The sequence below is a fragment of the Thalassophryne amazonica genome, chromosome 3 (assembly GCF_902500255.1).
Source record: "Thalassophryne amazonica chromosome 3, fThaAma1.1, whole genome shotgun sequence".
NCBI classification, from domain to species: Eukaryota; Metazoa; Chordata; class Actinopteri; order Batrachoidiformes; family Batrachoididae; genus Thalassophryne; species Thalassophryne amazonica.
Window position 1 is genome coordinate 25,398,500 of NC_047105.1, and position 72,089 is coordinate 25,470,588.

General features: G+C 43.0%; 2 protein-coding genes across 4 annotated transcripts; both read left to right on the plus strand.

The window, feature by feature from the left end:
- The first annotated feature begins 1,103 nt into the window (after nt 1–1,103).
- On the plus strand, nt 1,104–50,778 carry rbl1 (retinoblastoma-like 1 (p107)). Its single transcript, XM_034165933.1, has 22 exons — nt 1,104–1,377; nt 10,160–10,293; nt 10,468–10,671; nt 12,239–12,303; nt 17,046–17,174; nt 19,654–19,817; nt 20,103–20,167; nt 20,497–20,671; nt 21,285–21,451; nt 23,851–23,963; nt 24,614–24,717; nt 25,302–25,439; nt 31,981–32,145; nt 35,536–35,674; nt 35,753–36,010; nt 36,143–36,330; nt 42,307–42,483; nt 45,567–45,638; nt 47,413–47,500; nt 47,611–47,759; nt 48,667–48,831; nt 48,946–50,778. Exons 1-22 carry the CDS (start codon nt 1,216–1,218, stop codon nt 49,138–49,140), a joined length of 3,216 nt encoding a protein of 1,071 aa, XP_034021824.1. The 5' UTR covers nt 1,104–1,215; the 3' UTR covers nt 49,141–50,778.
- tmem74b (transmembrane protein 74B) lies at nt 44,622–58,776 on the plus strand. 3 transcript variants are annotated; one of them, XM_034165947.1, is made up of 5 exons: nt 54,892–54,954; nt 56,673–56,678; nt 57,071–57,353; nt 57,965–58,537; nt 58,620–58,776. In XM_034165947.1, the coding sequence occupies exons 3-5, from the start codon at nt 57,129–57,131 to the stop codon at nt 58,659–58,661; spliced, it is 840 nt and encodes a 279-aa protein (XP_034021838.1). In that variant the 5' UTR covers nt 54,892–54,954; nt 56,673–56,678; nt 57,071–57,128; the 3' UTR covers nt 58,662–58,776. The 3 variants fall into 3 exon arrangements, with proteins under 3 accessions (XP_034021840.1, XP_034021838.1, XP_034021839.1); XM_034165948.1 differs by lacking the exon at nt 56,673–56,678 and adding an exon at nt 55,123–55,127 and having other exon boundaries at nt 54,896–54,954; nt 57,073–57,353; XM_034165949.1 differs by lacking the exons at nt 54,892–54,954; nt 56,673–56,678 and adding an exon at nt 44,622–44,627 and having other exon boundaries at nt 57,104–57,353.
- Nucleotides 58,777–72,089: the final 13,313 nt, after the last annotated feature.

A 72,089-nucleotide genomic window follows, 5' to 3' on the forward strand; every position in this document is an offset into this window, starting at 1 on the left:
CCTGCTGCTTTGCTCTGGTGCTCTGCTGAAAGATTTCATCCTGTGAGACTGGTGGATGTGCCCTCTTTGCCACGGCGGCTCTTCGTTCTATGTGGACAGCTGCCGGGCTGCGTGATGCAAGGGCGCCCTCATGTGGATATGAACAGTGGTGTTTTAAATTAGTCTTTATAAAATTGTTTTTTTTTTAAACTAGAAATCTTATTGTTAATAAATTCTTTTTTGTATTTGGGAACCACTTCTCTGTCTCACTTGCAACGAACGTGTGTGTCAGTTGAAAGTTATTCAAATTGTCGAATTCCCAGGGTGGTGTCAGAAGTCCGACATATGTTTAATCATGATTTCTAATTGTCTTGACGATTAGGAGTAACTTGTCCGCTTTGCCACATTATTGAATCATTTCTTTACATAAATTGATTTAAAATGTTTGTTACATGAGAATTGACATGGTTAATTAAAATAAGTTTTTAGGCTTTTCCCTTTTACATTTAAATAGATGTTTTAAAATGAAATTTGCAACATGACTCAATTAAAAAAAAAATTGACTTTTAAAATGAGTTTACCATAACTGACTCTTTTCTTAACTGAACTCGATTTTTAATGAGATTTTTTTTTTAATAGAATTGCTTGTTTCATAAAATAGATTTCTTAAATGAGTTTCCACAATAACTGACTCATTTCTTAATTTAAATAGATTTTAATGTTATCATTTTAATGAGATTTTTAATATATATTACTACTTTTATTAAATAGATTTTTAAAATGGCATTTAGAATATGATGTTTAACTCGCTGTTATTACTATACTATTAACTCGTTTCTTTACTTAAATAGAAAAAGTCTCACATTTAATTTTGTTGCGATTTCTAAAAATGCAAATATTTTAGAATGCTGTGTGCAGTGTGTAGGATAGATATATTACTGTAAGTACACATTACTTCATGTATTATACGTGAGACGCTGGTCGCGTGGTAACGGCTGGCTCGAAGGAGCTCACGCAAAGAAATAGGTGGGGCGAAGAACCGGGTGGGGCAAACCCACTGTCTTCTTTTCGCTGATTGGTCGGTGCCGAACGATTTTCGCGCCAACATGTTGCATTGTGGGGATGTGAGGCGGAAATGATGGTTGTTTGCATGTTGGTAGTGGAGCTTCAGGTTGTTTTGTTCGGAGGTTTTTAAAGTTGTCAGAGTGAAAGTGTTTTGTAAAGTCAGTCACACAGATGCGGGAAGAAGAGTCTTCCGATTCCGAATCAGGGAGGATGGAGGAGAGTTCCATCCGGAGGAGTTTGGAGGCGTTGTGTCAGCAGTTGAACATGGACGAACAGACTGCGGCCGAAGCCATGAACAACTTCACCGCCATCTGGAACACATACACACTGGAGGTAACGCACACACAACTTCACTGCCATCTGGAACGCGCGCACACTGGAGGCAATACACACACAGACTTCACTGCCATCTGGAACACGCACACACACACAACTTCACTGCCATCTGGAACACATACACACTGGAGGTAACGCACACACAACTTCACTGCCATCTGGAACGCGCGCACACTGGAGGCAATACACACACAGACTTCACTGCCATCTGGAACACGCACACACACACACAACTTCACTGCCATCTGGAACACATACACACTGGAGGTAACACACACACACACAACTTCACTTCCATCTGTAACGCATACACACTGGAGGTAACACACACAACTTCACTGCCATCTGGAACGCATACACACTGGAGGTAACACACACAACTTCACCGCCATCTGGAACACATACACACTGGAGGTAACGCACACACAACTTCACCGCCATCTGGAACACATACACACTGGAGGTAACGCACACACAACTTCACTGCCATCTGGAACGCGCGCACACTGGAGGCAATACACACACACAGACTTCACTGCCATCTGGAACACGCACACACACACTCTCTTCACTGCCATCTGGAACACGCACACACTGGAGGTAACACACACACACACAACTTCACTGCCATCTGGAACACATACACACTGGAGGTAACACACACACACACTCTCTTCACTGCCATCTGGAACACATACACACTGGAGGTAACACACACACACACACAACTTCACTGCCATCTGGAACACATACACACTGGAGGTAACACACACACACACAACTTCACTGCCATCTGGAACGCATACACACTGGAGGTAACGCACACACAACTTCACTGCCATCTGTAACGCATACACACTGGAGGTAACACACACAACTTCACCGCCATCTGGAACGCATACACACTGGAGGTAACGCACACACAACTTCACCGCCATCTGGAACACATACACACTGGAGGTAACGCACACACAACTTCACCGCCATCTGGAACACATACACACTGGAGGTAACGCACACACAACTTCACTGCCATCTGGAACGCGCGCACACTGGAGGCAATACACACACACAGACTTCACTGCCATCTGGAACACGCACACACACACTCTCTTCACTGCCATCTGGAACACGCACACACTGGAGGTAACACACACAACTTCACTGCCATCTGGAACGCGCGCACACTGGAGGCAATACACACAAACAGACTTCACTGCCATCTGGAACATGCACACACACACTCTTCACTGCCATCTGGAACACGCACACACTGGAGGTAACACACACACAACTTCACTGCCATCTGGAACACGCACGCACCCACTGGAGGTTACACACACAATGTCACTGCTGTCGAATACACACACACGCTGAAGGTAACGCACACACGCACAACATCACTGCTGTCGAGCACACGCACACACACTGGAGGTAATGTGCACAACGTCACTGCTGTCGAGCACACGCACGTGCACACACTGGTGGTAATACACACACGCAGCGTCACTGCTGTCGAGCACACGCACGTGCACACACTGGTGGTAATACACACACGCAGCGTCACTGCTGTCGAACACGCACGTGCACACACTGGTGGTAATACACACACACACGCAGCGTCACTGCTGTCGAACACGCACGTGCACACACTGGTGGTAATACACACACACACGCAGCGTCACTGCTGTCGAACACGCACGTGCACACACTGGTGGTAATACACACACACACGCAGCGTCACTGCTGTCGAACACGCACGTGCACACACTGGTGGTAATACACACACACACGCAGCGTCACTGCTGTCGAACACGCACGTGCACACACTGGTGGTATTACACACACACACGCAGCGTCACTGCTGTCGAACACGCACGTGCACACACTGGTGGTAATACACACACACACGCAGCGTCACTGCTGTCGAACACGCACGTGCACACACTGGTGGTAATACACACACACACGCAGCGTCACTGCTGTCGAACACGCACGTGCACACACTGGTGGTAATACACACACACACGCAGCGTCACTGCTGTCGAACACGCACGTGCACACACTGGTGGTAATACACACACACGCAGCGTCACTGCTGTCGAACACGCACGTGCACACACTGGTGGTAATACACACACACAACATCACTGCTGTCAAACGCGCGTGCACAACGTCACTGCTGTCGAACACACGCGCACACACTGGAGGTAACGCACGCGCACACAACGTCACTGCTGTCGAACACACGCACACATGCTAGAGATAAGAACCGGCCCGGTGGTCTCTGAAGGAGTTGCTTTATACTTCTGCTTGAACTGAGCAGTTGTTATTATTAATGATCAGCACCTTTATTACATGTGAACACATGTACACAGGAATTTGTAATATACAGAATGCCAAAATGTTGAAGGTTTTGATGTAAAGTCACTGTCAGATTGTCAAAACAAAACATTATAGCACTACAAGGTGTAATATATTATATTACCAAATAATACTGTTTAAAATGCAGTGTGATTACATTGTATTACATATGTATGTAAATGTATCATAAAGTGTAATGTGGTTACTTACTAATAGGGTTGCAGTTTTTAATAAATGATTAATTGTATGTGTATTATGTCAGAAGTAGTGCAAAACAAAAAAAAAACTCATGTTTTTCATATTCTTTGTCCAACGTTCTAATATGTTCAATTTATGATGACTAACATCTTTTGTTGGCCTCTCCTATTTTACTCAGGGTCACCACAGCAGCACCAGTACATATCCACATGTTGGCACAAGTTTTACATCAGATACTCTTCCCGCTCCAGATGTACATGGAGAGTGGGGCTTGATACTGGAGGACTCAAACCAGGGACCTTGTTTGTGGGAGGCAAGCGCGCTAACTGCCTGTGAGCTCTGCTGCCAAATATGTTCACTCTACAGTATGCTCTGTTTATAACATAAAAAACACGAGATGTATTTAAATCTTTAAATGTTTGACTTTCTTTCTTGTGACACAGTGATTTACTGTCAGTTTCAGTTCTAAAATAATCCAACTTTTTTTGTAATCCTTCATTTCATAGATTGGTTTGATAAATTTATCTATTATTTTTAATTTGTTTGTTTTCTGGTGCGTATCTGGACCTGGGTGTAGCAGACCAAACAGTTCAGCCCACACTTCTCTGTTCACAGCCTCTAACTCTTTCTGGGATACCCTGAGGTATTCCAAAATCAGATGAGAAATATAATCCCGCCAGCGTCTTTGGGTCTTTCCCAGGGCCTGGACGACCTCCCTCTGGAGTTGATCGGGGGCATCCTCACCAGATGCCAAAACCACCTCACTTGGTTCCTTTTGATGTGAAGAAGCAGCACTTCTACTCCAATTCCCTCCCAGATATTTGAGCTTCTCGTCCTGTCCTTGAGTGTAAGCTCAGATACTCGACGGAGGAACCTCATTTCTGCTGCTTGTGTCTGTGCCCTTGCTCTTTAGGTCATTTCCCAAAGTTCATGACCATAGGTGTTGAGATAAATCAAGAGTCCTGCCTTGTGGCTTGGATCAGATCTCTTATTTTAAAATATTAAAGGAATTAAAATGGAAGTCACAGAATTCCTCAATGATTGTTGACTTTGTGCCGCTGTGGTCACATAAAAAAAGGAGGAGGAGGACCTTTATTGTCATTATACATACATTCAATGAAATTTGTCCTCTGCATTTCAATCAATTCAATTCAATCAATTTTTTTTTTATATAGCGCCAAATCACAACAAACAGTTGCCCCAAGGCGCTTTATATTGTAAGGCAAGGCCATACAATAATGATGTAAAACCCCAACGGTCAAAACGACCCCCTGTGAGCAAGCACTTGGCTACAGTGGGAAGGAAAAACTCCCTTTTAACAGGAAGAAACCTCCAGCAGAACCAGGCTCAGGGAGGGGCAGTCTTCTGCTGGGACTGGTTGGGGCTGAGGGAGAGAACCAGGAAAAAGACATGCTGTGGAGGGGAGCAGAGATCGATCACTAATGATTAAATGCAGAGTGGTGCATACAGAGCAAAAAGAGAAAGAAACAGTGCATCATGGGAACCCCCCAGCAGTCTACGTCTATAGCAGCATAACTAAGGGATGGTTCAGGGTCACCTGATCCAGCCCTAACTATAAGCTTTAGCGAAAAGGACAGTTTTAAGCCTAATCTTAAAAGTAGAGAGGGTGTCTGTCTCCCTGATCTGAATTGGGAGCTGGTTCCACAGGAGAGGAGCCTGAAAGCTGAAGGCTCTGCCTCCCATTCTACTCTTACAAACCCTAGGAACTACAAGTAAGCCTGCAGTCTGAGAGCGAAGCGCTCTATTGGGGTGATATGGTACTACGAGGTCCCTAAGATAAGCTGGGACCTGATTATTCAAAACCTTATAAGTAAGAAGAAGAATTTTAAATTCTATTCTAGAATTAACAGGAAGCCAATGAAGAGAGGCCAATATGGGTGAGATATGCTCTCTCCTTCTAGTCCCCGTCAGCACTCTAGCTGCAGCATTTTGAATTAACTGAAGGCTTTTTAGGGAACTTTTAGGACAACCTGATAATAATGAATTACAATAGTCCAGCCTAGAGGAAATAAATGCATGAATTAGTTTTTCAGCATCACTCTGAGACAAGACCTTTCTGATTTTAGAGATATTGCGTAAATGCAAAAAAGCAGTCCTACATATTTGTTTAATATGCGCTTTGAATGACATATCCTGATCAAAAATGACTCCAAGATTTCTCACAGTATTACTAGAGGTCAGGGTAATGCCATCCAGAGTAAGGATCTGGTTAGACACCATGTTTCTAAGATTTGTGGGGCCAAGTACAATAACTTCAGTTTTATCTGAGTTTAAAAGCAGGAAATTAGAGGTCATCCATGTCTTTATGTCTGTAAGACAATCCTGCAGTTTAGCTAATTGGTGTGTGTCCTCTGGCTTCATGGATAGATAAAGCTGGGTATCATCTGCGTAACAATGAAAATTTAAGCAATACCGTCTAATAATACTGCCTAAGGGAAGCATATATAAAGTGAATAAAATTGGTCCTAGCACAGAACCTTGTGGAACTCCATAATTAACTTTAGTCTGTGAAGAAGATTCCCCATTTACATGAACAAATTGTAATCTATTAGACAAATATGATTCAAACCACCGCAGCGCAGTGCCTTTAATACCTATGGCATGCTCTAATCTCTGTAATAAAATTTTATGGTCAACAGTATCAAAAGCAGCACTGAGGTCTAACAGAACAAGCACAGAGATGAGTCCACTGTCCGAGGCCATAAGAAGATCATTTGTAACCTTCACTAATGCTGTTTCTGTACTATGATGAATTCTAAAACCTGACTGAAACTCTTCAAATAGACCATTCCTCTGCAGATGATCAGTTAGCTGTTTTACAACTACCCTTTTAAGAATTTTTGAGAGAAAAGGAAGGTTGGAGATTGGCCTATAATTAGCTAAGATAGCTGGGTCAAGTGATGGCTTTTTAAGTAATGGTTTAATTACTGCCACCTTAAAAGCCTGTGGTACATAGCCAACTAACAAAGATAGATTGATCATATTTAAGATCGAAGCATTAAATAATGGTAGGGCTTCCTTGAGCAGCCTGGTAGGAATGGGGTCTAATAAACATGTTGATGGTTTGGATGAAGTAACTAATGAAAATAACTCAGACAGAACAATCGGAGAGAAAGAGTCTAACCAAATACCGGCATCACTGAAAGCAGCCAAAGATAACGATACGTCTTTGGGATGGTTATGAGTAATTTTTTCTCTAATAGTTAAAATTTTGTTAGCAAAGAAAGTCATGAAGTCATTACTAGTTAAAGTTAATGGAATACTCAGCTCAATAGAGCTCTGACTCTTTGTCAGCCTGGCTACAGTGCTGAAAAGAAACCTGGGGTTGTTCTTATTTTCTTCAATTAGTGATGAGTAGAAAGATGTCCTAGCTTTACGGAGGGCTTTTTTATAGAGCAACAGACTCTTTTTCCAGGCTAAGTGAAGATCTTCTAAATTAGTGAGACGCCATTTCCTCTCCAACTTACGGGTTATCTGCTTTAAGCTACGAGTTTGAGAGTTATACCATGGAGTCAGACACTTCTGATTTAAAGCTCTCTTTTTCAGAGGAGCTACAGCATCCAAAGTTGTCTTCAATGAGGATGTAAAACTATTGACGAGATACTCTATCTCCCTTACAGAGTTTAGGTAGCTACTCTGCACTGTGTTGTTATATGGCATTAGAGAACATAAAGAAGGAATCATATCCTTAAACCTAGTTACAGCGCTTTCTGAAAGACTTCTAGTGTAATGAAACTTATTCCCTACTGCTGGGTAGTCCATCAGAGTAAATGTAAATGTTATTAAAAAATGATCAGACAGAAGGGAGTTTTCAGGGAATACTGTTAAGTCTTCTATTTCCATACCATAAGTCAGAACAAGATCTAAGATATGATTAAAGTGGTGGGTGGACTCATTTACTTTTTGAGCAAAGCCAATAGAGTCTAATAATAGATTAAATGCAGTGTTGAGGCTGTCATTCTCAGCATCTGTGTGGATGTTAAAATCGCCCACTATAATTATCTTATCTGAGCTAAGCACTAAGTCAGACAAAAGGCCTGAAAATTCACAGAGAAACTCACAGTAACGACCAGGTCGACGATAGATAATAACAAATAAAACTGGTTTTTGGGACTTCCAATTTGGATGGACAAGACTAAGAGACAAGCTTTCAAATGAATTAAAGCTCTGTCTGGGTTTTTGATTAATTAATAAGCTGGAATGGAAGATTGCTGCTAATCCACCGCCCCGGCCCGTGCTACGAGCGTTCTGACAGTTAGTGTGACTCGGGGGTGTTGACTCATTTAAACTAACATATTCATCCTGCTGTAACCAGGTTTCTGTTAGGCAGAATAAATCAATATGTTGATCAATTATTATATCATTTACCAACAGGGACTTAGAAGAGAGAGACCTAATGTTTAATAGACCACATTTAACTGTTTTAGTCTGTGGTGCAGTTGAAGGTGCTATATTATTTTTTCTTTTTGAATTTTTATGCTTAAATAGATTTTTGCTGGTTATTGGTAGTCTGGGAGCAGGCACCGTCTCTACGGGGATGGGGTAATGAGGGGATGGCAGGGGGAGAGAAGCTGCAGAGAGGTGTGTAAGACTACAACTCTGCTTCCTGGTCCCAACCCTGGATAGTCACGGTTTGGAGGATTTAAGAAAATTAGCCAGATTTCTAGAAATGAGAGCTGCTCCATCCAAAGTGGGATGGATGCCGTCTCTCCTAACAAGACCAGGTTTTCCCCAGAAGCTTTGCCAATTATCTATGAAGCCCACCTCATTTTTTGGACACCACTCAGACAGCCAGCAATTCAAGGAGAACATGCGGCTAAACATGTCACTCCCGGTCTGATTGGGGAGGGGCCCAAAGAAAACTACAGAGTCCGACATTGTTTTTGCAAAGTTACACACCGATTTAATGTTAATTTTAGTGACCTCCGATTGGCGTAACCGGGTGTCATTACTGCCGACGTGAATTACAATCTTACCAAATTTACGCTTAGCCTTAGCCAGCAGTTTCAAATTTCCTTCAGTGTCGCCTGCTCTGGCCCCCGGAAGACAATTGACTATGGTTGCTGGTGTCGCTAACTTCACATTTCTCAAAACAGAGTCGCCAATAACCAGAGTTTGATCCTCGGCGGGTGTGTCGTCGAGTGGGGAAAAACGGTTAGAAATGTGAACGGGTTGGCGGTGTACACGGGGCTTCTGTTTAGGGCTACGCTTCCTCCTCACAGTCACCCAGTCAGCCTGCTTTCCCGGCTGCTCGGGATCTGCCAGGGGGGAACTAACGGCGGCTAAGCTACCTTGGTCTGCACCGACTACAGGGGCCTGGCTAGCTGTAGAATTTTCCACGGTGCGGAGCCGAGTCTCCAATTCGCCCAGCCTGGCCTCCAAAGCTACGAATAAGCTACACTTATTACAAGTACCATTACTGCTAAAGGAGGCCGAGGAATAACTAAACATTTCACACCCAGAGCAGAAAAGTGCGGGAGAGACAGGAGAAGCCACCATGCTAAATCGGCTAAGAGCTAGTAGCTACGCTAAGCTAGCGGATTCCTAAAAACACGCAAAGTGAATAATGTGTAAATAATTTAGAGGTGATTCAGTAGAAGGAGTGCTTTAGTTAAGGCACGTAAAGATTACACTGGGAAACAAATCGTAATCTAGATAACTAGATCAATCTAACTGCGCAGAATAAACAGCTAACAGATACAGAAAAACACCGCTGTGCTCCGGAACAGGAAGTGATACAATACCGCAGTGAGAGCCAACCACCAGTAGAGGCAAGCAAGAGAGTTCATTTAATTCATGAACTCTTTTGTTCATGAATGGTGGTAAGATGGTTAAATTTAGTTCATTTAACCATCCTTATTAGAGTTTGACACAATCCAACCACTAGGAGCAGTGGGTAGTCACAGTCCGACACCCGGGGACCAACTCCAGATGTTGAGATGCTGCCTCGGTCAGGGATGGAGAAAGGAATAGACCATAAATAAGCATGTTTTTGATTGTGGGAGGAAACCCACACATGCACAGGGAGAGCATGCAAACTTCCCACGGAAAGGAGCACCTGATGCTGGCAGGCATCAGTGCTAACCACTAAGCCACCATGCCACCCACAGTTACATGGCTCCTTTTCCAAAGTCGGTCAGATATGCGAAGGTTGACATCATGTTGGCGTTTGATTGTGGTGTTCCTGTGTCTGCAGGGAGAGGTGATCCATTGGTTGGCCTGCTCGCTGTATGCAGCCTGCAGAAAGGGATCCACTCCCACAGTGGGCAAAGGGCTGCTGGAAGGAAACTGTGTCTCCCTCACTAGGATCCTTCGCTCCTCGAAACTCAGGTTAGTCACGGTCAGCTCTGTGGTAGCTGCTATTTAAACAATGTCATAACCAAACTGCACAACGATAAAGGTACGTAGAAAATATTGTATTGATGAGCCCCTCTTTTTGCTACGGTGCTTTATGGCTACTGCTCCTGACCAACTTCTGTCTCCTCTCCACCCTCTTCCTTCCAGTCTGATCCAGTTCTTCTCCAAGATGAAGAAGTGGGCTGACATGTCCAACCTGTGTCAGGATTTCAGGCTGCGCATGGATCGGCTGGAACGCAACTTTGAAGTTTCCACCGTTATATTCCGCAAGTTTGAGCCAATCTTCATGGACATTTTTCAGAACCCACAGGGAGGCGAGCCGCCACGCCAGCCGCGCAGCAGGAAACACAGGCACGTTCCAAACACACACACACACTTTCATGGTCACACATTTTTTGGGGATTTTGAGCCCACACTTTTCTGTTCACAGCCTCAAACAGTTTCCCAAATTTGATTTGTTATGTTAGTAAGAGATTTTTATGTTGGCATTTTGTTCATGTGTGTGCTGAATAAACTTATTCATTCATTCATTTTTGTGAATTGTTGTACTGCACTCTTTATTATTGGGATTTATTATTTGCGTTTATTTGATGTAGTGCGGGCAAGGGTTCAGGTTGTTTTGGTTATGACTTAGTGGTTGGCAGTGTTGCCTCACAGCGAGAAGGTCATGGGTTCGATTTCCACCTGTGGCCTTTCTGTGTGGAGTTTGCGTGTTCTCCATGTGTTTGCGTGGGTTTCCTCCGGGTTTTCCAGCTTCCTCCCACATCCAAAGACACGCAGGTTATGCGGATTGGGAACTTTAAATTGTCTGTAGGTGTGAGTGCAGGCGTGACTGTGTTTGTTTGTCTATATGTGGCCCTGCGACAGACTGGCGTCGTGTTCAAGGTGTACCCTGCCTCACGCTCTATTACTGCTGGGATAGGCTCCAGCCCCCAGCGACCCTTAATTGGACTAAGTGGTTGAAGATGAGTGTGTGATGTAGTGCCTTGATTTCTGATAGTGTTATATAAATAGTCATTATAATAATTGTTTTTAGTAATAAATGTTTTGTTTGTTTGTGTTTTTTTTTTTTTGTTTTTTTTTCTTTTTCAGTATAAAGGTTATACTGGCGTATAAGTCACAGGACCTTCCAAACTCATGAAAAAAAAAAAAAAACGAGTTGTACTCCAGAAAATGCGGACATTGATTCCTGAACATTTCATGTGTAAGAGCAAGTTGAAGATGATGCCTGATCGCATTCTTCTTTCGACAAAGTGCAACCTTATTTTGTAAAGCTACTTAAATTAAATCAACTTACATTTTTTTTTAATTGCCATGCAGTTTTTATGATATTGTAAATAATTTTACAATCATTTTTATTTGTCAAAGTCGAATATCTACTTGGTAGACATGCTCACCCTGACGCCTGGAGGCCAGTCGGCCTGTCAGTTGAAAGTCTCTTGACAAGTGCATTCCACTGTGTTCTCTCCAGCGCCATGGTCTGGACTTTATTGAGGTCTTTCTCAGTTAAACGTCAGTACTGTGAGGGACTGAAGAAACATATGAGTAATGTATAACAAATGTTTATATCCATTCATTGTCCAGTTTTGTTCTGTACAAGTCTTTTTCTCATTTGTTAGATGTGTTCTTTGTCGGCTGATGTTCGGGACGTCCGTTCTAACGTTTTGTGTGTGCTCAGAGGGAGGTTTCCCGCTGTTGATTAAAGTGTCATCTTTCTTTGTATTTTGTGACTATAATAGCTGATGTATTTACCCAGTTGCACAGGTACTTACTGAAATCCAATGATTTAAAATTTACTGCAAAATAAGACCTCGTGGCATTATCTGAAGTACATTATTTGTTATTTAATGATATTTCATGTCGCAGTCTGTAGGCATACAAGTCTAACAGAGTGTTTCTCCTCCCTGTTACTCTGCAGGCGGCTGCCCTGTCACATCAGCGATGTGTTCAAGTTTTGCTGGACGTTGTTTGTCTTTACCAAAGGTATCAAGAAACATAACACGGCACACGCGTCCACAAATTAAGCAGTGTTTTAATGTAAGTAATGTGCCAGCATAGTTTGAAAGGTGATCACATAAATGAAACAACAGCATGTTGTTTTAACACTGTGCACATTATAGTCTGTAAAACGTAAAAAGTAAGTCCCTTCGGCTGCTCTGTTGGTTTTGGGGTCACCACAGCAGATCTGAGGTGGATCTCCATGTTGATTCGATACAAATTTTACACCAGATGCATTTCCTGACGCAACTCTGCATTACATGGAGAAATGGGCAGGGGTGGGGCTTGAACCGGAAACCTTTCATGCTGAAACCAGGCACACTAACCACTTGGCTCATGCACCGCCATATTCTAGGTTATTCTGTCTCACGTATGGCGTGAAAACTTAGTAGTTGCTGGAGTTGGTCAAGCTTCATTTACATTTTGCAATGAATAAGAATGAAATGGTGAATTTATTGTGCTGACAGATTGGAAATGTTCCACAGGCAAGTTTGACAGCTTTGCTTGTGCAGTTGTTTGTGTTTATACCTGCATCAACAAAGAGCGCAGGTCTTTGAACTACTTAACTCTCTGAGCATCTGTCTTTGCATCGGCGTGCGGTATGTGTATCTGACATCTTGACAAACACTTCTCAAGGTGAAACTTGGTACATAAGGTCACCTCACTAAGACCTCTGACAAATCTGATGTTGTGTATGTTTCCATTTTAATTGTATCCACCAGGGGGAGAGTCTCATACACCTTGTTTACGTAATATCATGGCAAAACCTTTGTATATCAATGTCCAGTCTTCACACATGTTCAATGTTTGGTGCATTTCAGTTATAATTTTTGGCCACCTGGGAGGGGTCTCAGAAACATTGTATTCAAGAAGTGGAAAAGGTTTTCACGGACCATGATTACACTTGCTACTGTAGGTATTGCCTTGCTAGGAAAGCTTGCAAAAGTTAGCGTTTGGCCTTGGTATTGTTGATTAGGGTAAGTACCGCCCTTTCTAAGTTATTGTTTATTGTTTCAAAGTTACTGAAGGATTTAATAAAATTTTGTGAAAAGGTTAAATTGGCATACAAGATGAGGTGATTAGATGTCTAAAAGTGAATGTCACTGTCTTCTGGAATCCAACTGACATGGGTTTTGGGGAGCTGCTATTGATATTAGGAACTTAAAAATTTACAATGCCAATATAACTATTGATATACATAAAAAATGCCAGTGACCCCTGACATTTCTTTATCAAACTCTTAACCCATGTCGCATTGGTTAGCCTTTACATTAGATAGATCTCTGTTTTGGCTCCACCGAGCTAGCCAGCATAGTGACCACTTGTCGCTGTAAAATGTCCACTGACTGAAAATGAATGGCAGCTGGTAGCTAATTTGACCAAGAGGTGGTGGGAGTCCCAACCATATTTAACAGCATTGTAAACAATGCTGTTGCAGCACTCTCTGCTGGGAAAACTACATAATGGCACATATCCAACAGGAAAACTGTTTTCCTGCATTATTTATTTGGAAAAACAACTCAATGTCAGTATATTTTTGAAACACTCATATCATCGGCCAACCAGTATATCGGTTGGGCTCTACTGTATTCATCAACAAAATTAGGTAGGGCCCTGGTGAAAGAGCCCTTGATCATTGCTAGCTGTGGAAGATGAATGCTGTTTGTACCTGTAGTTAAAAAGCGCAAATCGTTGACTAACAAGGCGGCATTGAGATTCATGAGATGATTGTTGGACGCACATGTCAGCGTCAGGTGCATCCAGACCCAATGAAGAGAGACAAACCTGGTTTAAGATGTTGCACAGATTTCTGTGTAGGCTCTCAGTTGTCCAGGTGGTTTCCATAGTAGAGAAGCTTGAATCTTCGACTGGACTGAGTTGCTTGACGTGAGGATGTTTTGCTTCAAATCACAGAAGCTTCCTCAGCTAAAATTCTTGCTCTGGTAGTCTGACTTCTGTCTTGACTCTTGTAGAGAAGAATAAACCAGAAGCCAACAAAAGCTGGAGTTTTTAACCTAACCAGACCCCTCCTACCGAGAGGCCGACTGCTATAGGCTAGTGACCAAACAATAGCTCTAATTAGCACCTATTGTGCTCTAGTTAGCACTCTCCTAATGATGGGATGGAAGCCTCCCCTGATGGCTCCCTTGACGACTCTCCTGATGACGTGAATGTCTCATTACCATGAACAAAAGACTGAAACTGCTTTGACCTGAGTACCCCATTGTAAACAGGGGACAAAGCGTGTCTGAGACCTGCCCCCCGCTTAAGGCTGGGTTTCAACTGTTTTACAAAGAATGCTTCCTTGACACCTCTCTCAAACCATTTCTTCTCTCTGGCTAAGATTTTAACTTCCTTGTCCTCAAACGTGTGGTTAGTGTCTTTCAGGTGGAGATGAACTGCAGACAGGTCCACTGGTGACCTCTCTGCGGTGCTGGTATAGCCTCTTGTTTAAAGGTTGCTTAGAGGGACTCATTGACAGGCAGACATACTTCAGACTGTACCCGGGGGACACCACTCCATGCATCTATGGACTGCCCAAAATCCACAAACAGGACGTGCCACTCAGGCCTATTGTATGTAGCACAGATTCCATCACATACAATTTGGCCAAGCACCTCAAGTGGATTTTGGCTCCTCTAGTGGGTAACTCAGACCACCATGTGGAGAACACACAAGTTTTTGTGAACAAGATCAAAGACTTGCAGCTGGAGGCAGATGAAACTGTGGTGTCATTTGATGTGACTTCGTTGTTCACCTGCATCCCCACCGCTGAGGCCATCTCAGCTGTGAGGCAGAGACTGCTGGAGGATGTGTCTCTACCTGAAAGGACCAGACTCACACCAGACCACATCTGCCAACTCTTGGAGATCTGTCTTAACACCACGTATTTCCTGTTTAGGGGGAATTACTACAGGCAGATCCATGGTTGTGCGATGGGGTCTCCGGTATCCCCCATTGTGGCTAATCTGTACATGGAGCGAGTGGAGAAGACAGCCTTAACGTCGTTCACGGGCATCTCTCCCAGTCACTGGTTCAGATATGTCGATAACACATGGGTTAAAATCAAGCAACAGGAGGTCGAGGACTTTACAGAACACATCAATATCAATATCCAATATCAAGTTCACACGTGAGGATGCCAGAAACAACCATTTAGCCTTCTTGGACTGTGATGTTACGATTGGAGAGAACAGGCAGCTCCAGACAGAGGTTTACAGAAAACCCACTCACACTGACCAATATCTGCTCTTTGGCTCAAACCACCCCCTTGAACACAAGCTCGGGGTGATCAGGACGCTTCAACACAGAGCCCTACAGGTGCCCACAACTGCAGAGGGAAGGGCTAAAGAACAACAACTTGTACGGAAAGCCCTCACAGTATGTGGGTACCCACGATGGTCCCTGGACAAAGTGTAGAAGTCCTAGAAAACAAAGAGACCAGATAGACAGGAGACGGAGACAAGAAGAAGAGTGTCTCTCCCTTATTTAGGAGGAGTAGGGGAAAAACTACAGAGGATCTTCAGACAGCACAAAATCCCAGTTTACTTTAAACCGGTTAACACCTTGAGACAGAAATTAGTTCACCCTAAGGACAGGATCCCTAGTTACAAACAGAGCAATGTAGTGTATTATATCAGTCAGGAAAACTGTAATGAACACTACATAGGTGAGACTAAGCAACCTTTAAACAAGAGGCTATACCAGCACCGCAGAGAGGTCGCCAGTGGACCTCAGTCTGCAGTTCATCTCCACCTGAAAGACACTAACCACACGTTTGAGGACAAGGAAGTTAATATCTTAGCCAGAGAGAAGAAATGGTTTGAGAGAGGTGTCAAGGAAGCATTCTTTGTAAAACAGTTGAAACCCAGCCTTAACCGGGGGGCAGGTCTCAGACACGCTTTGTCCCCTGTTTACAATGGGGTACTCAGGTCAAAGCAGTTTCAGTCTTTTGTTCATGGTAATGAGACATTCACGTCATCAGGAGAGTCGTCAAGGGAGCCATCAGGGGAGGCTTCCATCCCATCATTAGGAGAGCGCTAACTAGAGCACAATAGGTGCTAATTAGAGCTATTGTTTAGTTACTAGCCTATAGCAGTCGGCCTCTCGGTAGGAGGGGTCTGGTTAGGTTAAAAACTCCAGCTTTTGTTGGCTTCTGGTTTATTCTTCTCTACAAGAGTCAAGACAGAAGTCAGACTACCAGAGCAAGAATTTTAGCTGAGGAAGCTTCTGTGATTTGAAGCGAAACGTCCTCACGTCAAGCAACTCAGTCCAGTCGAAGATTCAAGCTTCTCTACTATGTTGCACAGATGTAGAAAGTAAGAAGTATTCCATCTGGAAATGATGAGTGGCAGCAGAGAACTCCTCCAGAACAGAAGGACCTGGTCTGGAAAAGCTGAAGGAGAGAGAGAATCAGTGCAACAGAAAAAATAACAGTTCAGGTGGAATTGGGATTGTATTTAAACATTGGTTTGGTTTAACGTGTCCATGATTGACTGAGCCAGTTTATGAACACTTCAGCTGCTAAACACTGTGGTGAGTGGGAATTTGGGAACTGAAAAGTTCATCCTGTATTTTGTTGACTGCATAGATAGAACGTGTCTAACTTCATCTACGTGTGGATTTTGGGTTATTTTTCTCATTGTGTGTTCAGTCTCTTGACTTATTGAGATGCAGAGGAGTTCAGTGTATAATGTGATGCGTCTTTGTCTACGTACATCCTGCAGGTAACTTTCGTATGATTGGTGACGACCTGGTGAATTCATACCACCTGTTGCTCTGCTGTCTGGACTTGGTGTTTGGCAATGCGCTGCTTTGTGCCAACAGGAAGGACCTCATCAACCCAACATTCAAAGGTATCGCTCTGGTTGGTGTTTTTGTGAACCTGAAGCCCACATTGAACTTCACATTGACCATGGATATGTTATGTTGATGTACTCAACAAAAATATAAACGCAACACTTTTGGTTTTGCTCCCATTTTGTATGAGATGAACTCAAAGATCTAAAACTTTTTCCACATACACAATATCACCATTTCCCTCAAATATTGTTCACAAACCAGTCTAAATCTGTGATAGTGAGTACTTCTCCTTTGCTGAGATAATCCATCCCACCTCACAGGTGTGCCATACCAAGATGCTGATTAGACACCATGATTAGTGCACAGGTGTGCCTTAGACTGCCCACAATAAAAGGCCACTCTGAAAGGTGCAGTTTTATCACACAGCACAATGCCACAGATGTCGCAAGATTTGAGGGAGCGTGCAATTGGCATGCTGTCAGCAGGAATGTCAACCAGAGCTGTTGCTCGTGTATTGAATGTTCATTTCTCTACCATAAGCCGTCTCCAAAGGTGTTTCAGAGAATTTGGCAGTACATCCAACCAGCCTCACAACTGCAGACCACGTGTAACCACACCAGCCCAGGACCTCCACATCCAGCATGTTCACCTCCAAGATCGTCTGAGACCAGCCACTCAGACAGCTGCTGAAACAATCGGTTTGCATAACCAAAGAATTTCTGCACAAACTGTCAGAAACCGTCTCAGGGAAGCTCATCTGCATGCTCGTCGTCCTCATCGGGGTCTCGACCTGACTCCAGTTCTTCGTCGTAACCGACTTGAGTGGGCAAATGCTCACATTCGCTGGCGTTTGGCACGTTGGAGAGGTGTTCTCTTCACGGATGAATCCCGGTTCACACTGTCCAGGGCAGATGGCAGACAGCGTGTGTGGCGTCGCGTGGGTGAGCGGTTTTCTGATGTCAATGTTGTGGATCGAGTGGCCCATGGTGGCGGTGGGGTTATGGTATGGGCAGGCGTCTGTTATGGACGAAGAACACAGGTGCATTTTATTGATGGCATTTTGAATACACAGAGATACCGTGACGAGATCCTGAGGCCCATTGTTGTGCCATACATCCAAGAACATCACCTCATGTTGCAGCAGGATAATGCACGGCCCCATGTTGCAAGGATCTGTACACAATTCTTGGAAGCTGAAAATGTCTCAGTTCTTGCATGGCCGGCATACTCCCGGACATGTCACCCATTGAGCATGTTTGGGATGCTCTGGACCGTCGTATACGACAGCGTGTACCAGTTCCTGCCAATATCCAGCAACTTCGCACAGCCATTGAAGAGGAGTGGACCAACATTCCACAGGCCACAATTGACAACCTGATCAACTCTATGCGAAGGAGATGTGTTGCACTGCATGAGGCAAATGGTGGTCACACCAGATACTGACTGGTATCCCCCCCCAATAAAACAAAACTGCACCTTTCAGAGTGGCCTTTTATTGTGTGCAGTCTAAGGCACACCTGTGCACTAATCATGGTGTCTAATCAGCATCTTGGTATGGCACACCTGTGAGGTGGGATGGATTATCTCAGCAAAGGAGAAGTACTCACTATCACAGATTTAGACTGGTTTGTGAACAATATTTGAGGGAAATGGTGATATTGTGTATGTGGAAAAAGTTTTAGATCTTTGAGTTCATCTCATACAAAATGGGAGCAAAACCAAAAGTGTTGCGTTTATATTTTTGTTGAGTGTAGATATGATGGCATGCAGTGTGAGCGAAGATGTAGGCATGCTAGAAGTTTGTGTAAAATTGTAGTTTTTGATTTTGTTCATCAGCCTGTCAACAACAACATCCCAATTGAAGTATCCAAGCATTCCTAGTCCATCAGGTATCAAGTTTTGTCCAAATATCAAGGTAACTTGATTTCTTTGTAGGTCTCCTACCAGACAACTCAGACACCTACGGATCATCAGTCAACAATAAGTAACCTTAGCCTGATTAAACATGATTGACTGTCCATCCGTGGTTCTCAAGACCAGGCACCTAAGTGGCCCTACTGTCCTATTTTACTCTTCCTTTTTAGATATACCTTTGTATACTGGCATAGTTCCACCTTAGAATTGGAATATAATATATAAGATATACTTTACTGAATTTTCATGACTCTATTTTCTTATAGTTCACAAACCACATGGGGCTGAGACCAGGTTCGAGGATGTTTAAAATGGGATGGAACATTTGGGAATACAAGTTCTTTTTTCACAAAATGTGGTGAAAATGTTAGTTTGTGGCTTTAATAGACATTACGTTTTAGAGCAGATATAATCGGTAAAAAGTCAGAATCATGATTTGCTCTGAATGTTGGGTCCAGCATGCGGTCCCGACATTACCATTATGTTAGCTTGACTGATCCACTAGGAGCACAACATACTAATGTTTTGAGAGAGAGATGAGAGTGTGTGTGAGATTAAGCAGTTAAGAATGAGAAGTTTTTGGTGCGTGTGTGAACATATGTTACTTTGTGTGTTTAGGACTGCCTGCTGCCTGTCGTGCTGACGGTCACCTGTCACCAGACGAGTCCCCTCCGTGTTTGTTGGAGAGGCTGTGTGAGCTTCACGATGGCCTGGTGGTGGATGCCAAAGGCATCAAACGCCATTACTTCAGACCATACATACAGAAACTGTTCCACAGACGGGTATACACACATACACACTTGTCCGTGCACTGATTGTCCAACTGTGGTGCTATAAACCCATATGACAGCACCTGATACAATAGGTCTATGGGGGTGGAATGGCAAAAAATTTTGTTCCTTTCCTGAGTTCTCTTTCTTTTCCTGTTTCCACCCACTTGTGTTGGAGTCCATATAGTCACTAATGTATAGACAAAAATTCCCATAAGCCTCAGTAGTTATATTCATGTAAAATGAATTTGTATGATTTTGAGCCTGATTCCAGTTTTTATTTTAATTGTCCTTCAGATTCTAAGAGGCAATGAGGAGCTTTTGACAGAACTGCTGGATCCTCAGAACTTTGTGGAGAACAAGTAAGCAAATTGCAGAGGTGTCAAACCGGTTCCAGAAAGGGCTGAAAGGGTACAGGTTTTTTGTGCAGCTACCCTCTCCAGCAGGTGATTTCAGTGATTAACTGATTCCATCTGCTCAAAGTGATGTTAATCAGTGATATCACCTGCTGGAGTGGGTGGTTGCACAGAAAACCTTCACCCTCTCAGCCCTTTCTGGAACTGGTTTGATACCTCTGGATTAGGGAGTTGTTTTCCAGTTTGGATTATCCTGCAGCTGTCGCTGGATTTTCTTTTTCTGATCTCCACATTTATCTACATGTAGTTTATCGTTGTGTGTTTTTAACTTACAGTAAAGCCATAAACAGGGAATATGAGGAGTATGTGTTGACGGTGGGAGATTTTGATGAGAGAGTGTTTCTGGGAGCCGATGCTGATGAAGAAATTGGGACTCCGAGGAAGATTTTACAGGAGTCCTCCAGCAGCCAACCGATGGTTCAGAGTCAGCTGCGGCAACATGTAGAAAAGGTATATGCACACACACACACACACACACACACAAAAACACAAAGTCCATAGTAATACACAGATGCATACACACCTCTTATGTAGTAAGACACAGGCGCGCACACACCCTCCCACCTGTTGTTTCGTAAGGCACAGACGCGCACACACCTGTTACGTAGTAAGACACAGGTGCGCACACATATCTGTTGCATAGTAAGGCACACCCAGTCCACTGTGTGGAGAGCTGATTGGTGCCCTCACCTTCATCCTTTATCATTCATGCAATCACAGGGTTGCTGGTCATGGTTTCAGGATAGACGTATTCGCCCTAATATGAAATCATATTGGATGATTGTCTTCACTTTGTCCAATCAAAGCCTTATTTTGGTTCAAAGAACAGCAATAACCACATTTGTGTGAGTCAGATTAACAGATCCCGGATCTTCAAGTTTATTTATTTTTTTATTTTTTTAAAGCAACATATAAAGAAGGAGCTGGTCTCAAAAACTGGTCCAAAACTCTGGCAGCAGCATTTTGGAAGCCAATTGACTGCCGGTTCTGTTGTCCTGCATCTTAATCCTCATCAAGGAACTGTGGGGTAGAATTAAAAACAAAATGTTCTCTTTCTCTTTAGACAGGTTCTTTAGCTCCATCCACTCCTCTGACCGGCCAAGCCTACTTAAAGGAGAAAGACCTACTCGTCACACCTGTTTCCTCTGCGACGCAGAGTGTTAGCCGGCTGCAGAGCATGGTGGTGGGCTTGAGGACCGCCCCCAGCAGCCAGCTAATGCAGATTTTCAAGTCAGTTTTTCCTTTTGGCCTCTCTTTTTTTTTACCCTTTCTTCCCAGCAGAATTTTGTGCATCAGAGCAGAATATTGTAGCCCCTTCCATGACCTTTGACTTATACTCAGTGGTGGGCGAAGATAACCAAAAAATTGACTTCGATAACAGATAATCAGATAACTGAAAAGTTATCTTTGATAAAGATAAACCACCCAAAAATGTATCGGAAGTTACAGATAACCGATAAATTCCAGTATTGTCTCTGGTACATTTGCAACTACTAATAAACTGAATTTGAGTTTTAACACCACGATCGCTTTTGGAAGCATCAAAAGCGACAACAGACCCAAACAATGAGCCCGCACTTCTATGTTTGAACATCCTGCCCCCTGCTGGAAGCTCTTGTTTACTACACGGCTTCCAGCACAGAAGCAAGCTGAGAGCAACCACAAAGCCAGCTCTCTACCAATCACAATGCTCCGGTCAGGCAGAGGTCTTGGAAAATAAAGTCATGCTGACTTGTGGTTTGGTGTGAATACTGATAGAATAACTTTATTAATGTTAGTTCTGTCATTTGTACAAAGTTAAAATATAACATATATTAATGTTGAATAATGCACTAATTCTGAGGTTTTGTAACAGTGCCTCTGCTAAACACTGATTGGTTCAGTCATTCATTATGTAAACCAACACGTTAATATGACGTGTCATGTGTTGGTGTTTACACATAAATGTGCTTTTGTAAAATATTCCATTTTTTATTTGTAAAAACAGGCATTTTTACAGAGCCCTGGAAGTATCATTGCAAAATTTTTTGCATGTGGAGAGAATGTGCGCTCTTTTATGATGTTGTAAAACGTGCACTCAATATTGTCTTGGCACATAAATGTTGGCTTTACACTGTGAGTGTTTTGGCCCTTTTTCAGGTGATTTTTCATTCGTGCGAGAATTTTTTGGACCGAGTTTCAGGTTAATCGCACGTCCTGCATCGTGTAGTGTACATGGAGTAACAAGCTGCGTTTAACATTTCACGACCACCTCCTGATCGCCGATCGTATGGTCAGATGAACATCAAACCTGTTTGATATTATTATGGTCGGCCGTCGTGAGGGTATCCTGCTGCTGAAGAGCTACAAGCGTCCAACCACTCGCTCTGTGCCTGTGCAAACACCGCAGAGCTGTCTTGTAATGTTTTTGTTGTTGTTTTGTTTTGTTTTTAAACTTTGATGTCTCCCATCGAGAGTTTTTGTAAATTAAGTTTGAAAAAAGCTTACGTTTTGCTTCTGGAAACACTAGTTTGACGTGGTTTTTGAACATACAATGTGTGTGAGAACATAAATCAGGCGCTCTGAACTTTTACGCCGTGCGGTTCTGTTGTACAGTTTGAACTGAAACCGAGTACAGTGATTAAAAATATCATACAGTGCTCAGCTTCAGGGCGAATACTGCCATGAACACTACTGGCCAGTAGATGGCAGTAGAGGCCTTGAAAACTTGCCAAAACAAAATCCCAGATAATCCATGTCTGCTACATTTAAGATGCGTGGAATTTAACAAACGCAAATACAGGCACTAGAGTTTAATGGTGTTGTCCATGGAGCCTGAACAGAGTGTCTGAAATGCATTTGTCCTGTCGTGAACGTACTGAGATTACCCTATCCTACCCATAATGGACTGCTGGCCACAGCATGTGCTCACTAAAACCTTAAAAAATAGCACGTTACTTTAAAACTAAAACATTTATCTGATGTTTTCACTTTATAAAACTTCAGACATGACAGTAATTTGAAAAAACTTGTCCAAAATTAGTTTGGTTAAAATTTGGACCATAAGTTAAAAATGTATGCCTCTGGATGACTTGGGTGATATTGCCAGTGTATCATTATGGTGTTAAAGGAATTTTTTTTTTTTTTTTTTTTTTTGTGACCAGCTCTCCTTTGCCTGCAGAGGATAGAGTGGTTTCTCCTGGAAGCAGCTCTCTTCTGTTTGCAGAGGGTGGAACTATACATCTGTTAGGAAACTTTTAACAGGTAGGTGCTCAACTGATTTTAAATTTTAAAAATGTTTGCCGCTGTTCAGCTTTGTTTACTACGTTATCGGTCTAAAATTTATCGGAAGATAATTAGTCCGATAATGGTTTTTAAAGTTATCTAAAAAGATAATCCGATAATGAAAACATTATCTTCGATAATTATCTGTTACCGGATTATCGTAACTGTGCCCACCACTGATTATACTAAATGTTATATGTATCCAAACAATGGCAGTGAGGAAGGCAGCAGGATTGTATTTTTTAAATTATGCAGATGGATAGATGTAATAAATAAGTACTTGACATGATTTTTTTTCTTTCTTTTTTTTAATGGGCCAAACTTTACAAAAACTGTGGCGCAAACCATGTCCTCTGCTGTTCCAGATCCTGTTCCAAAGATCCCACAGACTCTATCCTGGCCAGAGTGAAGACTCTGGGACAAATGTTTAAAGAACGTTACACCAGTGATTCAGAAGACGTGCCTGGCTCTCATATAGGTACAAAACACAGACAGACAAAAAGAAATCAGGGTTTTCAGTGATTGTCCTGAATATGTGGGTCAGTTTTCTTGTTCGCTCATTCTTACAACACATTTTTACTCACTGTGCACTCAATTTTTCATTGCACCTGCAAGTCCTGCACCTGTATGGAAATAGCACAAATTTGTAGACCTTAAAAATGTCTTTTGTGCTCCATAACAAGAGATTGGCTGAATTCTTGTCATGTGACTGTTGGTCTCAGCTGAGTTGTTTAAGGCTTCCCAGTTGTGCTAAGGTGATTTTTATTTATTTTTTTTTTTTAGCAGGAACTGAGTTATGCAGCTGATTTTATTTTTTTTGCAAAGTCTTGTAGAATTGTGATGCATTCAGTGTATATGATTAGTTCAGTGCTCCTCATAAATTTCAAAACCTGATGATTATTTGTATTTTTAGAGTTTGTGGCAATAATAAATGATTTCTGCTGTGCTAAAAATATAGAAAACATCAATTAAGGGTCTGTGTAGCTAAGTACAACTTTGCCCCAGCAGTCTGCAGCTTCATACATTTTCCCAAACTCATTGCAGAGGAACTTTGCTGTAACCTGTTATACAGTAAAGCATTTATTTATCTGCATTTTATTATGATTATTTGTCTGTGTTTCCTTTCAGACTTTGCAGAGAACCGCATGAAGCTGGCTGAGATACTGTACTATAAGGTCCTTGAGAATGTCATGGTTCAGGAGACCAAGCGTCTTCAAGGCAAAGACATGAGCGTAAGCAGCAGCAGTGTGTGCTTTCAGAACATAAGTGGGTTTAAATAGGTGCAGTCAAATAAGTGACACACTGCTCTACTCACAGCAGTTTCTGCAGGTTGTTTGTAGCCTAAAACCACTGTGTTGATGCGCTGAGACTAACGGTGTGTATACATTTTTAAAAAGTTTCTGTGTAGCCTCTCAGTTGTTTCCATAGGAGAGAAGCTTGAATCTTCGACTGGACTGGGTTGCTTGACATGAGGACTTTTTAAAAACATAAAAAAAAACACTTATAGTTTGTACTTACACTTATAGTACCTGCTCTTCACCCAGGCAGAGTGGGGTACATCTTCCATTCTTAATAATTCGGGACTATTAGGATCTGCATTAATGTAAAAAAAAAAAAATCTTGTGACGTTAACGTCACAGATATCTGAGGCCAAACAGATGATGCGTTTGAGGTGGCTGATGGACTGATTGTGTGTGTGTGTGTGTGTGTGTGTGTGTGTGTGTGTGTGTGTGTGTGTGTGTGTGTGTGTGTGTGTGTGTGTGTGTGTGTGTGTGTGTGTGTGTGTGTGTGTGTGTGTGTGTGTGTGTTTGTTTAGGTGTTGTTGGAGCAGGATATCTTCCATTGTTCTCTCATGGCGTGTTGTCTGGAGGTGGTCTTATTCTCTTACAGCTCCCAGAGAACCTTTCCCTGGATCATCAATGTCTTCAAACTGGCTCCATTCTATTTCTTTAAGGTACCATTTAAACGATGTCCTTATTGTCAGTGTGTCTGAACGAGGACTATGTATGTATTTATGTAAATAAAGGTGCCTTGACACTTGCACACATTTTACCCCCATACTGCCATGCAATTCATCATGCCAACTGTGCATAGTTTTAAGCAGAAATTGAACTTTTGCGTGTCCCCTCCCCAAAGAAATCAGGGTGTCCAAAATTTTAGGTGCCAACCAGCATTGCGCATATCCAACTCGCGGGGGTGAAATTTTTGATTAAAATAGTGCCTCGAGTACCCCTGACTACATGTACAGTTTTAAAGACGGGAGCGTATAGAATAGAATGTCTTTATTGTCATTGTGCATATGAGCACAACAAAATTAAAAGTGCAACCTCCCCTCACGATGCATATACACATAATAAATAAACCCTAAAATGATACTAAAATTAGTACAATGAAACTTGGCAAAGCTTCTGGGGAAAACCTGGTCTTGTTAGGAGAGACGGCATCCATCCCACTTTGGATGGAGCAGCTCTCATTTCTAGAAATCTGGCCAATTTTCTTAAATCCTCCAAACCGTGACTATCCAGGGTTGGGACCAGGAAGCAGAGTTGTAGTCTTACACAACTCTCTGCAGCTTCTCTCCCCCTGCCATCCCCTCATTACCCCATCCCCGTAGAGACGGTGCCTGCTCCCAGACTACCAATAACCAGCAAAAATCTATTTAAGCATAAAAATTCAAAAAGAAAAAATAATATAGCACCTTCAACTGCACTACAGACTAAAACAGTTAAATGTGGTCTATTAAACATTAGGTCTCTCTCTTCTAAGTCCCTGTTGGTAAATGATATAATAATTGATCAACATATTGATTTATTCTGCCTAACAGAAACCTGGTTACAGCAGGATGAATATGTTAGTTTAAATGAGTCAACACCCCCGAGTCACACTAACTGTCAGAATGCTCGTAGCACGGGCCGGGGCGGAGGATTAGCAGCAATCTTCCATTCCAGCTTATTAATTAATCAAAAACCCAGACAGAGCTTTAATTCATTTGAAAGCTTGTCTCTTAGTCTTGTCCATCCAAATTGGAAGTCCCAAAAACCAGTTTTATTTGTTATTATCTATCGTCCACCTGGTCGTTACTGTGAGTTTCTCTGTGAATTTTCAGACCTTTTGTCTGACTTAGTGCTTAGCTCAGATAAGATAATTATAGTGGGCGATTTTAACATCCACACAGATGCTGAGAATGACAGCCTCAACACTGCATTTAATCTATTATTAGACTCTATTGGCTTTGCTCAAAAACTAAATGCGTCCACCCACCACTTTAATCATATCTTAGATCTTGTTCTGACTTATGGTATGGAAATAGAAGACTTAACAGTATTCCCTGAAAACTCCCTTCTGTCTGATCATTTCTTAATAACATTTACATTTACTCTGATGGACTACCCAGCAGTGGGGAATAAGTTTCATTACACTAGAAGTCTTTCAGAAAGCGCTGTAACTAGGTTTAAGGATATGATTCCTTCTTTATGTTCTCTAATGCCATATACCAACATAGTGCAGAGTAGCTACCTAAACTCTGTAAGGGAGATAGAGTAGCTCGTCAATAGTTTTACATCCTCATTGAAGACAACTTTGGATGCTGTAGCTCCTCTGAAAAAGAGAGCTTTAAATCAGAAGTGTCTGACTCCGTGGTATAACTCACAAACTCGTAGCTTAAAGCAGATAACCCGTAAGTTGGAGAGGAAATGGCGTCTCACTAATTTAGAAGATCTTCACTTAGCCTGGAAAAAGAGTCTGTTGCTCTATAAAAAAGCCCTCCGTAAAGCTAGGACATCTTTCTACTCATCACTAATTGAAGAAAATAAGAACAACCCCAGGTTTCTTTTCAGCACTGTAGCCAGGCTGACAAAGAGTCAGAGCTCTATTGAGCTGAGTATTCCATTAACTTTAACTAGTAATGACTTCATGACTTTCTTTGCTAACAAAATTTTAACTATTAGAGAAAAAATTACTCATAACCATCCCAAAGACGTATCGTTATCTTTGGCTGCTTTCAGTGATGCCGGTATTTGGTTAGACTCTTTCTCTCCGATTGTTCTGTCTGAGTTATTTTCTTTAGTTACTTCATCCAAACCATCAACATGTTTATTAGACCCCATTCCTACCAGGCTGCTCAAGGAAGCCCTACCATTATTTAATGCTTCGATCTTAAATATGATCAATCTATCTTTGTTAGTTGGCTATGTACCACAGGCTTTTAAGGTGGCAGTAATTAAACCATTACTTAAAAAGCCATCACTTGACCCAGCTATCTTAGCTAATTATAGGCCAATCTCCAACCTTCCTTTTCTCTCAAAATTCTTGAAAGGGTAGTTGTAAAACAGCTAACTGATCATCTGCAGAGGAATGGTCTATTTGAAGAGTTTCAGTCAGGTTTTAGAATTCATCATAGTACAGAAACAGCATTAGTGAAGGTTACAAATGATCTTCTTATGGCCTCGGACAGTGGACTCATCTCTGTGCTTGTTCTGTTAGACCTCAGTGCTGCTTTTGATACTGTTGACCATAAAATTTTATTACAGAGATTAGAGCATGCCATAGGTATTAAAGGCACTGCGCTGCGGTGGTTTGAATCATATTTGTCTAATAGATTACAATTTGTTCATGTAAATGGGGAATCTTCTTCACAGACTAAAGTTAATTATGGAGTTCCACAAGGTTCTGTGCTAGGACCAATTTTATTCACTTTATACATGCTTCCCTTAGGCAGTATTATTAGACAGTATTGCTTAAATTTTCATTGTTACGCAGATGATACCCAGCTTTATCTATCCATGAAGCCAGAGGACACACACCAATTAGCTAAACTGCAGGATTGTCTTACAGACATAAAGACATGGATGACCTCTAATTTCCTGCTTTTAAACTCAGATAAAACTGAAGTTATTGTACTTGGCCCCACAAATCTTAGAAACATGGTGTCTAACCAGATCCTTACTCTGGATGGCATTACCCTGACCTCTAGTAATACTGTGAGAAATCTTGGAGTCATTTTTGATCAGGATATGTCATTCAAAGCGCATATTAAACAAATATGTAGGACTGCTTTTTTGCATTTGCGCAATATCTCTAAAATCAGAAAGGTCTTGTCTCAGAGTGATGCTGAAAAACTAATTCATGCATTTATTTCCTCTAGGCTGGACTATTGTAATTCATTATTATCAGGTTGTCCTAAAAGTTCCCTAAAAAGCCTTCAGTTAATTCAAAATGCTGCAGCTAGAGTACTGACGGGGACTAGAAGGAGAGAGCATATCTCACCCATATTGGCCTCTCTTCATTGGCTTCCTGTTAATTCTAGAATAGAATTTAAAATTCTTCTTCTTACTTATAAGGTTTTGAATAATCAGGTCCCATCTTATCTTAGGGACCTCGTAGTACCATATCACCCCAATAGAGCGCTTCGCTCTCAGACTGCAGGCTTACTTGTAGTTCCTAGGGTTTGTAAGAGTAGAATGGGAGGCAGAGCCTTCAGCTTTCAGGCTCCTCTCCTGTGGAACCAGCTCCCAATTCAGATCAGGGAGACAGACACCCTCTCTACTTTTAAGATTAGGCTTAAAACTTTCCTTTTTGCTAAAGCTTATAGTTAGGGCTGGATCAGGTGACCCTGAACCATCCCTTAGTTATGCTGCTATAGACGTAGACTGCTGGGGGGTTCCCATGATGCACTGTTTCTTTCTCTTTTGCTCTGTATGCACCACTCTGCATTTAATCATTAGTGATCGATCTCTGCTCCCCTCCACAGCATGTCTTTTTCCTGGTTCTCTCCCTCAGCCCCAACCAGTCCCAGCAGAAGACTGCCCCTCCCTGAGCCTGGTTCTGCTGGAGGTTTCTTCCTGTTAAAAGGGAGTTTTTCCTTCCCACTGTAGCCAAGTGCTTGCTCACAGGGGGTCGTTTTGACCGTTGGGGTTTTACATAATTATTGTATGGCCTTGCCTTACAATATAAAGTGCCTTGGGGCAACTGTTTGTTGTGATTTGGCGCTATATAAAAAAATTGATTGATTGATTGATTGAAACTGTGACTAAAAACACATAAATTCATCCTCACACAGTGCGGTAATCACATAAAAAAAATTTTTATAGCGCAGTATTTAGTGCACAAATGGCTCTTGCAACAAAACTGTGTTTCAGTCTTTGTTTTTGTTTTCAGTGATTTCCACATATCCAAAATGTCACAAAGACCACTAAAAAATCAATAAATATTTGGAGTCAATCTGGGTCAGGGGTCTGCAACCTTTACTGCATGGGTTATTCCGTCATTTGGAAAATTTAACCACACATACGCGTGCGCACGTGGTGTCATGCATGTTTTGGGGCCGAAATATGATCATCCCATTCTGTGCTAATCAAAACAGCAGCAATGTCAGCGTGGACTGCGGAGGAAGGGACTGTGTGAATTTTCACTCCTCTCCGCTCTGTTTACTACTTGCTATGAGCCACGGTCCTTCTCCTCTCTGTCTTTGTGGGAACATTGGCAGACACTCCCCAAGTAGAGCGAGGCGTGGCTTTGCTTTGAACCAAAGAAGCAATGATCCGACTCTGCTTCAATGGTTTGTCGCTTTATCTTAATTTTCCCCCGCTAAAACCCTAAAGAGCATATGTCTGTGTAATATTTACCTTTTTTATATTAAACTGACCTGTTATGGTCTTCTAAAACAGTTGATAGATAGGGCTGTCACGATTAGGAATTTCTGGAGACGATTAATTGTCAGACAAATAATTGCGATTGACGAATATATTGTCTATTTTTTTTCTTTTTTCCCCCTTCTTTATATTCTACTATTGTAGTATAATTACACAACTCTGGAAGAACGTTTGGCTTCTGTGAGTGGAGAAACTGGGAATGGTGCAACATTTTTATTTTTATCTTCATTTTACATACAGTCCCAACTTTTTCTGAATTGTGGTTGTTTCTGTTGCATTTCTGAAATTGTTTCTCCTCATCAGTCACGTTTTGTGCTGAAACACTGCATTAAGCCCATATTGAACAAATAAATACCTTTGGAAAATAACAGCTGTTAAAGTTCAGAGTTCTCACCTGCTTTTTGTGATCTGTGCATCTGAACATCACCACAGCTTCTCCATGTCAGGTTTTTTTTGTTTGTTTGTTTGTTTTTTGTGGCTCAGTTCATTCATATATTCTCATTTTTTAAATATGTTTTTAAAGCTATTTGACCGTTTATTTCATCTCATGATCTCATAAATTCAGCATACGACGCGCACATGGTGTGAACAGGACAGTAACGGCAGAATCACACCGGGAGAGAAAGTTCAGAGAGAAGTAAAAGCAGCTCCACGTTTTGTTTTTTTTTTTTTTACTTGTTCACTCGGGTTAAAATCCTCTCTCTGTTCCGTGCTCGCTGCGCACTGATGGTTCTCAGACTGTAACGTGTCGCGCCTGCATTCAGGAATCTCTCTCACGCACCCCCTCCCTCACAGTCTGCAGCCTGTTGACTCCGCGCGTGTGCACACACAGACACACACACACCGACAGCTCCGCATTTTAGATGGCTTTTGAAGAAGACGGCCACTGTTTTAATCGGCCGTCTTATCCAAACGGCAGGATGGATCGCTCCTCAGCCTCCATGTTATTTTCTCGCCTTAAGACGAGAGCGAGGCTGCAGCACAATGACGTCAGATTCTGAGTCGTTTTATGCTTTGTGGATAAAATAAATAATTCACGGTAATCGCGAATATGAAAAATAATCACAAATATGAAAAATAATCGCGATTGACGAATATTGTAATAATTGAGACAGCCCTATTGATAGATGTATTTTATAACTTACAAACGGGACCGATGCTAACATGTTAGCATGTCTATGGCGTTTTCAATTATAAAGTTAGCATTAAGCTGTTCGCATCTCAGCACAGTTTGTGTGCATGTTTTCTGTATAATAAATAATGGCTTAGTGTTGTCGTAAAAGAGTCAAATGTATTACAAATTATAATTTATTTATTTTTATTTATATATTAATAATAATCAGAAGAATCAGAATCGCCTTTATTGTCATTGTAATTTCCATTTAAACGAGATTTGAGTGCAACTACAAAAAGGTGCTTTCCGTGGTGGGAGTAATTTTTAGCCAAATGAAAGATTGTGAAATTTAACGGTAAATTATTCAGAGTATATGCACAACTAATATAAACATAAGCTAAGATGAAATGTGGACTAAGTAATGTAAAACGAGAATTATATACAACTGGTTAAGTTTAATGACAATTTGTTTCGGTCAAACCACATCTAAGCTGTGTTTTTACACAAAAAAATAAAATGCAGTAAATTGCACATTTGTGTCTTTTTCATGAAAATAACTTATTAAAGATCACACTTTAGTCAGGCCTTTAAAATACTTTTGGGGACTCTTGCTGTAATATGTTGTCAGTGGTTGAGATAGTTTCTGTAGGCATCTAAAAATGCTCATAATCAGATGAAACCTGATGGAAATCTCTCAAATTAATGAAAGAACATTATTTCTGCTTCTGCAGGTGATCGAGGTGTTTATCCGCTCTGAAGAAGGCCTGTCCAGAGACATGGTGAAGCATCTGAACGCGATCGAGGAGCAGGTTCTGGAGAGCAGAGCCTGGACTGCAGACTCTGCTCTGTGGAGTGCCCTCCAGACTGCCGGGAACAAGGTCCCCACTGTGGAGGAGGTCAGTGTGGAATCTAGACACACGTACAATGAAACAGTCACTGTGCTGCTGATATTATAAAAGCAGCATATTGACAAGGCTCAGCGCAAATCGACTGGTAAATTGAGAGCCTTGCCTTCCGTTTCAGCTCCTTCTTTACCATGATAGTCTGGTACAACATCTGTAAAATCTCAGATGCCGCCCCAATCCGTCTGTCAATCACCTGCTCCAATTTACCCCCAGTCGTGAACAAGACCCCGAGATACTTGAACACCTCCACTTGACTGAAAGAATACGATCTCGGATACAAGCAGCAGAAATGACATTCCTCTGTCAGGTATCTGAGCCTATACTCCTGGACAGGGCGAAAAGCTTGATTATCCGGGAGGGACTCAGCACAGAGCTGCTACTTCTTTGCATCAAAAGGAGCCAGCTGTGGTGTTTCAGGCATCTGGAAAGGATGCCCAGCAGTAGTCTCCCCTAAGGAGGTTTTCCAGGCATGTCCATCTGGGAGGAGGCCCCCGTCAAGACCCAGGACATGCTGAAATGATATTTCCCAGCTACCTTGGGATCCCACTGAAAGAGTTACAGGACTTGGCTGAGGATAGGGAAGTGTGGGTTGGGCTGCTTGCTCTACTGCCACTGTGACCCGAACCTGGAGGAATGGCTGAAAATGAATAAACATTGACAAGGTCTGCTATGCACATGTTTTAGTTATCTGTTTCTCTTGCATGTCTGACTATGCATTCAGGCACCACTGATATACCGGTTCGCTCGAACTGCATGATACCTTCTCAAACATATCTGCATTGCTGTTATTTTTTCAAATATACAATGCAGAAAAACACTTTAACTGTTGGAAATGGTGTCATTCCATAGTTTGTCCAGCAGATTGCAGTCCAACTGTATTGTTTGCATTGTTGTCATGGCTAGGACCCTCATTGCTCCTTGGTCAGATTAGCTACAAGAGACAGAGGCAAAGCAGTTAGCTGCCATTCATTTTCAGTCAGAGTGGCATTTAACAGCAATAAGAGACAAGTGATCACTCTGCCGCCAGCTAGGTGGGCCAGACCAGACAAGAAGTCTATTTTATGTAAATGCTGATAGATGTGACAATCTGAGTGAAGGCAGCACTATGTACGTTAGTTGTTTGGTGGTTATATTCATAGTTTTTTATAATAAAGTTAATGTTTAAAGCCTCACTTTCAAGTTTTCAATTTATTTTCATTTATATAGCGCCAAATCACAACAAAGTTGCCTCAAGGCATTTCACACAAGTAAGGTCTAACCTTACCAACACCCAGAGTAAGCACACAGGCAACAGTGGTAAGGAAAAACTCCCTCTGATGATTTGAGGAAGAAACCTCAAGCAGACCAGACTCAAAAGAGGTGACCCTCTGCTTGGGCCATGCTACCGATGCAATTTACAACCCCAATTCCAATGAAGTTGGGACATTGTGTAAAATGTAAATACAAACAGAATACAATGATTTGCAAATCCTCTTCGACCTATATTCAGTTGGCACAAAGACGAGATAATTAATATTCAGACTGATATTTGCTCATTTTGAAATTTATGCATGCAACACATTTAAAAAAAACTGGGACGGGGCAACAAAAAGACTGGGAAGGTTGATCAGTGCTCAAAGAACACCTGTTTGGAAACAGGTGAGTGTCATAATTGGGTATAAAAGGAGCATCCCCAAAAGGCTCAGCCGTTCACAAGCACAGATGGGGCGAGGATCACCACTTTGTGAACAACTGCATGAAAAAATACTCCAACAGTTTAAGAACAATGTTTCTCAATGTTCAATTGCAAGGAATTTAGGGATTCCATCATCTACAGTCCATAATATAATCAGAAGATTCAGAGAATCTGGAGAACTTTCTATCCGTAAGTGGCAAGGCCAAAAATGAACATTGAATGCCCGTGACCTTCGATCCCTCAGGCAACACTGCATTAAAAACCAACATCATTGTGTGAAGGATCTTACCGCGTGGGACCTCAGAAGATCATTGTCAGTTAGCACAGTTTGTTGCTACATCTGCAAGTTAAAACTCTACCATGCAAAGCGAAAGTCATACATCAACAACATCCAGAAACGCTGCCGCCTTCTCTGGACAGAAGCAAAGTGGGAAAGTGTGCTGTGGTCTGAGTCCACATTTCAAATTGTTTTTGGAAATCATGGACATCGTGTCCTCTGGACAAAGGAGGATAAAGACCATCCAGATTGTTACCAGCGCAAAGTTCAGAAGCCAGCATCTCTGATGGTATGGGGGTGTGTTAGTGCCCATGGCATGGGCAACTTAACTTACCACTGTTCCAGCTTTTTTGAAACGTGTTGCAAGCATCCATTTCAAAATGAGCAAATATTTGCACAAAAACAATAAAGTTTATCAGTTTGAACATTAAATATCTTGGCTTTGTGGTGTATTCAATTGAATATAAGGTGAAGACGATTTGCAAATCATTCTATTCTGTTTTTATTTCCATTTTACACAACGTCCCAACTTCACTGGAATTAGGGTTGTACAAAACAACTCACAAACGAATGGAGAGGAGGGTTGCAGAAACAGACACCACACCCATCTCTGGATGGAACCGCACCTCAAACAGAAAAAAAAACAATCAGGCATCAGAAAGACAACAAATACAGTATAATTTGTCAGAATTAAGCAACAAGAAAAACAAGAAATACTAATGTGATCACTGGCCACTAGCCCTAAGCTTCAATAAAGGCCCAGAATTTAGATAAAGTTGAAGCCGCAGCACGCTCCGTTTCCTAATAAAATTTATTTAGAAGGGTGAAAAGCATAGTAACATAATATGCCAGTATGCTAACCATACAAAAGGGAAAATAAGTGCATCTTAAGTCTGGACTTGAAAGTTTCCACAGAATCTGACTGTTGTATTGATGCAGGGAGATCATTCCACAGAACAGGGGCACGAGAAGAGGCTCTGTGACCCGCAGACTTTTTATTCACCCTAGGGAGACAAAGTAGTCCTGCACCCTGAGAACGCAGAGCTCTGGCCGGTACGTAGGGTTTAATTAGGTCAGCTAGGTAGAGAGGTACCAGTCTGTGAACAGTTTTATAGGTGTATCAGCAGAATCTTAAAATCTGATTTCACAGAGACAGGAAGCCAGTGAAGGGATGCCAAAATGGGTGTAATGTGGTCAAACTTTCTGCTTCCTGTCGTCTGGCAGCAGCATTTTAAACTCAAATAAATTTCTTTGTCATAAAAGTTTGATAATGAAATCATTGCCATTTTTATGTACATATCAGCAGATGTATCAGGATTGTAAATATTTATTCCCTAATATTGGTATCAATATTGACCCTCCCAAAAATCCCAAAATACACTGTTTGGTAATTTACATTGTCTATGTGACACTCTCTCACTGTCTCCAGGTGAACTTTTCCTCCAGTTTGGACTCAGGTTGTGTTTCTGCTAGCGGAGGATATTCCCATCTACCTCTGGTTGCCCTGTCCCCAATCATCCATCCTCGCATCAGGGAGGTCAGATCCTGCCTGGGAAGCGCACGCAAAGGTGTGTGCAACACATCGCTTGTCTCAGCAGGACACAGCTCAGCTTTGACGTGATGTTGTCTGTTCTTCCTCCTTCCAGATGTGCCTCCCTCTCCTCTGTCTGTCCATGACAGATACAGCTCGCCAGCGGCCGGGAGCGCTAAGCGGCGTCTGTTTGGCGATGAGCCTCCAGCGCAGGCATCAGGAGTCACCTCCACTGGGACCCCTGTGTCATCCCCTGCCAAGAGGCTAACCTTTGGTTCAAATAGCACCCTGAAGATTGCAGCGCAGAGTTCACAGACGGCCGTGCTGACCCTGAACGCAAGCAACGGACAGCAGCTTAGTATTCCACTGTCGGGTAAATGTAGCACACTTTAACTCCACACAGATCTTATGTAGCAAGATGCAGTTTATTCAATTCCCAACCAGGGCGACATTTGGAGCATGCCTCCGCCCAGATGACATGTTCGTATGTTTGTGATGTTTTCAGGTATGAGCAGTGACAACACAATCACGCTGATCCCCGTTCAGTCGTGTGACTCCTCCGGTCCCATCACAGCTCAGTTCCTCGTGAGCACTTCCCCCAGCTGCTCCACGTCTCTTCACACGACCTCTGACCCCCAGACGGGTCAGGGTCGACCTCAACGTACTGGCTCTCTGGCTCTGTTCTTCAGGAAGGTATCTTTTCAGATTTTTTAAAGTTAACTAGGTATAAATCCTAATTTGTCCAGTTGATCTCTGGTGTGGCAGTGAATACACCAGTCAGTGTCATCATCATCATGGATTATGCAGTGCTGTCAACACCGTGATAAATCAGGCCAAAGAGAACCTTTGCCAGGCCAAAAAATGTTTTATAGACTCCAGTAAAAAAAATGACAAAAATATTGCTTTTTTTTTTTTTTTTTTTTTTTTTTTGTCTTTTATGTTAGCACCAAGTACCGCAGCAATTTCCTAATGATGTGAACTCATATGGCAATAAAACTTTTCTGATTCTGAAATATACATGAATTTGGAAATCAATAATTGTTTTGGCACATTTCAGCTCTGCTCAACACAGCAGCACAGAGGCTGAGTTTATCAGAGCTCAGGTTTTTCTTTATTTCATAAAAGCAGGAAACCCTTGCTCTGATGGCAACTTAAAAAGTTTTCTTGAGGTTATAGACCAATTCCCCTCAATATGACACAAATTATTCACTTTAACCTGATTAAAAGTGGGTGACTCTCTGCACTTAAATAATCCGTCTCTCGGTGTCCACTTTGCCTCCTTAAAGATGAAATATCATCTGGTTTGCCCTTTTTGCTGCAGTAAAAGCTAAATATTTTTAACTTTTAATGGCAAGTGTCATCACAGTGGACAGTCGTTGCACTCACAGCTAGAGTTTGTGGATTTTTTTTTTTTGTCAACCTCAGTCAACATCCAGTTTACTGTTTGCTACTTGCAGTCAATATGTCTCTTCAGCTTTACAGATGTAATTGGCTGTGAAGTCTTGTCACATAAAGACAGTAACTGGAAATGTTGTGAATAACATTTCCAGGTGATGGTCTAGTGATTAAGCTTTTGGGTTTGAGACCAAAGGATTCTTGGTTCAAATCCCAACCTGACCAGAAAATCACCAAGGGCCCTTAGGCAAGGTCCTTAATCCCCTAGTTGCTCCCGGTGTGTAGTGAGAGCCTTGTATGGCAGCAGCCTGACATTGGGTGAATATGAGGCATTATTGTAAAGCGCTTTGAGTGTCTGATGCAGGTGGAAAAGCACTATATAAATGCAGTCCATTTACCAAACTGCAATTATGTTGTGTGAGCCAGCGGACTTTTGCATTGCCTGCACGCTTATTTAAGTCTTAACAAACATTCATTTAACCCCGGCATGAATTTGTTAAATGTTTAAAACTTAAAAAAAAAATCTCTGATTCCTGAACTTTTTCATCCAGATTTTATCTTTGAAGGAGCAGATTTGAAAATCTTGATCAAAAAAGAGAATTATGAAAAGGGCCATATAGTGCAAAACAAGGAATACCATCATACCTATCATTCAATCAATCAAAGTCTATTTATATAGCCCTTTCCACAGCCCAGAGGATGACCAAAGTGCTTCACAGTCAGATAAAAACACAGAGAATAACTTAAGACAATAAGCAAGTTTAAAACAGACACATCAGTAAAAATACACATCCAAATTATTTGCAGATAAGAACTTAATAAAATGTCAGAGCACTGCAGGTTGTGCAAAAGCCATTCTAAAAAGCAAGGTTTTAATTTAGCTTTAAAAAGACCCAGGTCAGTGGTGGTGCGAATCTCGGGGAGTGAGGGGGGCTTGTTTCACAGTCTGGGTGTGGCCACAGAGAAAGCCCGGTGTCCCCAGTGGCAGTACCTGGATCTCAGAACCTTGAGTGCACACTGGTTGGAAGATCTCAAAACTCTTGTTTGGTCCTGATGTGTCAGCAGCTCGGCTGAGTATGGTGGGGCCAAACTATTCAGAGCTTTAAAAACAAACATAAGAATTTTAAAATCAATTCTACCAAACTGGAAGCCATTGCAGAGCATAGAGGACTGGGGTGATGTGGTTGTGTCTACGTGTATATACCGTATTTTCCGCACCATAAGGCGCACCTAAAAGCCTTAAATTTTCACAAAAATCGGCCGTGCGCCCTATAATCCGGTGCGCCTTATGTGCGCACTGATTTCCAAAATCTGTAAAAACGACCGACGTCTTTGACTGTCGGAATATCGGACCATTTCCCGCTGACACAAGGACATAATATGTAAAGTACGTACGCTAGCAGCGTAGAGTACGTACCCTGGCAGCGATAAACTAATCGGAGAACATTACGTAATACATAAAGTATGTACGCTGGTAGCGTAGAGTACGTACGCTGCCAGCGGTAAACCAATCAGAGAAGAGTCCATGGTACGTACACTTACCTCCGCCACTCCTCCAGTAGTTACCGTATACTACAGGTATCCTGCAAAACAACATTTGTTTGTCTAAGGACCCCCGAAAATGGTGCCAGCGAAGAGACATGCTTACGAGGCACAATTCAAACTGCAGGCTATCAGTTACGCGGTTGTTCATGGGAATAGAGCAGCTGCGAGAGGAAACAAGAAAATGAACTGCGCCAAGTTAAAAAGACCAAACGGAGTTTCCGCAGAAACAAAGCGAGGTGGCCACAGCTAGAAGACCAGCTGTTCAGTTCAGACACAGAAGATGAAGACTTCGATGGATTTGTGACAGAACCATAATAAAAAATAATGTGAGTACCATATTGTTAAATACCGGTAGTTCAAAGTTGTTAAAAAGTTCAAATAAACTCGCCGTTTTGCTTCCGTGACTTTTTTTTTTGTAGACTATATGTTTTAGCGTGCGCCTTTTGTAAGGGTTAAGTACCCGCTAACTGAGGGCGCGCCTTATAATCCGGTGCGCCTTATGGTGCAGAAAATACGGTACATGTTGTGAAAAGTGTGATGACACAGACCCAGAACAGGGGGCGTAAATGAATGGTCAATGGAAATACAAAGTAACAATTTAATGTTGTGAAAAGTGCACAACGGATACAGATACAATTCAATACTACAGTCAATTATGAAGTTGGTGTCGTGGGGGCAGGCTCGAGGATAGGAGACGCCCGTCCAGAGAAGAGTCGGTACCCACACGATTTCCACCGCCAACGGATCTGGAACACCCCGGAGCCGCCAAGTCCTGAGTCCCCAGGTGGCCACCTTCTCCAGCTGTCAGATTGGGTACTGCTAGCAGGAAACAGAAACAGTTAATAGTGGGTGTGTGTGTACACACCCAGTAAAACAGTCAGCAGGTAAATCCTTTTGGAGAAAACACCACCTCCTGATCTCACTACTTCCTTGAGTTTTACGTGCAGCCTCCACTCAATGAGTGTAAGAGTGTAGAGCGGGAACGCCAACTCTTACCAACTCCCTCCAACTCGGCAGACAGTGGAAAGAGCTGCAAACTCAAAAGCACAGTTCAGCAGCTACCAGCTCAGATGCAAAATACGTCACAACTTAGCTTAGCTGAATTACACAATGGCTGAGTGTCTAACTGAACGGTTTGACGATTTCTCGGCAAAGATGTGGTGTCTTCTCCAGGCTTTTATGGGTGAGGTGTGATGAGGTGATAAGTGACAGCTGTCAACTCTAGTTCCTGGCGGTGGCTGCGCCCTCTGGTGCCTGAAGCCCGCCTTCAGGCAGGGCGCCCTCTGGCATTGGCCAGCAGTACCTCCTCTTCGGGCGGCCCACACAACAGTATATGTATATTTAATGCTGTCACAGTCTAAAAAGTGAAAAATATTATGGTATTTTTATTAGGTTACAGTGAGGAAAATAAGTATTTGAACACCCTTGATTTTGCAAGTTCTCCCACTTAAAAATCATGGAGGGGTCTGAAATTTTCATCTTAGGCGCATGTCCACTGTGAGAGACATAATCTAAAAAAAAAACATCTGGAAATCATAGTGTATGATTTTTTAAAATAATTTATTTGTATGTTACTGCTACAAATAAGTATTTGAACACCTGTGAAAATCAATGTTAATATTTGGTACAGTAGCCTTTGTTTGCAGTTACAGAGGTCAAACGTTTCCTGTAGTTTTTCACCAGGTTTGCACACACTGCAACAGGGATTTTGGTCTACTCCTCCATACAGATCTTCTCTAGATTTTTCAGGTTTGGAGTTTCAGCTCCCTCCAAAGATTTTCTATTGAGTTCAGGTCTGGAGACTGGCCAGGCCACTTCAGGACCTTGAAATGCTTCTTACAGAGCCCCTCCTTAGTTGCCCTGGCTGTGTGTTTGGGGTCATTGTCATGCTGGAAGACTCAGCCATGACCCATCTTCAATGCTCTTACTGAGGGAAGGAGGTTGTTTGCCAAAATCTCGCAATACATGGCCCCATCCATCTTCCCTTCAATACGGTGCAGTCGTTCTGTCCCCTTTGCAGAAGAGTATGATGTTTCCACCCCCATGCTTCACGGTTGGGATGGTTTTCTTGGGGCTGCTACATTTATAATGCGTGGAATTTAACAAACGCAAATACAATAACATCTATAAACCCAGAGAATATATTCAACAGAGTTTTAGGCACTAGAGTTTAATGCTGTTGTCCGTGGAGCCTGAAAACTAAAACATATATCTGATATTTTCACTTTATAAAACTTCAGACATGACAGTAATTTTAAATAACTTGTCCAAAATTAGTTTGGTAAAATTTGAACCATAAGTTAAAAATGTATGCCTCTGGATGACTTGGGTGATATTGCCTGCATATCTGTATGGTGTTAAAGGAAATGTTTTTTTGTTTTTTTTGACCACTTCTCCTTTCTCTGCAGAGGATAGAGACGCTTTTCATAGAAGCAGCTCTCTTCTGTTTGCAGAGGGTATAACTGTACATCTGTTTCAAAACTTTTAACAGGTAGATGCTGAACTGATTTGTCGCTGTTAAGCTTTGTTTATCGGTCTAAAAGTTAACGGACAAAAGTTAATCGGAAGATAATTGGTCCGATAATGGTTTGTAAAGTTATCTAAAAAGATAATCCGATAATGAAAACTTTATCTTCGAAAATTATCTGTTATCGGATTATCGGAACTGTGCCCACCTCTGCATCTGACCACATGACATTCTCCCATGCCTCCTCTGGATCATCCAGATGGTCACTGGTGAACTTCAAACGGGCCTGGACATGTGCTGGCTTGAGCAGGGGGACCTTGCTGCCCTGCAGGATTTTAAACCATGACAGCATCATGTGTTACTAATGTAATCATTGTGACTGTGGTCCCAGCTCTCTTCAGGTCATTGACCAGGTCCACCTGTGTAGTTCTGAGCTTTCTCAGAATCATCCTTACCCCACAAAGTGAGATCTTGCATGGAATCCCAGACCGAGGGAGATTGACAGTCATCTTGTGTTTCTTCCACTTTCTAATAAATAATCATAACAGTTGTTGTCTTCTACCAAGCTGCTTGCCTGTTGTCCTGTAGTCCATCCCAGCCTTGTGCAGGTCTACAGTTTTGTCCCTGGTGTCCTTAGACAGCTCTTTGGTCTTGGCTATGGTAGACAGGTTGGAGTGTGATTGATTGAGTGTGTGAACAGGTGTCTTTTATACAGGTAACAAGCTCAAACAGGTGCAATTAATACAGGTAAAGAGTGCAGAATAAGAGGGCTTCTTAAAGAAAAATTAACAGGTCTGTGTGAGCCAGAATTCTTGCTGGTTGGTAGGTGTTCCAATACTTATTTGCAGCAGTAACATACAAATAAATGATTAAAAAAATCATACATTGTGATTTCCAGATTATTTTTTTTTTTTTTTTTTTTAGATTATGTCTCTCACAGTGGACATGCACCTAAGATGAAAATTTCAGACCCCTCCATGATTTCTAAGTGGGAGAACTTGCAAAATCAAGGGTGTTCAAATACTTGTTTTCCTCACTGTATATCACCCTGTCCTGTTCTGGTTACAAGCCCTCTTCTCTCACCTTTAGGTCACCACTTTTCCCTAAAATGGGCTTTGTATTGTTTTCACATTATTTTCCCCAGTTAGAGATGATCAGACTTTACCAGCACTTTTCCGTCACAGGTGACTGTGTTTGGTTTGTTTTCAAACACTTGAATGTTACACGCGTCAGATCATCCTGTTCTATCCATGTCCTTCCAGGTGTACCACCTGGCCAGCGTCCGGCTCAGGGACCTCTGTGGGAAGTTGGACATTTCGTCGGAGCTTCACAGGAAAATCTGGACGTGCTTTGAACACGCTGTGGTCCACTGCACGGATCTGATGCAGGACAGACACGTGGACCAGCTGCTGCTGTGCAGCATTTACATTATTTCCAAAGTAAGAGAAATACGGCTGCAACTGGTTATGAAACAAAAACTGTTTCAGATGTTACATTTTGTCCTACCAATGGTCAAGATATAGCCACAGAATTATTTGTTATTCAATTATAAAAACTGTTTTTTAATTTTATATTCGCCACCTAATTGATGGGTGGTATAAATATTTCAACACCAAAGTTTGCAAATCTGTTTCCTCATTTGATTAAAATTGTGGGATTCAATTTATTTTTTTATGAGCTTCCTACAAAGTGTTAAATTACTTGAAAAAAAAAAAAAAAAAAATATATATATATATATATATAGTATACCTTGTGTACCATGACAATAAAAAGCATTCTTTTCTATATTGCAGTGTATCCAATTAAAGATGGGTTTAAATGTTTTTTATTAGTTTCTGCTTCTGTATCTTTAACGGACATTCTTAAGTAGAAGAGCACCATTAAAGTGCACAATGCCACCGACATCTAAAATGTCTCATTTTGCAAAGTTGGAAATTGTTTCAAAGCTGCTGATTTGGTGTTTCACCAAGGTAACCTGGGAGGACACTCAGAGTGTGCATTCTTCTGCAAACTGTTACTCCCTCTTGGACACTTATGTTTTGTGTTTTTCCCATCAGAACTTTGGCATCAAAAGGAAGATGTCACAAAAGCATCCTTTCTACACCCTTGGTCAGTCAGTGGAACTGAAAGTTCATTAGAGTTTATGGCTCTGGCCCTTAATCCGGACTCTGTCTATTCATCATGTGTGCTACAAATCTTTTAACACAGATCATCTCACAATTAAAAAAACAAGAACAAAATGGGTTTTAGATTTCTCAGTTTTACATGTTTTTGCAGGTCTTTTGTGAGTTCCGTTCTTTGCCAGGCCCATTTTTATCACCAGCTTAACTAATGAACGTGGGCGTGTGTGAAAACCCAATCAGCCAACAACTACATTCCACTCTTGGAGACACCATGGGTTGTGATTGGTCCGTTTAAGCTTGCATTTTCTCTCACTGGTTTCGGATGTTGTTGTACCCCCACAAACAAAAATTTGGCATGGGGAGGGGGGTGACAGGAGTGACTCTGTGTGTCTGGGAATTTTGTAAACGCAACTCCTCCTAAACCGTTTTTTGGATTTCAGTGAAAAAGTAATTCTGGTCCATTCTGGTCCAGTTTTCTTTATATATATATATATATATATATATATATATATATATATATATATATATATATATATATATATATATATATATATATATATATATATATATATATATATATATATATATATATATATATATATATATATACTCAACAAAAATATAAACGCAACACTTTTGGTTTGCTCCCATTTTGTATGAGATGAACTCAAAGATCTAAAACTTTTTCCACATACACAATATCACCATTTCCGTCAAATATTGTTCACAAACCAGTCTAAATCTGTGATAGTGAGCACTTCTCCTTTGCTGAGATAATCCATCCCACCTCACAGGTGTGCCATACCAAGATGCTGATTAGACACCATGATTAGTGCACAGGTGTGCCTGAGACTGCCCACAATAAAAGGCCACTCTGAAAGGTGCAGTTTTATCACACAGCACAATGCCACAGATGTCGCAAGATTTGAGGGAGCGTGCATTTGGCATGCTGACAGCAGGAATGTCAACCAGAGCTGTTGCTCTTGTATTGAATGTTCATTTCTCTACCATAAGCCGTCTCCAAAGGCATTTCAGAGAATTTGGCAGTACATCCAACCAGCCTCACAACCGCAGACCACGTGTAACCACACCAGCCCAGGACCTCCACATCCAGCATGTTCACCTCCAAGATCGTCTGAGACCAGCCACTCGGACAGCTGCTGAAACAATCGGTTTGCATAACCAAAGAATTTCTGCACAAACTGTCAGAAACCGTCTCAGGGAAGCTCATCTGCATGCTCGTCGTCCTCATCGGGGTCTCGACCTGACTCCAGGTCGTCATCGTAACCGACTTGAGTGGGCAAATGCTTACATTCGCTGGCGTTTGGCACGTTGGAGAGGTGTTCTCTTCACGGATGAATCCCGGTTCACACTGTTCAGGACAGATGGCAAACAGCGTGTGTGGCGTTGTGTGGGTGAGCGGTTTTCTGATGTCAATGTTGTGGATCGAGTGGCTCATGGTGGCGGTGGGGTTATGGTATGGGCAGGCGTCTGTTATGGATGAAGAACACAGGTGCATTTTATTGATGGCATTTTGAATGCACAGAGATACCGTGACGAGATCCTGAGGCCCATTGTTGTGCCAACATCCAAGAACATCACCTCATGTTGCAGCAGGATAATGCACGGCCCCATGTTGCGTGGATCTGTACACAATTCTTGGAAGCTGAAAATGTCTCAGTTCTTGCATGGCCGGCATACTCCCGGACATGTCACCCATTGAGCATGTTTGGGATGCTCTGGACCGGCGTATACGACAGCATGTACCAGTTCCTGCTAATATCCAGCAACTTCGCACAGCCATTGAAGAGGAGTGGACCAACATTCCACAGGCCACAACAGACAACCTGATCAACTCTATGCGAAGGAGATGTGTTGCACTGCATGAGGCAAATGGTGGTCACACCAGATACTGGTATCCCCCCCAAAAAAACAAAACTGCACCTTTCAGAGCGGCCTTTTATTGTGGGCAGTCTAAGGCACACCTGTGCACTAATCATGGTGTCTAATCAGCATCTTGATATGGCACACCTGTGAGGTGGGATGGATTATCTCAGCAAAGGAGAAGTGCTCACTATCACAGATTTATATATTTACATACATACATTTATATATTTATATTTTTGTTGAGTGTACATCGTATTTGTAGATTTCATGCTCGTACACCGGTTGAACTTGACCAGTTTGTTAATTTGGGCATTTCATCACAGAAGATTTGCCACCGAAACAAAGCTGTTTTTCTTCAGTCACCATGTGAACAAGAGCAGCACAGCTGTTCTTCCAGACACATGAAAACCACTGTGGAGGATGTTCTTTTATTCACAACTAAAAATCTTCTCAGCCTGAAAGTGATATATGTCTGTTATGTCCTTCTTTCATTCTTTCTCTGTTTTCTGTAGATCACCAAAGAACCTCACACATTCCAGGACATCATGAAGTGTTACCGCAGCCAACCACAAGCCAGCAGCCATGTGAGAGAGACGCCCACAACACAACACAAACCATCACCGTACAATAAACTCCTTTTGTTCTGGTTAGAGGGCTGTGTGAATTCTTTCTTTCCTCTGACATATCTTTGTGACATCACGAGCCAGTGCTCTCAAAGCAGCCACAAAAGAAAAATCTTATAAATCACAAATGGATTAAAGTCACTGACCAAAGGACGTCTGTGGTCTGCTGACCCTCGACCTGCTTACAGAGGACTCAAAGGGCTTTGTTCCTCCAGACCTACAGCTTGTCACACTGCAGTTAGGGTGGAAGACTGAGTCCTGACAGATGTCTCTAACTGATCTGTCACATTGGGCCGGCCACTTTGTAACGGTAGAAGGCTGATCCTCCTGCTGGGATGTTAGACATTTCTGGTTCTTAAAGCTGACTCTGTATTCAGTTGTGAACCATCAAATCTTGGTGAGATCACAGGCTGTGAAGCTCCGGGAATCTGTGACATTTTATCTGAACTACAGGAGGGTGGAGATGCCATTCTCCTGGGATTGCAAACCGTCTTTGTTTCAATCCATGACACTGGTATCACACCAACAAATTGGAAGAAAGGACGTGTTCTGATTTGTAAAATAAGGGATGATCATATGAATTGTAAAAACTACAGTAGTATCACACTGCTCTCTGCCAGGGAAGGTGCTTTCAGCGATTATTCTTAAGCTATCAGCTGTCTCCACCTTGTTTTACCTTAAATCCTGGAACGCGATCACAGAAGGGTTTCTATTCACCGTTTCGCATTTGTGAATCTTGCACCATCTCGTGGCCTGTGACTCACCTGAGAAGTCAGTTTCAGCAGAGTTTCAGTCCAGGGCACAGTGTAAACAAACCTTGTGAGAGACGTTCACTGACTGTCTCTGGGTCCTCAGCCTTTGAGATTGAGAAGCATCTGGGAAGAGCTTATAGAGTCTTGAGGTTGCTGGACAGTGGCGTTTAGAGATGATGTCCTTGCAGCCAAACAAAGGTCCAAGTCATTAGGGTCCTGGTGCTACCTGTCTTGCATGGTTGTGAGACTTGGATACTGGCCAGTGACTGAAGGTGATGAGTGAATGTGTTTGATACTAGGTCTCTTCTTAGGATCCTTGGGTACTGCTGGAATGACTTTGTGTCAAACGAGCCATTACTCAGAGAGACTAAGATGAGTAGTATCACTTGCATTGTGAGGTATTGTCAGTTTAGGCATTTTGGCCGTGTTTCTCTGTGTATGATCCAGCATGCAGGGGACTGAGTGTTGTGAACTCCAGGAGCTGGAGAAGGCCAAGGGCAACACCCACATTCACCCTGCTGCAGCAGATAGATGGTTATTTTAGAGATGTGGGAGTGGATCGGTTGTGTGTTTGGGAAGTTGCTGTTCAGGACCAAAGGCAGTTCTGTGATGTTGTGGATGCGCTGAAGCACGGGACCAGCGCACGCTCCCAGACATGACTTGATTAGGCTTTGAAGAATTCTGAGGAATGTATGCCGTAAAATTCTAGGAGTGGATGAACATGAGAGTCTGTCCCAAATTAAAGGGACACATATGTCCTCATGAGGACAAACTGATTAAAATTCAGTTACCTTTGACACAGTAGGTCAGTTATTTATGTCATACGTCTGCCTGCCACCTGCTGGACATGTCTGGACTTATTGTAGGGAATAATGTTATCATCACATGCATAATGGAAATTAGGAGCAGGTGTATTTAAAGTTATATTCAAGTTAAAACTGTTATTGTACCAAATCCTGTTAATTAAAACGTGTCTGTCGTAGGTGTACCGCAGCGTCTTACTACGTCACACTCCCAGAGAGCAGGTGGCCGATGAGAACATGGAGGTGGATCCCGCCTCAGGTGGTGAATGTAAGGCAACAAACACTGATGTATATGTTGAGTGTACGTGCATCAGATCAGACATCTGTGGAATTATGAGGAGCTGTCTGCCAAAAACAAACATCTGTGTGCTTCCACAGCTGCAGAGAAAACCAATCAGGTCTCAGGAGATACAAATTCTGACCAGTCAGGTGAGGTGGAACGCGGCGACCTCATCCAGTTCTACAACACGGTCTTCGTGCTGAAGATAAAGAGCTTCGCACTGCGATACGCAAACCACGACAACAGGGTAAGACGCACAAACACGCATTGTCATATTACTCTCACAAATGTAAGCAGGATGCTTCTAGCAGGGATTCTAGCTGTTAAGCTTCAACACACAACAGCAGCTGCAGCACTGGTCTCCAGCCACTTGTGTTGGACTTTGGCCATTGAGTGCAATGCATGATGGTCATTGTAGGATCTTCAACGTATTTGCAGCAATGAGTAAGAGCTTGATAGATGTGGGTGCTGTCTAAAGTTCAAAAATGATGTGAATCATGTTAACGAGCTCAGAGCAGTTCAGCACATGTTCGCACAAACATTTAAATATTAATATGAGTCTTTAGCATGTTGTCCATCACTTGTTGAACTTTTCCACTTATTGTCTGTTGAAAATGGTCTGTGACCTGCGGTCTTTTTCTTAACCTTTGGTGCGCACAGCAGGGCAGCCCCAGGACACATATGGCTGAAACAACTCAGTCACATGAAATAATTCAGATCATTATCTGGATCTGGTTTGAATTGCACCTACTATGAGCTGACATTAGATCCTGATCATGAGCTTGATTTTCATTGCTTGTATTTGTGTGTGATTGTTGACATGTGAAACTGATGCCAGTCCTTGTTCCCAGCCGCTCCTCCTTTGAGCCTGACCTTTGGCTCCGGCCGCTCCTCCTTTGAGCCTGACCTTTGGCTCCGGCCGCTCTTCCTTTGAGCCTGACCTTTGGTTCTGGCAGCTCCTCCTTTGAGCCCAATTTTTGGGCACAGCCACTCTTCCTCTGATCCTGACCTTTTGTTCTGGATGTGCACTGAAGTTTTGTTGTTTTGTTTTCCTGTGATGCATGTCCCACCCCTCCATCAACTTTCTTTGCAGTCTGTTCAGTAGTTGTTGTGCGTACAAAACGAGCGCCGGTAATCACATAATCTCCCCCCAGGCGGACGCTCCTCCTCTCTCACCGTTCCCGTCGGTGCGAGCTCACCCTCTGTCTCCTCGTCGTGTCTCCCAGAGACACTCCCTGTATGTGTCCCCACACAAGTCTTCCACAGGCTGCCTCACACCAAACTCCTACACCTACAGGATCAACAGCAGCCCGTCCAAGGTGAGTTGACTAGTCCAACCAGTCCCAACCCGTGAATCACTACCCCGAATGGTTCTGAGGTCTTTCTTCTGTTACACAGAACTATACTTCATAAAAACTCTTTGTCTCGGTCAGGAGTTATCAGACATCAACCGGATGATCCGGCAGGGTGGTGTGAGCAGGAAGAGAGCCTTTACCATGGAAGGGGATGTGATGATGTCATCCACATGTGACTCACCCAACAAAAGGGCGTGTCCAGAGAATGGCAGCAGCCCAGATGTTCTGCTGAAGCGTCTGCAGGACGTGGTGTCAGAGAGACAGAGTCACTGATAGGCCAAGGGACAAGACCTTCCCTCCGTCTAAAAAAGGACAGCGGCTGGTCACATAACAGTCGTCCAACCCGGTGGTTTAACTCGTGTTGTTCTTTTACTCACAATGGTTTTTAATCAGTCAATTTTTTTTATCCCCTAATTTTAATTTTAATACCAACATTACATTAAAAAAAATTAAAATTCATATTAAAACCAGGCCATTGCAATCAAATGCTCAGCGATCTCCAAGATGATCGTTTGTTATAGTGAAATTCACTGGCATCAGTTTCCTCAATATACTTAAGTCACTCGGGCCATAAGCCAGGATCTGTCCTCCAGGGGGTACCACCTGAATGGACACGAAAACAAAAAATGATTGTGAAAGTAGAAAAACATGCAAGATCATCAAATTCTGAAAAGCACAAAGCGGGCGGTTCCGTAAGCACTTCCTGTCATTAATGAATATCACTAAACGCTTAAACGTGAAGCATTTTTCTTTTAAATCTTTGCTGGTGATCGATAACAGCAGAGTTACACAATAATCTGTGTTTTCTACTCATGCAGGTTGTCCCCCCCAAAAAAGTATTGTGTTTACTTCAACGCTCTGAGGGTTAGCTATAAATTGGAGTGCTGTGTCCAGTCCTCTGACCACCACTTGGAGACCTCTTGAGGTTTATTGGGGTTCTGGTTTAAAAAAAAAAAAAAAAAAAAGATAGTATTATTGAAAACAAAATCAATCTTCTCAAGAGAACGTTTGATGTCAATAATTATATTTTTGTGGTCTTAAAGCACAAAATATACATTTTAACTTGTATGTTTTTTCCCCAGAAAGCTTCATAACATTGGATTTCCCAAATAACCTAACAGCTGCTAAATATGATGCAGCCAGTAGGGGGCAGTAAATGTACATATATGAAGTATACATAGTTATGCTTCGATGCACACAGTGTGAGATGTACGAACATTACAGCAAATAATAATCCATCAGGTTTGTCTGGAGACGCACCAACTTTACTGGTGTGTTTTTTTTCCCTTATAATCTCAAAATCAAACGTGTCGCACCACAGCAGTATTAAAATGTAAAAACTACACTTTGGAGGTTCAGATGTTGAACTGTAGCGACTTCAGTTCTCGTTCTGATCCAGACAAGCTCTCACTTAAATCCTTTGAATTTGTGTGTATATAGGTTTTTGAAAAATGAGGCCGTGATGTAAATCGTTTGGTGTTGAACTTTAATTCCACTATGACAGCTGAGCTCTCTTTTGTTAAAGTGATGAGACAACTGAACTCTTTTTCTTTTTTTTTAATGTTTTGTGTTTCGTTTAAGTTTTTCCTGGATAAGAAGTGATGTCTTTTAAAATGTGGCGTAGTCCTGGAACGAGGTGTTTGAAGGTGCGATGGCTTCTACGTGTGTAGTATCTACACATCATTTTAAAATTTAGCGGAATATTTTAAAATTCATACAACAGCACCTGCTTTTTGTGTTGTATATAAAAGACAAAACTAAGGGCTGAATGCTAAATTAGATTTGTGCCTGTTGACAGTCCCAAAAAACTGTCAACGGTGCAAATCCCTCTGTAGTGTTAAATGAGGGTAAAACGTGGGTTTTCTGCAAACTGTCAGCTTTTGTACAATAAAACTTTATTGATTTTACTTTGAGTCACGTTTGTTTATTTACCACACAGTTGCAATGGCAGAGCTCCAGATTTGGAATGTTCCCTTAAGCAAGGCATGCTCAGTTGTCCTGTCACCACAACTAATTTGTCTATCATCTGTTTTTCTATCATGAATTCTATTGTGTATCATATTTATCGATCATCTTTCATTCTCTCATCTGTCTCTCAAGTCAATCTGTGTATCACTTAATCTGTCATTGTGTTATCCATTTTATCATTGTGTATTTTTTTTTCTGTCATTCTTTTCATGTGTGATTCTGTTCTTTATCATTCTTTGTTTTTCTATATCATTGTGTTATAGTATACTGTATTATCCATCATGTTAACATTGTTCTGTATTTTTTTCATCTACTGCAGTGACGGCACCAAGGGTGGGCTTGGGGGGGCTTAAGCCCCCCAATAATTCTGCCAATAATGTGAATAGTGACTGACATATTTGTGGATCTCAACTGCAGTTTTGCGCTGAGAATGTCTCAATATTGCGTAACTGAACAAAGTGATGAATGTGTGTGTTCGGTGATACACCAATGCTGAATCACCCTTCACAAACAATTTTCAGTTTTGCCAATAAACTTGTACCGTATTTTCCGCACCATAAGGCGCACCTAAAAGCCTTAAATTTTCACAAAAATCGGTTGTGCGCCCTATAATCCGGTGTGCCTTATGTGCGCACTGAATTCCAAAATCTAAAAACGACCAACGTTGTCTTTGATCGTCGGAATATCGGACCATAAGTACGTACGCTAGCAGTGTAGAGTACGTACCCTGGCAGAGATAAACCAATCGGAGAACATTACGTAATACATAAAGTACGTACGCTGGTAGCGTAGAGTACGTACGCTGCCAGCGATAAACCAATCAGAGAAGAGTCCGTGAGTCTGGTACGTACACTTACCTCCGCCACTCCTCCGATAATTACCGTATACAACCCCTGGCAAAAATTATGGAACCACCGGCCTTGGAGGATGTTCATTCAGTTGTTTAATTTTGTAGAAAAAAGCAGATCACAGACATGACACAAAACTAAAGTCATTTCAAATGGCAACTTTCTGGCTTTACGAAACACTATAAGAAATCAGGAAAAAAAAAATTGTGGCAGTCAGTAACGGTTACTTTTTTAGACCAAGCAGAGGGAAAAAAAAATATGGACACTCAATTCTGAGGAAAAAATTATGGAATCATGAAAAACAAAAGAACGCTCCAACATCACTAGTATTTTGTTGCACCACCTCTGGCATTTATAACAGCTTGCAGTCTCTGAGGCATGGACTTAATGAGTGACAAACAGTACTCTTCATCAATCTGGCTCCAACTTTCTCTGATTGCTGTTGCCAGATCAGCTTTGCAGGTTGGAGCCTTGTCATGGACCATTTTCTTCAACTTCCACTAAAGATTTTCAATTGGATTAAGATCCGGACTATGTGCAGGCCATGACATTAACCCCTATGTGTCTTTTTGCAAGGAATGTTTTCACAGATTTTGCTCTATGGCAAGATGCATTATCATCTTGAAAAATGATTTCATCATCCCCAAACATCCTTTCAATTGATGGGATAAGAAAAGTGTCCAAAATATCAATGTAAACTTGTGCATTTATTGATGATGTAATGACAGCCATCCCCCCAGTGCCTTTACCTGACATGCAGCCCCATATCATCAATGAATGTGGAAATGTACATGTTCTCTTCAGGCAGTCATCTTTATAAATCTCATTGGAACGGCACCAAACAAAAGTTCCAGCATCATCACCTTGCCCAATGCAGATTCGAGATTCATCACTGAATATGACTTTCATCCAGTCATCCACAGTCCATGATTGCTTTTCCTTAGCCCATTGTAACCTTGTTTTTTTTCTGTTTAGGTGTTAATGATGGCTTTCGTTTAGCTTTTCTGTATGTAAATCCCATTTCCTTTAGGCAGTTTCTTACAGTTCGGTCACAGACGTTGACTCCAGTTTCCTCCCATTCGTTCCTCATTTGTTTTGTTGTGCATGTTTGATTTTTGAGACATATTGCTTTAAGTTTTCTGTGTTGACGCTTCGATGTCTTCCTTGGTCTACCAGTATGTTTGCCTTTAACAACCTTCCCATGTTGTTTGTATTTGGTCCAGAGTTTAGACACAGCTGACTGTGAACAACCAACATCTTTTGCAACATTGCGTGATGATTTACCCTCTTTTAAGAGTTTGATAATTCTCTCCTTTGTTTCAATTGACATCTCTCGTGTTGGAGCCATGATTCATGTCAGTCCACTTGGTGCAACAGCTCTCCAAGGTGTGATCACTCCTTTTTAGATGCAGACTAACAAGCAGATGTGATTTGATGCAGGTGTTAGTTTTGGGGATGAAAATTTACAGGGTGATTCCATAATTTATTTCTCAGAATTGAGTGAGTCCATATTTTTTTCCCCTCTGCTTGGTCTAAAAAAGTAACCGTTACTGTCACAATTATTTTTCCTGATTTCTTATAGTGTTTCTTAAAGCCAGAAAGTTGCCATTTGAAATGACTTTAGTTTTGTGTCATGTCTGTGATCTGCTTTTTTCTGCAAAAGTAAACAACTGAATGAACATCCTCCGAGGCCGGTGATTCCATAATTATTGCCAGGGGTTGTACTACAGGTATCCTGCAAAACATTTGTTTGTCTAAGGACCCCCGAAAATGGCGCCAGCGAAGAGACATGCTTACGAGGCACAATTCAAACTGCAGGCTATCAGTTACGCGGTTGTTCATGGAATAGAGCAGCTGCGAGAGGAAACAAGAAAATGAACTGCGCCAAGTTAAAGACCAAACGGAGTTTCTGCAGAAACAAAGCGAGGTGGCCACAGCTAGAAGACCAGCTGTTCAATTCAGACACAGATGATGAGGACTTCGATGGATTTGTGACAGAACCATAATAAAAAATAATGTGAGTACCATATTGTTAAATACCGGTAGTTCAAAGTTGTTAAAAAGTTAAAATAAACTCACCGTTTTGCTTCCGTGACCTTTTTTTTTGTTGTTGTTTTTTGTAGACTATATGTTTTAGCGTGCGCCTTAAGTACCCGCTAATTGAGGGCGCGCCTTATAATCCGGTGCGCCTTATGGTGCAGAAAATACGGTATTTGTAAAAACCCACACAGAAGTTACAAATCAGAAATTTGTGTTTGTGGATCACAAAGCATGTGTACAAATCAAAGGATATTTGTCCAAAAATTTAGGTTTCCCTAATATTTATTATGGCCACTCTTAAAACTTCACTTATCGTTATAATTTTATTACTGGTAAATTTTAGAATTGATTTAGATCAGATATACTTATCTCACAGGAATATATCACAATTATCTGTGAACTACTTTTTGTGCAGGAATTCATCAAGCACGTCAGCCACATCTGTGCACGAACACAGAATATACAGAAGCTGTATATCGTTGTTTGGCAATCATTCTAAGTGATGTGTGTGCATTGATACCACATTTTAGAGGAGCACGGGTGACTAAAACATATACCTTGGTATTTATAAAGCAATTTACTATATTTTGTTAATTTCGACGACATTTTGTGGAGCCCCTCCAACTTTTACCTCAGCCCCCCAACAAAAATTTCCTGGCGCCGCCACTGATCTACTGTTATTCTGTCATTCTCATCACTTCTGCTTTGATATCATTTGTCATTCTATCATTTCATTCTTCATTTTTCTGTCGTCTATTACAGTATTGTTCTGTTTGATTGCCATAATATCTTTTCATTATATCCTGCCTTTTGCTTGTCATTTAGTTTAATCGCTTTCATTCTCATGTATTTATCATTTCTTATATTAGCTATCATTTGTCACGTCTATAATTCATTGATCGATCATCTCGTTTTCTCATCTATCGTTGTGGTTTTCCTCATTTGTTTTTATCTGCTGTTCCGTCATTTTGTTATCATCTGATTTTTCATTCTCTCTGATCACACCTTAGATCAGCTCTGTCCATCCACTCAGATCCAGGTTTTGAGCATGCTCAGTTTTTTACTATCCCCCCTCCTCTCTCCTTTTCTCGTACCTCCTTTCCTCGCTTCTTCCTTCTTTCCTTCCTCCCCTTCTCTTTCCTTCCCTCCCTCCCCCCCCCCCCCGGATATCATGTCGGTGGTCGCGCGCTGATTCCCGCCTGTCCGCGGCAGCATCAGGACCAGGACCCGGTGAGTGCGGGTGAGACCCGATCACTTCAATAAAAATAAAAAATAAAAACCTGCGGATGCTAACTGACAAAATCCCGCGTGTTTGTCGGGCGTCATGTCGTGTGGATCCTCTCTGGAGATTGGTTAAGTAAAAAAAAAAAAAAACGGGCTGTGCTGCAGAATTCTCGGAACCAGGTTCGAGTCCCCGTGTTCTGTCGATCGTTGCTCCCTGTTGGGTTCCCGAATGTCGGCGCTTATCTAACCCGAATTATAGTATCTCCGTGATCCGGCTTTTGGCACTTTGGCGCATCGCAAGGTCACGGTGATAGTGATGGTGATGCACAGAGAGAAACGCGCACAGTGAGCCGTTCAAACCGTCTGCTCACACGGTGTGTCATTGAGCCCCTTTAGCTCAGCACGGCATATTTTTGCATAAATTAAAGGGAGACAAAAAAAAAAATTCAGGAGTGGACTTAATCCACAGGATGTGCTGCTGGTTGTGACGCAAATGTGCGGCACGTTTCAGAAGAAATGCGCCTGAAGGAGGAGCACACGCCCATAATCCAGAGGAATCTAAGGTTCATACAGAGTTTATTATCGGTGTGTGATCGCAGAACCACGGGTTTGTGGCACATCGTTTTTTGTGGCTTCCACAGATCCGGATCATCTGATCCTAATTTGTACCCGAATTTAAAACGGGTTGATAAATCAGCAGCAATTTGATTCACATTATTTCTGTCGTCAATGATGCATTTGTGCAAAAAAAGACTTGGAGACAAAACCATTAGGACGCATGTCCTTCTCAAAATCAGCAGTTTCACAGACAAAGTTAATGTTTACAACTATATTAGACCTCATTTATACTTTGGAAAGGAACAGTATCAAATACAACACAACATTCAAGTTCTTGAGCAAAGAACATTTCACCATTTCACACCAATGACACACACAGTACACACAAACTGTACTACACTGCCTTTATCTTCAGCCAAACAGATCCTGGGGTTCACAATGACATTGACCTTAACAGAATAGAAAATATCACCAAATTTAGACTTCAAAATATGGAAAAATTCCTCAATTGACAAAAGAACATTATGTACATAGTAGAGAAGCTTGAATCTTCGACTGGACTGGGTTGCTTGACGCGAGGACGTTTCGCTTCAAATCGCAGAAGCTTCCTCAGCTAAAATTCTTGCTCTGGTGGTCTGACTTCTGTCTTGACTCCTGTAGAGAATAATCAAGAAGTCACAAAAGCTGGAGTTTTAAACCTAACCAGACCCCTCCTACCGAGAGGCAGACTGCTATAGGCTGGTGACTAAACAATAGCTCTTATTAGCGCCTATTGTGCTCTAGTTATGGTTTGAGAGAGGGGTCAAGGAGGCATTCTTTGTGAAATGTTTGAAACCCAGCCTTAACCGGGGAGGGGGTCTGAGACACGCTTTATCCCCTGTTTACAATGGGGTACTCAGGTCAAAGCAGTTTCAGTCTTTTGTTCATGGTAATGAGTCATTCACGTCATCAGCAGAGTCGTCAAGGGAGCCATCAGGAGAGGGACAGCTGCCCTGTCATTAGGAGGGTGATAACTAGAGCACAATAGGTGCTAATTAGAGCTATTGTTTAGTCACCAGCCTATAGCAGTCTGCCTCTCGGTAGGAGGGGTCTGGTTAGGTTTAAAACTCCAGCTTTTGTGACTTCTTGATTATTCTTCTCTACAAGAGTCAAGACAGAAGTCAGACCACCAGAGCAAGAATTTTAGCTGAGGAAGCTTCTGCGATTTGAAGCGAAACGTCCTCACGTCAAGCAACCCAGTCCAGTCGAAGATTCAAGCTTCTCTACTGTGGAAACCACCTGGACAACTGAGAGCCTACACAGAAACATTATGTACATACGACAATATTCACACCACCTTCCAAAAAAGAGAGGGAGAGGTGGTGTGTATGTGGAAAAAATGAAAACAGTTAGACATAGGTTGACAATAATTTTAAAATAAACAGTTTGACTGTAAAACCTGAACTGCGAACATGTAATTTATTCAGACTTCAGTGAAATAAAAATTGATGTAATAATTTGCATGAATATTATAGTGGAATGGAGGCAAAATAAAGAAGCTAGAATAACTTTGTGTTTGTTTATTAAGAAAGATAATGACGAGTGGCGGCATGGTGAAGGCATGAGCGTATTTGCCAGACATCGATGGAGTCTTCTTTCAACTCAGTAGAGCTGCGAGAGCTGAAGGGCGCAGGAGGCACGTACGAAATCTCCGTGACACCAGAGTCAGCGCGTCAGACGGTGAAGGCATTGGGCGATGCTTCACATGGTTTCGAGAATGCCTCCTACCAGCAGGATGAGGAGCAAAACCACCAGCAGGGGGCGAGCGTGCAGGCGTGCTGTCCCCCATCAACTCCAGCCAACACCAAGGTCAGTCAGGTGGTTGAATTAACCCGGTGATGGAAGCCTCTGAGGACTGTGCCATTTTTGTTTTCTTGTTGTTTGTCCATTTGCCATCATCTCACAAAAACAAACAATACTGACATGAACCTAAAAGCATGTTGGATGAGCACCGGCACCACTGGCCTTACGGCGTATATACGGATTTCATCTCACTGTTATTATGATCCACATACAAATTTATCCTGTTGGATTCAATAAGTAGAACTGGAATTCACAAGACTAGCGCTGTACAAGGTCAGCAGAAAGTGAATCCCCACCAATCCAGTAGGAACATATTTTATTCTGGATTACACCTTGCTACACTGTGAAGACAAATCCTGCTGATGTTTGAACATCCATTGATGCTACAGTTCGGGGGGGGGGGGGGGGGGGGGGTCGTGTTTAATCTCTTATTGCCGCTCAGTCCTGTTAATCCTCCACTCCAACAGCGCTTGTTGCAAAGGTGCACAGTGCATTGTGGGATGCACTTATCCTGCTACTCTGATGAATAGCTGAGGGATATTTCTTGCTCTGTGGTGTATTTTTTTTTCTTTGTGTGCTGTTAATTGTGGTTTTGTTGTTGTTTTCTTTCTTTCCAGGAAGACCAGCAGCAGCACTCTCCACACTCCTTCAATGAGGAGGAAGTAGTTGGAGGGCAGGAGGATGGCCAAGACTTCACTGAGATCCACCATCCAGAGGACCATTCTGCAGACTATGGCTTCATCTTCGCCTTGGTGTTCCTGGTGAGCGGGATTGTTCTGGTGGTCATCGCCTATACCATCCCCCGAGAGGCCAAAGTCGACCCAGACACCGTGTCTGCTCGCCAGATGGAGAAGTTGGAGATGTACTATGCCCAGCTGGGCTCCCACCTAGACAAGTGCATCATCGCCGGCTTGGGCCTTCTGACTCTGGGGGGTATGTTCCTCTCCATGCTGCTCATGGTGTCCATCTGCCGTGGAGAGATGTACCGACGCCGGACAGCGTTCGTTCGGCCCAAAAGGACTTACGGCTCCATCAACCTAAGGATGAAGCAGCTGGCAAGCGGCGAGGCAGGAGGAGGTGAGGGTGGGGATGGAGGTGTGGAGTTTTTGGTGGAACATACAGAGACAAGAAACAACATACAAGCGGGGCCGAGCAAATCAGAACCAGGGACAAGTAGGGGCCCACCAACTCCCTCTCCTGCTTCTTCTTCAACTGCTGCACACGGATCCCGCTAGCTTTGTGCAGTTACTGTTTTGCCTTCTTCTACACTCAGTTGCATTTAAACTGATGGTGCAGGTCACCCACTGGAGATGAAGCACATCTTGACCACAGGGCTGTCGGCTGGAGAGACCCAGCACTCCTCCATCATCTGCAGATGAACTTAAACTCCTTCTCAAGGCATATTTACTTTAATGCATCATAAGGGATGTCTGATTTAACAACAGGGCTCGAGCCAGCAGAGGAGCAGAGGTAAGCCTGCACTGTGGACAAAAGCACATTTGGAAATGACCGTTTGTCAAAGATTCAATATTTAGTCCGAATCAGAGACAGAGTTCATCAGATCAGACTTGATCAGACTTGATCCCATCGACAGCGACCACGCTTTAAAAGTCATCACAGAGTTTCAGGACCTGATCGATCAGGTTGCCTGATGATCGCACAGAGAGTGACGGAACTTTTAAAGAATCACAGCACTTATTCAGGTTTGATCAGACCTGATCGCGTTCGACTGGCGCTTTAAAAGCTTAAAGCATCACAGTACATCTGTCTGACCAGATGTGATCAGAGCATGACAACGGTATCCTCTGATAAACCACACCTGGAGCAGAAAAACCACAGAGGGACTTGTTTTAAAATGCTACGTTTCCAGTCACAACAACAATTAAAAGTATTTTCAGACGTCGTTTTCCAAAATCAGAAGCTTTATGCGGATGTGTCCGTCAGACTGTGATGATGGATTGGACTGAAGTGAACAGGTAATACATCCAGTTTCTTATCAGCATTTGAGAGAGACAGAGAGAGCAACAGAGAGAGAGAGAGAGAGCGATAGAGAGAGACAGCAACAGAGAGAGAGACAGCGACAGAGATAGAGAAAGCGTGAGCGAGTGCTGTGTCTCTGCTCTATTTTTCCCAAGACCTACTGATTCTGTTCCTTGGATTTTTGGATTCATGAGTTGAGGTTCGGTTACCTGTTCTGAGCACACAGAGGCGCTGCGGGCTGCGTGATCATGCAGCCACACACACACGCGCTACATCTATTCTCCAGCTGATTCACTGTGGATGCACACACTCAGTTTTTGGATGTGTACAGTAGTGCTGTGTTGCGCAGACCTGCTTAAAAACTGTAGGCAACAATAGGCAAGTCTACATTTGCGCTGGTGTGAAAGGGGCTTTAGAAAAAGCATGACTGTATTTTCCGGAGTATGTCACAGGTTTTTTTTCTAATACTTTGTGACATCTTGTGATTTGCCCTGTGGTCACATTGTCAGCAAGCGACAACGGCAAAGAGAAGAATTGCTGTTCATTTTTAATCAGCGGCTGTTGTGCAGAGAGAAGTTACAACAGTCACTCTGCTGATGATGTCTAGGCAGGGCCAAAATACACCAGAAATCTATTTTGTACAAATGCTGAATGACGCGATGCCGCAACTGTCAATCCGAGTAAAAAGGCCAAATCAAATCAACCAAATCAAAACCAAGATGGTGGAAAACGCTCAAAAACAGCTTATGTGTGTAGAAGTCTATCATGTTTGGAATTTTTTTCCCTCATATAGTTTGTAAAAATTAGCAAGAAATAAACACTTCTAAATGTTAAAATGCTGTTGTAACCAGATAATACCTCTGAGGTGATGTCAGAGTCATACGGAGATGTCATCAACATGCTAACTAGTGATACAGGATGATCACTGTTATAAATGGAGTGAAACAAATCAGGCGAACTTTGGTTCCATTAAGACTTAAGACTTTGTACGGTATCAAGGCAAACACAGTGTCTCAGTAGTTAGCACTGTTGCCTGACAGCAGGAAGGTCCCAAGTTCGTGTCCGACCTGGTCCTTTCTGTGTGGAGTTTGCATGTTCTGCTTGTGTTTGCGTGGGTTCTCTCTGGGTGCTCTGGTTTCCTCTCACTTCCAAAGACATTCTCATTAGGTGAACTGATAACATTAAACTGACCATAAGGGTGTGTGTGTGTGTGTGTGTGTGTGTGTGTGTGTGTGTGTGTGTGTGTGTGTGTGTGTGTGTGTGTGTGTGTGTGTGTGTGTGTGTGTGTGCACATATGTTGGCCCTGGAAAAAGCAGCAGTAATAGTCTCAAATACTGATTCCCAACTGTGGTACTGCAGTTGGGCTATGAGAGGTCATTAAAATAATAAAATTTAATCCATGTTTGATTTTCAAATTTGTCATGAAGTTTAACATGACCTAAGAATATTATTGATATTTCTTGTGCTGTTCAGTCCTTGTATGACTGGGTCCTGGGTCAGGTTGGGGAAACCAGTGGGTTGGGTGCTTTTGTTGGAGAGTAAACGTTTACTGACCTTGACTTTGCAGACGTGCTGTGATATTTGTGGAATCAATGAATAATCTGATTGCAACACTTGAGAAGCTGAGTGAGGAATTGGAGTGTCTGGGTTTGTGATTGTACGTATGCAACAGGATTTTAATGACTTCCTGGACTCAGCTGTCAGAAGTGAATCTATGCGGTGAAAGCGTTGAACTTGTCAAGGCATTGATTTATCTCAGCAGTTTCTGGGTCCTCGGGCTTGGGATGGAGAAACACCTGGGAAGGGTTTATGGACTCGTGATGTCACTGCACAAAGGCGTTTGGCAATGCTGTCTTTTCAGGAGAACGAAGGTCCAAGTCTTTAGGGTCCTGGTGCTTTCTGTCTTAATTGTACGGTTGTGAGACTTAGACACTACTCGGGGCACTCCTAAGGTGATGACTGGGTTTATTTGGTCGAGCCTGATTGATACATCAGTTGGTCGATACAATCAGCAGATGTAAGCTTTCACAAACACTGGTAATGGTGTTGTGTTTGCAGATATGAAAACTTTTACCAAATAAACAATGCAGAAAAACACTTTTTAAAAATGGTATCATTACGCAGTTTGTCCAGCAGAGGGCACTCTGATGGCATTGTTTACAATGCTATCAAGCATGGCTGGGACCCCATCACCCCTTGGTCACAGAGACAGAGGCAAAACGATGAGCAACCATTAATTTACAGTCAAAGTGGCTATATTAGAGCAACAAGAGACATGTGGTCCCTGTGCCTCCAGCTAGGGTTGGGCCAAAATAGATAAGAAGTCTGTTTTATGCAAATGTTGGCGACTGCCAACCCAAGTGAAGACAGCGTGTCAGCAACATGACGTACATTGGTTGCTTGCTGGTAATATTTATACTGTAAAAAAGTTCTTGTGAAATCACAACATAAAAAACCTAAACAGAAAAACAATGGAGTAGTGTTTAATTTACAGCAGTAATGTGTAAAATGTGGAATGAAACTGAACTGTAAATTTAACAGTACAAATATGTTAAAATCATATTCCATATACTGTAGTTTATACACACACACAAAAAAAAACGTAATACCAAAAACTGTACAATACAGTTTTCAGTTTCAATATATTTTCATTTATACGAGGTCTGTGAGAAAAGTATCGGACCTTTTTATTTTTTTCAAAAACTATATGGATTTGAATCACGTGCGATTACATCAGCCAACCTTGAACCCTCGTGCGCATGCGTGAGTTTTTTCACGCCTGTCGGTTACGTCATTCGCCTGTGGGCAGGCTTTGAGTGAGGAGTGGTCCAACCCTCTCGTCGGAATTCAATCAATCAATCAATCAATCAATTTTTTTATATAGCGCCAAATCACAACAAACAGTTGCCCCAAGGCGCTTTATATTGTAAGGCAAGGCCATACAATAATTATGTAAAACCCCAACGGTCAAAACGACCCCCTGTGAGCAAGCACTTGGCTACAGTGGGAAGGAAAAACTCCCTTTTAACAGGAAGAAACCTCCAGCAGAACCAGGCTCAGGGAGGGGCAGTCTTCTGCTGGGACTGGTTGGGGCTGAGGGAGAGAACCAGGAAAAAGACATGCTGTGGAGGGGAGCAGAGATCGATCACTAATGATTAAATGCAGAGTGGTGCATACAGAGCAAAAAGAGAAAGAAACAGTGCATCATGGGAACCCCCCAGCAGTCTACGTCTATAGCAGCATAACTAAGGGATGGTTCCTTTGTCTAACAACTTGCTGAGAGACTGGCGCTTTGCTTTATCAAAATTTTTTCAGAACCTGTGAGGCACATCGAAGTGGACACCATTCAAGAAATTTAGCTGTCGGCAGAGGAAAAACACCTCCGTTGGAACATGTCCAGCTGTTAAACAATTTCTCAGATACTCACTCTACTGAAAGCCATCAAAAGCCGCCTGGTTTTTACAAATGGTTATCAACACGGAGGTGTTTTTCCTGTGGCGGCGCGCCGCGCTGGCTGCCTACCAATGCACCAATCCGTCCGCACGTCTTTCATTACAAAATCGCCTTTAAACAGTGGAATGTCCGGATAAACTGCTGATCCAGAGCTCTTCTGAAACTTCTCTGTTCTCTCACGACGTGCTGGGTCAACAGAGGCTTAAATTTGGAGGTTTTCAGCTCGAAACAGGCTGACGACGGCGCCTCGGAGCGCTGCGCGACATCCCGCTCTGTGGGAAGTCCTTAAATCAAATCAAATCAATTTTATTTCTATAGCGCCAAATCACAACAAACAGTTGCCCCAAGGCGCTGTATATTGTAAAGCCATACAATAATTATGGAAAAACCCCAACGGTCAAAACGACCCCCTGTGAGCAAGCACTTGGCGACAGTGGGAAGGAAAAACTCCCTTTTAACAGGAAGAAACCTCCAGCAGAACCAGGCTCAGGGAGGGGTCTTCTGCTGGGACTGGTTGGGGCTGAGGGAGAGAACCAGGAAAAAGACATGCTGTGGAGGGGAGCAGAGATCAATCACTAATGATTAAATGCAGAGTGGTGCATACAGAGCAAAAAGAGAAAGAAACACTCAGTGCATCAAGGGAACCCCCCAGCAGTCTAAGTCTATAGCAGCATAACTAAGGGATGGTTCAGGGTCACCTGATCCAGCCCTAACTATAAGCTTTAGCAAAAAGGAAAGTTTTAAGCCTAATCTTAAAAGTAGAGAGGGTGTCTGTCTCCCTGATCCGAATTGGGAGCTGGTTCCAGAGGAGAGGAGCCTGAAAGCTGAAGGCTCTTACAAACCCTAGGAACTACAAGTAAGCCTGCAGTCTGAGAGCGAAGCACTCTATTGGGGTGATATGGTACTATGAGGTCCCTAAGATAAGATGGGACCTGATTATTCAAAACCTTATAAGTAAGAAGAAGAATTTTAAATTCTATTCTAGAATTAACAGGAAGCCAATGAAGAGAGGCCAATATGGGTGAAATATGCTCTCTCCTTCTAGTCCCTGTTAGTACTCTAGCTGCAGCATTTTGAATTAACTGAAGGCTTTTCAGGGAACTTTTAGGACAACCTGATAATAATGAATTACAATAGTCCAGCCTAGAGGAAATAAATGCATGAATTAGTTTTTCAGCATCACTCTGAGACAAGACCTTTCTAATTTTAGAGATATTGCGCAAATGCAAAAAAGCAGTCCTACATATTTGTTTAATATGCGCATTGAATGACATATCCTGATCAAAAATGACTCCAAGATTTCTCACAGTATTACTAGAGGTCAGGGTAATGCCATCCAGAATAAGGATCTGGTTAGACACCATGTTTCTAAGATTTGTGGGGCCAAGTACAATAACTTCAGTTTTATCTGAGTTTAAAAGCAGGAAATTAGAGGTCATCCATGTCTTTATGCCTGTAAGACAATCCTGCAGTTTAGCTAATTGGTGTGTGTCCTCTGGCTTCATGGATAGATAAAGCTGGGTATCATCTGCGTAACAGTGAAAATTTAAGCAATGCTGTCTAATAATACTGCCTAAGGGAAGCATGTATAAAGTGAATAAAATTGGTCCTAGCACAGAACCTTGTGGAACTTCATAATTAACCTTAGTCTGTGAAGAAGATTCCCCATTTACGTGAACAAATTGTAATCTATTAGATAAATATGATTCAAACCACCGCAGCGCAGTGCCTTTAATACCTATGGCATGCTCTAATCTCTGTAATAACATTTTATGGTCAACAGTATCAAAAGCAGCACTGAGGTCTAACAGGACGAGCACAGAGATGAGTCCACTGTCTGAGACCATAAGAAGATCATTTGTAACCTTCACTATTGCTGTTTCTGTACTATGATGAATTCTAAACCCTGACTGAAACTCTTCAAATAGACCATTCCTCTGCAGATGATCAGTTAGCTGTTTTACAACTACCCTTTCAAGAATTTTTGAGAGAAAAGGAAGGTTGGAGATTGGCCTATAATTAGCTAAGATAGCTGGGTCAAGTGATGGCTTTTTAAGTAATGGTTTAATTACTGCCACCTTAAAAGCCTGTGGTACATAGCCAACTAATAAAGATAGATCGATCATATTTAAGATCAAAGCATTAATTAATGGTCGGGCTTCCTTGAGCAGCCTGGTAGGAATGGGGTCTAATAGACATGTTGATGGTTTGGAGGAAGTAACTAATGAAAATAACTCAGACAGAACAATCGGAGAGAAAGAGTCTAAGCAAAAACCGGCATCACTGAAAGCAGCCAAAGATAACGATATGTCTTTGGGATGTTATGAGTAATTTTTTCTCTAATAGTTAAAATTTTATTAGCAAAGAAAGTCATGAAGTCATTACTAGTTAAAGTTAAAGGAATACTCGGGTCAATAGAGCTCTGACTCTGTCAACCTGGCTACAGTGCTGAAAAGAAACCTGGGGTTGTTCTTATTGTCTTCAATTAGTGATGAGTAGCAAGATGTCCTAGCTTTATGAAGGGCTTTTTTATAGAGCAACAGACTCTTTTTCCAGGCTAAGTGAAGATCTTCTAAATTAGTGAGACGCCATTTCCTCTCCAACTTACGGGTTATCTGCTTTAAGCTGCAAGTTTGTGAGTTATACCATGGAGTCAGGCACTTCTGATTTAAGGCTTTCTTTTTCAGAGGTGCTACAGCATCCAGAGTTGTGCTCAATGAGGATATAAAACTATTGACGAGATAATCTATCTCTCTCACAGAGTTTAGGTAGCTACTCTGCCCTGTGTTGGTATATGGCATTGGAGAACATAACAAAGAAGGAATCATATCCTTAAACCTAGTTACAGCGCTTTCTGAAAGACTTCTACTGTAATGAAACTTATTCCCACTGCTGGGTAGTCCATTAAAGTAAATGTAAATGTTATTAAGAAATTATCAGACAGAAGGGGGTTTCCAGGGATGATTAAAGTGGTGGGTGGACTCATTTACATTTTGAGCAAAGCCAATCGAGTCTAACAATAGATTAAATGCAGTGTTGAGGCTGTCATTCTCAGCATCTATGTGGATGTTAAAATCGCCCACTATAATTATCTTAGTCAGACAAAAGGTCCGAAAATTCACAGGGAAACTCACAGTAACAACCAGGTGGATGATAGATAACAACAAATAAAACTGATTTTTGGGACTTCCAATTTGGATGGACAAGACTAAGAGTCAAGCTTTCAAATGAATTAAAGCTCTGTCTGGGTTTTTGATTAATTAATAAGCTGGAGTGGAAGATTGCTGCTAATCCTTTGCCTCGGCCCGTGCTACGAGCGTTCTGGCAGTTAGTGTGACTCGGGGGTGTTGACTCATTTAAACTAACATATTCATCCTGCTGTAACCAGGTTTCTGTAAGGCAGAATAAATCAATATGTTGATCAATTATTATATAATTTCCTAACAGGGACTTAGAAGAGAGAGATCTAATGTTTAATAGACCACATTTAACTGTTTTAGTCTGTGGTGCAGTTGAAGGTGCTATATTATTTTTTCTTTTTGAATTTTTATGCTTAAATAGATTTTTGCTGGTTATTGGTGGTCTGGGAGCAGGCACCGTCTCTACGGGGATGGGGTAATGAGGGGATGGCAGGGGGAGAGAAGCTGCAGAGAGGTGTGTAAGACTACAACTCTGCTTCCTGGTCCCAACCCTGGATAGTCACGGTTTGGAGGATTGAAGACAATTGGCCAGATTTCTAGAAATGAGAGCTGCTCCATCGAAAGTGGGATGGATGCCGTCTCTCCTAACAAGACCAGGTTTTCCCCAGAAGCTTTGCCAATTATCTATGAAGCCCACCTCATTATTTGGACACCACTCAGACAGCCAGCAATTCAGGGAGAATATGCGGCTAAATATGTCACTCCCGGTCCGATTGGGGAGGGGCCCAGAGAAAACTACAGAGTCCGACATTGTTTTTGCAAAGTTACACACCGATTCAATGTTAATTTTAGCGACCTCCGATTGGCGTAACTGGGTGTCATTACTGCCAACGTGAATTACAATCTTACCAAATTTACGCTTAGCCTTAGCCAGCAGTTTCAAATTTCCTTCAATGTCGCCTGCTCTGGCCCCCGGAAGACAATTGACTATGGTTGCTGGTGTCGCTAACTTCACATTTCTCAAAACAGAGTCGCCAATAACCAGAGTTTGATCCTCGGTGGGTGTGTCACCGAGTGGGGAAAAATGTTTAGAAATGTGAACGGGTTGGTGGTGTACAGGGGGCTTTTGTTTAGGACTACGCTTCCTCCTCACAGTCACCCAGTCGGCCTGCTTTCCCGGCTGCTCGGGATCTGCCGGAGGGGAACTAACGGCGGCTAAGCTACCTTGGTCCGCACCGACTACAGGGGCCTGGCTAGCTGTAGGATTTTCCAAGGTGCGGAGCCAAGTCTCCAATTCGCCCAGCCTGGCCTCCAAAGCTACAAATAAGCTACACTTATTACAAGTACCATTACTGCTAAAGGAGGCTGAGGAATAACTAAACATTTCACACCCAGAGCAGAAAAGTGCGGGAGAGACAGGAGAAGCCGCCATGCTAAACCGGCTAAGAGCTAATAGCTGCGCTAAGCTAGCAGATTCCTAAAAACACACAAAGTGAATAATGAGAAAATAATTTAGAGGTGGTTCAGCAGAGGGAGTGCTTTAGTTAAGGCACGTGAAGATTACACTGTGAAACAAATCGTTATCTAGTTAACTAGATCAATCTAACTGCGCAGATTAAACAGCTAACAGATACAGCAAAACACCGCTGTGCTCCGGAACAGGAAGTGATACAATAACGCAGTGAGAGCCAACCACCAGTAGAGGTGACAATACCCCTCCCCAAAGCGACAGTAACACCCCATAATCTCTCATCAGCCGTTAAAATTTTCACGGAAAACCAGCTGAATTTCTCAAATGGTGTCCACTTCGATGTGCCTCACAGGTTCTGAAAAAATTTTGATAAAGCGCCGCAGTCTCTTAGCAAGTTGTTAGACAAAGGAATTCCGACGAGAGGGCTGGACCACTCCTCACTCAAAGCCTGCCCACAGGCGAATGACGTAACCGACAGGCGTGAAAAAACTCACGCATGCGCACGAGGGTTCAAGGTTGGCTGATGTAATCGCACATGATTCAAATCCATATAGTTTTTGAAAAAAATAAAAAGGTACGTTATTTTTCTCGCAGACCTCGTATAGCACCAAATCCAGCACAGTCTCACTTTTTTTTTTGTGCTCTCGTCATGAAATGAGTCAAATTTTCATGACGGGCTTTTTTTTTTAACTCACTATTACTAACCCTACTCCTTCCCCCAACCCTAACCATAACCACCCGACACCCCCCCACTTCACTTTTAATTTTGTGCAGCCATCACGGAATGAATGAGAATGAATTTGTGCTGCTGTAACAAAAATGTGGCGCTTTTCGTGACAATATCACAAAACAATAGATTAATGTATATTTCGTGCTGCTGAATCACAACTTGCCGTGAGACTGAGTTGCCAAATCACAGCAAAGTTGCCTCAAGGTGCGTCACACAAGTAAGGTCTAACCTTACCAACCCCCAGAGCAAGCACACAGGCGACAGTGGAAAGGAAAAACTCCCTCTGATGATTTGAGGAAGAAAACTCAAGCAGACCAGACTCAAAGGGTGACCCTCTGCTTGGGCCATGCTACCAACACAATTTACAAAACAAATATACAGGAAATTTTGCCAGTGCACAGCACAGGAGGGTTGCAGAAACAGACACCATACTCATCTGTGGATGGAGCTGCACCTCAAACAAAGAGAAAAAAAAAACAGAATCAGTCTTTGGAAAGACAACAAATAGTGTATAATTTGTCAGCATTAAGCAACAAGAAGAACAAAAGAAATACTAAGGTGATCGCCGGCCACATGCCCTAAGCTTCACTAAAAGACCCAGACTTTAGATAAAGTTGAGGGCGCTGCACGCTCCGTTTCCTAATAAAATTAATTTAAAAGAGTAAAAAGCATAGTAACATACTATGCAAGTATGATGGTTCTTGGTCCAGTGAGACATCGGCATCAATTTGACCAGCTAACGCTTAGCCGAGACTAAAAGAAGACTTTGCATCCATCTGTCTGTCTGTCTGTGCTCAGTATAGGTTCAGTCCTATTACTCCCAAAGTCTTCAAATTCACAGGGAACATTCTTGGGACACAGACCTTGGACAAGTTCAACCTTGACCTATTTTAAGAGGTCAAAGGGTCTTATTCTTTCTACACAGTCTTTCATTGATTACATGCTCATACGGCCAAGGGTATTTTAGCATTGCTTACATTTTTTATTAATATATCTGTGTCGCATCTGTCCCCAAAAATCCACATGAGTTGGGCTCTATTAACTTTGTATGAACTGATTGGTTACTTTTAAGACTCAGGATGTGTAGCATCACTTGCATTTTGACAGAGCATCAGCTTCGACATTTTGGACAGGTGGTGGGTTTTTCTTTGTATGATCCACCACATAGGTGCCTGATTGTTGAGGCTATGGCCCAGTGGCTGGAGAAGAACAAGGGAAAAGTGGGTGTCCCGAATTCCCAGGTGATCACCGTCCCCGACTGTCGGATCTGGTACTGCTGGCGAAGAACAAAGACAGTCAAGTGTGGGTGTGTGTACACCCAGTAACAACAACGGTGGGAATGCCACCTCCACCTCTCATTCAATATGTTGCAGCGGTCTCAGCTGAAAAGGAGCGCCGTCTTGCACAGCCTCCTCACAAACGACCGGTTCTCCTGCAAATTCTCACAATAACAGAGTTATAAATCTCACAAAAAGGCTGAGAGTATTACCTCCTATGAAGTATGATATCTCGGCAACGAGGTGGAGATGACGTCTGGTCTTTATGGAGTGAGATGATGTTGAGTAGATGGGTGACAGCTGTCAAGAGGTAATGAGCGACAGCTGTCACCCCAGGCTGTGTCCATGGCGGCAGCGCCCTCTCGTGCCTGAAGCCCGCACTTCAGGCAGGGCGCCCTCTGGTGGTGGGCCAGCAGTACCTCCTCTTCTGGCGGCCCACACAACAGGACCCCCCCCTCAACGGGCGCCTCCTGGCGCCCGACCAGGTTTGTCGGGGTGTCGGCAGTAGACGTCGGCCAGGAGGGCCGGATCCAGGATGAAGCTCCTCTTCATCCAGGAGCGTTCTTCGGGTCCATACCCCTCCCAGTCCACCAAGTACTGGAACCCCCGACCCATCCGACGGATGTCCAGGAGCCGGCGCACCGTCCAAGCCGGCGCACCGTCCAAGCCGGCTCCCCGTCGATGATCCAAGCAGGAGGCGGCGCCGGTCCGGGAGCACAGAGGGGTGAGGTGTGGTGAGGTTTGATGCGGGACACGTGGAAAACCGGATGGATCTGCAGTGAAGCCGGGAGTTGGAGCTTCACTACGGCAGGACTGAGGACTTTGAGGATCCTGAAGGGGCCAATGTACCTGTCCTGAAGTTTTGGGGAGTCCACCTGGAGGGGGATGTCCTTCGTGGAAAGCCACACCTCCTGCCCGGGCTGGTAAGCAGGGGCCGGGGATCGCCGGCGGTCTTCATGGGTCTTCGCCCTCGTCCGGGCCTTCAACAAGGCAGAACGGGCGGAGCGCCACACCCGACGGCACTTCCGCAGGTGCGCCTGGACCGAGGGCACACCGACCTCTCCCTCCACCACGGGAAACAACGGGGGCTGATACCCCAAACACACCTCAAAAGGGGAGAGGCCGGTGGCAGAAGACACCTGGCTGTTATGCGCATACTCGATCCAGGCCAGATGGTTACTCCAGGCCGTCGGGTGCGCGGATGTGACGCAGCGGAGGGTCTGTTCCAAGTCCTGGTTGGCCCGCTCTGCCTGTCCATTCGTCTGTGGATGGTACCCGGACGAGAGGCTCACGGTGGCCCCCAGTTCTCTGCAGAAGCTCCTCCAGACGTGTGAGGAAAACTGGGGACCACGATCAGAGACGATGTCGGAGGGTATCCCATGCAGACGGACGACGTGGTGGACCAGGAGGTTTGCTGTCTCCTGGGCTGTTGGGAGCTTCAGGAGGGCCACGAAGTGGGCCGCCTTGGAGAATCGGTCCACTATCGTGAAGATGGTGGTGTTGCCCTGGGACGGCGGGAGGCCCGTGACGAAATCCAGGCCGATGTGGGACCAGGGGCGATGAGGCACCGGCAGCGGCTGGAGGAGTCCTTGGGCCTTCTTATGTACTACCTTGCCCCTGGCACAGGTGGTGCAGGCCTGGATATATTCCCGGATGTCGGCCTCCATAGACGCCCACCAGAAGCGCTGCCGGACAACTGCCACGGTCCTTCGCACCCCTGGATGACAGGAGAGCTTGGAACCGTGACAGAAGTCCAAGACTGCAGCTCTGGCCTCTGGTGGGACGTACTGACGGTTCTTCGGACCGGTTCCAGGGTCCGGGCTCCGTGCCAGGGCCTCCCGGACGGTCTTCTCCACGTCCCAGGTGAGGGTGGCCACGATAGTGGACTCCGGAATGATGGGCTCCGGTGGATCCGACAGCTCTGTTTTGACTTCGTCTTCGTGTACCCGGGACAAGGCATCCGATCTCTGGTTCTTGGTCCCGGGGCGATAGGTGATCCGGAAGTCGAAACGCCCGAAGAACAGTGACCAGCGGGCTTGCCTGGGGTTCAGCCGCTTGGCGGTCCTGATATACTCCAGGTTCCGATGGTCAGTGAAAACCGTGAATGGCACAGACGCTCCCTCCAACAGGTGTCTCCACTCCTCAAGAGCCTCTTTCACCTCAAGGAGTTCTCGATTGCCGACGTCATAGTTCCATTCAGCCGGGGTCAACCTGCGGGAAAAGTAGGCACACGGGTGAAGAACCTTATCGGTCTCTCCGCTCTGGGACAGCACGGCTCCTATCCCTGAGTCAGAGGCGTCCACTTCAACCATGAACTGGCAGCTAGGGTTGGGCTGCACCAAAACTGGTGCAGTAGAGAACCGTCGTTTCAACTCCTTGAACGCGGCTTTGCACCGATCCGACCAGGTGAAGGGGACTTTTGGAGAGGTCAGGGCTGTCAGGGGGCTAACTACCTGACTGTAGCCCTTAATGAACCTCCTATAGAAATTAGCAAAGCCGAGGAACTGTTGCAGCTTCCTTCGGCTTGTTGGTTGGGGCCAATCTCTCACTGCCGCAACCTTGGCCGGATCAGGGGCGACGGAGTTGGAGGAGATTATAAACCCCAGGAAGGACAAAGACGCGCGGTGAAACTCGCACTTCTCGCCCTTCACAAACAGTCGGTTCTCTAACAACCGCTGCAGGACCTGACGT

Excerpts from the sequence above, each read along its gene's own strand:
- rbl1 (XM_034165933.1), top strand. The coding sequence starts at position 1,216 with ATGCGGGAAGAAGAGTCTTCCGATTCCGAATCAGGGAGGATGGAGGAG. Across the intron at positions 12,304-17,045 it reads GTTGTTTGTCTTTACCAAAG|GTAACTTTCGTATGATTGGT; the intron begins GTATCAAGAAAC and ends TACATCCTGCAG. Across the intron at positions 36,011-36,142 it reads GCTTAGTATTCCACTGTCGG|GTATGAGCAGTGACAACACA; the intron begins GTAAATGTAGCA and ends TGATGTTTTCAG.
- tmem74b (XM_034165949.1), top strand. The coding sequence starts at position 57,129 with ATGGAGTCTTCTTTCAACTCAGTAGAGCTGCGAGAGCTGAAGGGCGCA. Across the intron at positions 57,354-57,964 it reads CAACTCCAGCCAACACCAAG|GAAGACCAGCAGCAGCACTC; the intron begins GTCAGTCAGGTG and ends CTTTCTTTCCAG. Across the intron at positions 58,538-58,619 it reads CAAGTAGGGGCCCACCAACT|GTTGCATTTAAACTGATGGT; the intron begins CCCTCTCCTGCT and ends CTTCTACACTCA.